General features: G+C 36.7%; 3 protein-coding genes and 1 long non-coding RNA gene across 5 annotated transcripts; 1 reads left to right on the top strand and 3 right to left on the bottom strand.

The window, feature by feature from the left end:
• Nucleotides 1-6407: 6407 nt before the first annotated feature.
• On the top strand, nt 6408-20029 carry LOC114259748 (uncharacterized). Its single transcript, XM_082898655.1, has 7 exons — nt 6408-6559; nt 7143-7676; nt 16728-16780; nt 16954-17018; nt 17136-17214; nt 18824-19132; nt 19492-20029. The coding sequence occupies exons 2-7, from the start codon at nt 7189-7191 to the stop codon at nt 19644-19646; spliced, it is 1149 nt and encodes a 382-aa protein (XP_082754781.1). The 5' UTR covers nt 6408-6559; nt 7143-7188; the 3' UTR covers nt 19647-20029.
• Nucleotides 20030-23138: 3109 nt separating this feature from the next.
• LOC114259492 (uncharacterized) lies at nt 23139-33414 on the bottom strand. 2 transcript variants are annotated; one of them, XM_028199537.2, is made up of 6 exons: nt 32954-33414; nt 28725-28855; nt 28511-28613; nt 24298-24490; nt 23443-23580; nt 23139-23343 (listed from the first exon to the last, which is right to left on the bottom strand). In XM_028199537.2, the coding sequence occupies exons 2-5, from the start codon at nt 28800-28802 to the stop codon at nt 23520-23522; spliced, it is 435 nt and encodes a 144-aa protein (XP_028055338.2). In that variant the 5' UTR covers nt 28803-28855; nt 32954-33414; the 3' UTR covers nt 23139-23343; nt 23443-23519. The 2 variants fall into 2 exon arrangements, with proteins under 2 accessions (XP_028055338.2, XP_028055402.2); XM_028199601.2 differs by having other exon boundaries at nt 32936-33380.
• Nucleotides 33415-53422: 20008 nt separating this feature from the next.
• LOC145804511 (uncharacterized) lies at nt 53423-54664 on the bottom strand. Its single transcript, XR_014346420.1, has 2 exons — nt 54268-54664; nt 53423-54184 (listed from the first exon to the last, which is right to left on the bottom strand). It is a non-coding gene; the product is annotated as an uncharacterized LOC145804511 (long non-coding RNA).
• A 6460-nt stretch (nt 54665-61124) lies between these two features.
• On the bottom strand, nt 61125-65755 carry LOC114259352 (F-box protein At2g26850). Its single transcript, XM_028199452.2, has 5 exons — nt 64309-65755; nt 64112-64191; nt 63661-63833; nt 63127-63201; nt 61125-61656 (listed from the first exon to the last, which is right to left on the bottom strand). The coding sequence occupies exons 1-5, from the start codon at nt 64978-64980 to the stop codon at nt 61469-61471; spliced, it is 1188 nt and encodes a 395-aa protein (XP_028055253.2). The 5' UTR covers nt 64981-65755; the 3' UTR covers nt 61125-61468.
• Nucleotides 65756-72089: the final 6334 nt, after the last annotated feature.

The following is a 72089-nucleotide window of genomic DNA, read 5'->3' as shown; positions in this document are numbered from 1 at the left end:
AAAAAAAAATACTTACAATGCTCAGTTATAGGTAAACTTTGACAAATCTTTTTGTCTACATTTGTCATGGTAGAACTCACCCATAACATTTTAATTCGATATTTTACAAATAAATAAATAAATTGAAGTAAAAATATTAAAATAATATTTTTAATCGCCAATTCGGTTTTTTTTTTTTTATTTACCTATTGAATCACTCGGGATTGGGCTCAAGAGGGCCACATGTCCCTCCTCCAGTTTCAACTTACTCCTATTTGAAGTTTTAAGTAGTATATATCTTATAAATCTTTGAAGTATTGCTATTTATCATTGCATTTTTTTTTTATTATGGAAACTCTTCACCTTATGTGGTTTTTCATGTAATCGTAGTAAGATTCAATATTTTTTTTAGTGTAATGATGCTTTACAAACAAATATATATATATATATATATATATACAGAATGACATAGTTGTATTGCAACTTATCATTTTAAAATAAAATACTAATTAAATGATATTTAATTACACAAATGTTATTGCCAAATAATTTTGACAAAAAAAATTTGTATAGAAATTATGTAAAAATAATATTTCTCATTTTTAAATATGGTAAGTCTTATACATACATATGACATTTATAACATGAACATACAAAGCATTCAAATAAAATCGTAAAATTAATAAATTATATTTCTTAAATCTTTATATATCTCATATCTTTTCTTTCCTTTTCAACAAAATTCATGCAGTTTGTCACTTTTAATGTTTATATTTGTTAAAATTTTTATTTTGTTTTCCTCTTCTCTCTAATATCACTCTACCCTTATTGTTTGGGTGAATAATCTCTCTACCCTTCTTAATCTCCCTTGTAACCTTGTTGGTGTATATTTTGGTGTAATTTCGTCCTTATTTTTATGCAGCATGTGATCACATTTTAAATTAGGGTTAAATTTTTCTCAAATTTAAATGTAAACTTGACCGTTATGTTTGGGCTTGTGAGGTCTATCATGAGTCATGCTTTAATAATTCAAATGATTTATTTTGTAAGACCCTCCATATATATTATGATTATTAATTGATTTAATTTTTTTATAAATGATATACACTGAAGGACCTATAAAATAAATAATTTATATCAACAAAATGTGACCCGTAGTGGGCCCTACAAACCCAAACATGATGGTCAATTTTATATTTGAATTTAACAGAAATTTAACCATTAAATTATTAGGATGATATTCAAAAACTAAAATAGAAGCAATAGTTAATAATAAAAAAAACAACATAAATTAACAAAACAATCATAGGTTAATTTTAGCATAATAACCAAATAAAAATTCAATTCAATTCAATTTAGATAAATTTTAAGGAAAATGAGTGAGAGCACTAATTAGTGTTATCACTAATGATGTGGCAGTGGCCCCCATCAGGAACGATTTGATGTTTTGGTCTTGGTGTTGTATTTTTTTTCTTTTTTTATTGAATGCCATGTCATTAGTGATCTTTTAGAACTCTAAAATTAATAGTCTCTATCATTGTTGAAATTTTAATAAAGTGTTAACTCGTAGATTATCTCCTCTCCTCACCATAAAAATTAGAATATACCCATTGTATTCTATTGGTTCACATACATACAAAATTATATCTGCTTCTATTATTTTTTCAATATTGTCACTTCTTGATGGTCTTCACAACTTGTCCTGTGGCATGGAATGGCAACATGCATTTTCAATAAAGAGTGAGAAGACAAATCTAAATAAATGGGTGTTTGGGAAGTGAGTTTTTATATAGATTTTTTTAATTGTAAGATATTATTAGAAAATTTTTTTTTAGTGTTTGAGAAGATAGTTGAATTTTTTTGTGGTTGGATGTGATGTTTATGAGAAAAAAAATGAAATAATTATTAGATTACATATGATATTTTATTTGAATTTATTTTTTTTAATTTTACAAAAAATTTGCCTTTTAACGAAAAAAATCAAAAAACACCCAACAAAAATTCTTGCGAAGCACCGCCTAAGACTTTATTTACAAGCTATATATATATATATATATATTCATATATAGACCAAGAATAGACGTGACAACACATGCATGGTAAGTCTCATCATGAAAGGCCACCGTGTATTTGGTTACAAAAGTTTCATTTTCAGTTAGTCTATTTTACGTTCTTTTTTATTTTTTATCAAACAAAAAATCCAGTTATAAATTTACTTGGAGAGAGGCCCCTCAAGCCCTCACTCTCATCACTTCCTACACATATATATATATATATATATATATATATATATATATATATGTGGAGGTTGGTGATTGGGAAAGAAGGAAGAAAAAAAAAATAATAAATAAATAAAAAATTGGCCAATCATGTCGCAGAGGGGGTTGTGGGGGTCATTTTCTGTAGGGGTCTTTTTCCATTTACTTTTTAAACTTATTTATATGTAAGTCTAAATTTTTTTTCCTTTCATAAAATACAATGTTTCTAACATGCTTTCATCAATGAAATTTTTTCTTTTCAAGATAAAGTGCTCAAATAAATCTTTTGTGCGAGAGTCAGTATCCTCTCTCAATCAGGCATCCTAATAAACAGAGAATGAAAATTGTTTGAGGGCCCGAAATTGTTTGGCTCAAAATTGGCTTGAAACTCAAAACGACGTCGTTTTGGATTCTCTTACCAGTAACATGTAATAAAATTCTCTTACCAGTAAGATATATTACAATTCTCTTACCGGTAAGATAATCCAAAACGATGTTGTTTTGGATTCGGGGCAAATTCGAGCTTGAAATGTTTGGGCCCTGTAGCAGCGTTGAACAGAGGATATTGTTTGGTGGATTCAATCACTAGTCTCATTTCAGTTATCTGAATCATTTATTTTGTACGACGTTTGAGTAGATTATATTTATGCAAATTAATTAAACAATTTTAGCTACATAATAGGATCACAAACATACATATATACTAGGAAGTGGGGACGCTGTTGCGTAGCCCGCGCAACAACGTCTATTGTGAGGAGATTTGGGCTCATTTCAGAGCCTATTTTGATAATCCGAACCGTTCACATTTTAGAATACGTCAAGTAGAACATGTCCGCAAAAAATCAAATTAATCGGATATCGTTCACCCATTCATCCACTCATATTTGTATCTATAAAAATAAATACAAATGTATTTTAACTTGATTAAAATGAATATAAATGTGAGTGGATGAATGGGTAAACGATATCCGATTAATTTGATTTTTTGCAGGCATGTTCTACTTGACGTATTCTAAAATGTGAACGGTTTGGATTATCAAAATGAGCCCCGAAATGAGCTTAAATTGCCGCACAGCAGACGCTGCTACGCGGGCTGCGCAGCAGCGTCCCCATTTCCTATATACTAGAGGTGTGAGCTCATCGATGAGTGTGCTTAAAATATAAATTTAATTTTTGAGCTAAAAGCATATCTTTTATGTTATTTAAGTGATGAAAATGTTATTCATTATGTTCATCAATGGTCATAGGTTCAAGTCTTGTGACTATTTTTTTTTTCCCTCTTTTGAAAAGAGAAATTGACACTTGACAAAAGGAGAGAAAGAGACTCATAAAAGCCAAGTAAGTTGTTCATTTTTAATAATAGTATAAAATATATATATATATATATATATATTTAAATGGATAGTCTATTCTCAAAATCATACTTATTTTTTTTTTAATGACAAATCTAATCTCTAATCATTTCGTAACATTTTTATTTTCAGTTTTTAATTTATATTTATAAAAATAAAAAAAATTGTTATATAAACTTATTTGGTAACTTTTTTGAGTTTATGAATGAGTTCCTTCAAATTAAAAACTGAGGAAAAATTATAAATTCAAAAAACGTATTTACTTTTGTTTATAAATTGATATAAACATGGGTAGGAGGCGAAAGGAAAAGCGGAAGGAAGAGATGGGCGCAAGGTTAAGAGTTCAAACTCGAGGAGCTTCATTATGAAGCAAAAGGAAACAAGTGTTTTTTTTTTGTTCAAACCAAGCATGTTTATAGTTTTTATTTTTTTAAAAATAAAAAAAAAAATTAGTTTACAATTTTTTTATTATAAATATAAACGAAAAACATAAATATTTTTAAAATCAGTTATACCAAGTTGAAATATAATCATAAATTGACGGTCAAAATTGAACAATTGAAATTATAGAGATTAAAATAATATAAGAATCAAAATATCAGGATTACTTTCATAATTTGCTCGAACTACTTTAAAATAACAAGGGATAAAATGATTGGGAACCATGTCATATGTGGGTAAAATATATTTTGGCCTCAAATCTTTCATATCTTGTACGGAGGTATTTGATAAAGTTGAAAATTGAAAATTAAAGACTGAAATTAAGTATTGAAAATTGAATGTTAAATTTGTTAACTAGAAAAGCTGTTTGATAAAAATTTAAGTGTTGAACTAAAAATAAATTGTTTGATATGCATAATATCAAATTTAAAATTTATTATTTTTAACTTATATATTTTAATTTTTATATTGTGATGGTGGTGATAGAGACGGCAGTAGCAACATGATGGTGGTGGTGGTGGTGATAGCAGTAGTGATGATAGAGATAGTAAAATAATGGTGATACAACAATGACAATTGTGATGAAAGTGATGGCAGTAATAGTTCTGGTGGTGGTGTGATATGATTGTGGCTACAGTGGTGGTGGTGGTGATGGTGACAGTGGTGGTAGTGATGGCATAATGGTGATTGTGATAGTGGTGGTGGTGGTTATGGCGGTACCGGTGGCGATGGCATAATGGTGGTGATGGTATTAGTGATGGTGAGTTTGTAATAATGTATATTAACATTTATATTTAATATTTATAAATCCAGTCAGAATTAAATAAGTTTTATGACTTAAAATATTCTTAAATTTTAGCCAATAATTTTAAGAGATATTTAAATTTTTAAATGATATTTATTAAACGAATTTAATTAATTATCACTTAATACATTTAGGCCTTATTTAAAAATATATTATTTTAATAATTTTTTAATATTTTATGAAAAAATATATAAAAAATTAAAATAATAATATGATGACTTATAATAAGTTTTTTAACTTTTTAATTAAAATATTTAATCCTCAAACCACCTTTTAATTTTAAGTGTTATGATTTTGAATGATTTAAATAAATGTAGTTTTAAGATTTCTATAAAAAGGTGTGTGAAATTTTTTTAAAAATAATGTGATAAAAAAAAAAGATAAAATAACAAAAAGATAGATTATTTAGGAACGTCAAACAACGTTAAGAACCCGAATCCAAGATTTGTTTTTCAAAAAAGCCAAGATCATCCCACGTCATCAATCTCCTTACTTTTAACCAGAAATATTAGTGGGACCCAAACTACAACTCCACGTCACAACTTTGACACGTGGAAGTCACTTTATTTGAGAAACTCGCACGTATTAATCCCTTACGCAGATACTCCCTCGTGTAAAAATGGTTATTGCCAGATCCACGTTTGCTTTTACCACGGACTTCACAATCATAAGTGCAAATATAACTAGTCCTATACTTGGGATTATTTTGTCATTTTGATCATTCTTAATTTTAATTTGATTTGATTTTGATTTAAATATTTTTAATTTGTCTTACATTTGTTTAATTGATTTCAATTATTAATATTTTTTTATAATAAATATTCACATAAATGGCATATATTATATTTTTAAGAACAAAATTATAAACTAAATAAACTAACATTTTCAATCAATAATCTTAATAACATTACCAAGTGAACCAAATAAGGCAAAATTTTAATTATAAGAATCAAAATGATATAAGTAATAAAATGTACAAACTACTAAGTAGAAATGTGTGAGGTGCAGTTTGAATAGTTTGAAAGTAAAATTTTAAATTAAATACAGATGGGTAAATAATCAAATCCCAATTTAGGCAATTTTGATATTTTATTAAAAGATAAACAAATATATATGTAATAATTACAGTGGAGTGAAATAATTTTGAAAATGAATTATAAATTTTAAAATTTAATCTATAATTAAAAGATAGAATGAAACGAATTAATATTAATCAATGTGATTTTAATAGATTTAACGCTATTTTACATAATCTGGGTTGTTTGGGGTGTCTTAAATAAGTGTACTTTTTGTCTGTCTTTTTAGACTAAAAAGTTGAGGTTGAAAATATGAATGTTTGGATTAACTTTTTGACTTTTTATAGAAAAATGTGTATTAAAAAATTGTATAAATTAATGTGTAGGGAAAAATTAATATTGAGAGTTGTGTAGCCGTAATTGTTAACTTTTGATAAATAGTGATAACTTTTTAACTTTTTAAATAACTTTTTGACTTTTTGAAACTCCCCAAACTTGACCTTACTATAATTTGTCCATCCTATAATAACGCTTTTATGCAGCCGTGCAAATATCATTTTGGTAATAGCCATAATTTGTTTGCCAATTACAACATCCGCATAGATACATACACAAACACACACGCCCCGATGGAACAAAGATAAAAATTTTCTCGCAGAGAGACATCACTTTCAGTCGCCGATTTGATCTTCACTCGACGGAAAATTAGTACGATTTCATTATTTTATTTTTTTTCATTTGATTGTACACATATATGTGCATAGAGCAAGTATGATGTGTATATATATATAGATATTAAATCTCTAAAACTGTATGAATCAACAGTTGTAAAATTGGAGTTATAATTTTTTGATAGAAAGATCACATATTCTTTGTTTGGTTGCCGAGAAAACGTAGCTAAATAAAAGAAATTAGCGTTTTCATTTTTTTTATTTTTTGGACCCTAGAAAATGAAAACAACAATAAACACGGTGCTGACTTATCAGTGTTGGTTTTCTTTTCTTTTATTTTCCTTTCCTCCATTTTCTTATGTTGTTTCGATTTGCTTTGAATTCGCTGCAATACAAATGATTGCTATATTGTCAGTTATGATGCAAAAAATATTAGTGTAATTTAAACTAATTGCAGGAATTAAGTTCACTATTTCTTTTAATTGATTCAGTTTTGCTGAACTTTTCAAAAAATCTTTAATTTCTATATTATCAATTTTATTTATTTATTTTTTTTTTGAAAATTTATGTTGAATTTAGACTATGATAGTGAGAAAGATTTCCTATTTGAATTTTTACAGGCAAAATAATCTAGGGTTCTAGTTAGAACTATATTGATTGTGTGATATGCCGTATCTGGTACGGGAGCACTTATTTATCAGCAATATCAGTGATGCAGCAGAGGTTCTTCAGAATGATACTGCAGAAATCACTCATATGCTGTCAGTCCTTAGTTCGGCATCAATATCATTCTTCTCTGAATGGCGTCGTGGTCTAGTGATTCCTACAAAAGAGATTCGCAAGGTGTATGTTGGGGGCTCAGAGCCCGAGAATGATTCAGGTGGTCTAGTGATTCCTACAAAAGAGATTGTTGGGGGCTCAGAGCCCAAGAATGATTCAGGTAACAGTCCAAAGAGTTCGTTGTCGCCACAGAAGCTTCTATACTCTCTCGAGTATGCAGGAAAGGATTTGAAATTGGTGAGGATGGCGGTTCCGCTTAGAGATATGGAGGGTGAGAATTTGTTGGATTACTTGGATGTGTGTTTGGATTTTATTGAAGAAAGTCGAAAAGAGGGATCCGTGTTGGTGCATTGCTTTGCTGGTGTATCAAGAAGGTACATTTATCTAAAGGTTTATTTGCACATTTTGGTTGTTTGTTTCTTGTTGAGGCTTGTTTCACTTGATTTTTGTAGATGTAAAAGTTTGTATGTTGTTAATGAGTTAGGCACACTTTATTTTCAATATGTTTTTTGTTTTTGTCATTATGCACACGCTCTATACTAGTATTAAGCCAAAAAGTTTCTTAATTTAGGATGATCTAGATCTACTTTATGGGGTTCAATTTAAGGCTTAAATTATTCTTCACAAAGTTTGTTAGGCTTAAAGGAAATTTTAGCAAAGGTTGTGTCAGAGACACAAAATGCTCGTGTGAAGTTTGGGATGCGGTTTTGATTGCTAATGAATGTGTGAATTTTCGGTTAGGTAGTGCGAGGTCAGGTCTCATAGTCATATCTAATCTTGATATTGAAAAGGCCTTTGACAATGTTAACTAGGGCTTCCTTCTTCATTGCTTGGATAGGATGGGTTTTGGGACCAAATGGAGAAGCTTGATTTATTTTTATTTTTTTTCCACTGTGAGACTATTTGTTCTTGTTAATGGTACTCTGGAGCTAGTTTTTTGGGACTTCCAGAGGATTTGAAATTGGTGAGGATGGCGGTTCCGCTTAGAGATACGGAGGGTGAGAATTGGTTGGATTACTTGGATGTGTGTTTGGGTTTTATTGAAGAAAGTTGAAAAGAGGGATCTGTGTTGGTGCATTGCTTTGCTGGTGTATCAAGAAGGTACATTTATCTAAAGGTTTGTTTGTACATTTTGGTTGTTTGTTTCTTGTTGAGGCTTGTTTCACTTGATTTTTGTAGATGTAAAAGTTTGTATGTTGTTAATGAGTTAGGCACACTTTGTTTTCAATATGTTTTTTGTTTTTGTTATTATGCATGCGCCCTGTACTAGTATTAAGCCAAAAACTTTCTTAATTTTGGATGACCTAGATCTACTTTATGGGGTTCAATTTAAGGCTTAAATTATTCTTCACAAAGTTTGTTAGGCTTCAATTACTTTTTCTGTGTCGGTAAAACTTCTTTATGATCATACTCTATATCAAACTCATAATCTACGTTTCAATCCAAGTACACCTATATCTAGTGCCCCTTTTTCTAACCTTGATCCACAATTTTCTGATGAAGGGAAGAATAAGGGAAAGTATAGAGGAAGAAGAAAAAGAGACAATCAAGAGAGAGAATTTGGCAAGGAAAACTTTGATTCCTAATACATCATCATGCCTACATTTATAGGAATAATCAAAATTAAGAAACAGTCCAAATTAGGAAACAAATCAAATTTAAAATAAAAATAGGAGCTGCTTGCTTCTATGACTAAAGTATATATGTTGCTCTCCATGAATGGAATCAATTCTACACGGTTGGGAATAACTGGCCTCTAGATAGTAATGGTTATGCTACTACTCCAGAAGATCTGAATTAAAAAGTGAAATTCATCCTTCCCAATGTTTGTAGCATCCATGTTTGGACAATGACTCCATATCACAAGGTATTGTCGATAACCACTATGTGAAGATGTAAGTTGTGAGTCTCAGAAGCATCCTCAACCAATCCACTTGCAGGGAAAAAGAGGAAGAACAAAAAGAGAGACAAGTAGGTAAGCAAAATTTCGATTCAATGTTATGTGAACAAAGTCATAAATTTATAATCCCGGTACATTATCATGCTTATATTTATAGCCAAAACTCAAATAAAGAAACAATCCAAATGGGAAACAAATAAAATTGAATGGAAAATTAAATTCAACTCTAAGATTTCTTCTCCTTGGGTGCCTAAAGTAAGTATGTAGCACTCCTTTATGATCCAAATCATACATATTTTTAAAAAAAAATTTGATGGAGCAATAATCTTATTGGTGAGTTGACAGTATGATAGTAGGGGATACGCTTCTTACTTCTGATGAGGAGTTTAATGCTGGTGTTGTGCGGTTCTATGATGACCCTTACATAGAGGTTTACAGTTGGAGATGTCATCTAGATGGTATGCAGTTTATCCAGATCTCTGCAAAGGAGGGCCATTGGTCAAAATGTCCATTTTTTTGAAGAGGAGGTGGTGGTAGCATTGAAATCCTTTAATGAGGACAAAGCTCGGGGATCAGATGGAATGACTATTGCTTTGCTCTAACAATGTTGGGATCTTATTAGGGAGGACATGATGGGGCTTCTTCCACCATGTTTAATTAATGAATTATATATTTATTTTATACAGTTCGGTTTGTAAATAGTCTGAATTCCTCCTTTGTGGCCTCAATCACCGAGAAAGGGAAGGGAGGAGAGGGCAATGGCTCTTGTTAGAGATTTTTTTACTTATTTACCTTATTGGTGGCTTAAATAAAGCTTCCGGTCCAAGGAAATTTTAGCATAGGTTGTGTCAGAGACACAAAATGCTCGTGTGAAGTTTGGGATGCGGTTTTGATTGCTAACGAATGTGTGAATTTTTGGTTAAGTAGTGCGAGGTCAGATCTCATATTCATATCTAATCTTGATATTGAAAAGGCCTTTGACAATGTTAACTAGGGTTTCCTTCTTCATTGCTTGGATAGGATGGGTTTTGGGACCAAATGGAGAAGCAGATGTTAAAACCTACCAAAACCTACCACTACACCTACTCCACCCACTTCACCTACTCCACCTACTACATACCTACCTCCTCTAATCTTCTATATATAGGACTCATTATAAACATAACACACATCAATCAATAATACAATTCTCTTTATACATTGAATTTTAACATGGTATCAGAGCAGGTTTAGAACCTAGTATTTTTGCTTCACCGGCGGGCGGCAACTTCGCCTTGGCCGCCCGCCGGACCTCAACCTAGTCCGCTCGAATTTTCTACACATACCTTGAAATTTCCCTTCTTCAACCTGCTAAGTGCACTACTGTTCAGTCGCCGGAGACCACCGCCGCTTGCACGTCGATGTCCCTTTGCCGAAGCTCCGTCGTGATACCGGCCCTCGTTGAATCTTAAGAGACACCCATGTACACCTACACACGGACATGCACTAGTAACTGGTGCGGGATCCTCCATTCATCTGCTGCGGCTCATTTGCCTCCTTCTCCATCTTCCGAATATGACGCGTCCCCTGAAAACCATCCATTTCAGGCATCTGAATATCCATGAAGCCAGCATCGAAATTATGCGGTAACTCAAGCAACGCAAGAGCAGCTTTGCCGCTCTCGGCACACTCGACATCAACTCCAAACTTCTTGAGTGCACCAGCAGCAACTCTACGGTTTACCCTATTGTCGTCAACAACCAAAATTTTCTTGCCACAAAGCAAGCTTTTAAGGAACATAGATCCATTAACTGTGTCTTTCCCTTGTGTCTTCTTCCCCGTTCCTAACACCTGTTGAAGGCACGCTGCCACCATACTCGCTCTCAAAGGTTTCATGATCACTGTATCTGCAAAACCCACTTGCTTTGCTTTTTCTCATCAGCTACCCACGTGATCCCACTAACCAATGCACTTTAAACTCTCTCTCCACTGAAGCACACCCACCATTTTGCCAACTTTCTATTCTTATTATTATTATTATTATTATACAAAACCAAAACAACCCAACACCAACAGTCCACTTTTTTTATTTTTGCCAAACACCTACCTTTAATTTTTTATTTTATTTTCTGTTTTTCCTTTCCATCATTGCTTGTTCCAACTTTCCACCCTCACATATTTTTTTATTTTTTTATAAGATATTATATCCCCCTACCATTTATTAGCTCACCGATTCACACGCCTTCTGATATTTCCACTCTTTCTTTTATTTCCTTTCCCCCCCCCAAAAAAAAAAAAAACAGACGAAGAACTGCACACCAAACTCATTTTATTCATGTCAGGGGCTCACCCCGATCACCATTTTCCACAAAAAAAAAAAAAAAAAAAAAAAACAACCACACCCGCAGCGGGATTTTTCTTCTCTACTCTGCTGCCGGTCTCTTCTTCTTGCCTCCGTCCTGAGCGGCCCTTGACGGTGCTGCCTCTATGCTTCTTAATCCACCGAGCACATTCACTCCCCCATACTCCTCCACTGCAGCATATGGCGGCCCTCCGAATCGGAACATCACGGTGGCCTTCCGCTTTAGCTCCTTATTTTCCGCCTTTAGCACACTTATCTCTGCTCGCGCATCCTTATACATGCGCTGGAGCAGAGCCAGTTGAGCGTTTAACTGCTGCACCTCATTTGTCCTACTCTGCAGCCGGTGCGACAAGTTTGTGACCGCCGTTATGGTCTCCACACATGACTTCAAGGTATACTGATTGGCCTCAATATCCGTTTGCACTGCCATTTTTTGCTCCACAGACCGCATCGGAAAATTCAACGGAGCAAAACCAGAGGTGTTTGGTTGAGGTTCACTGGCCACCGCACCAGTTATCTCTCTTGTTGACTCGTTGAGGTCGGGAAAGAGAGTGAGCAGACCACGGGAAGACGAGGCCATTTTCTGGGCAACAGAGTGTTACAGAATATTACAGAGTTTCTCTCTCAGACAACGAAGAGTTTTTTCAGAGGTTTTTAGCAGTTTTTTGTCTCAGCCTCAGCCTCCGCCTCAGCCTCCGTCTTGGTTAAATAGCCAAGGCAGATACGCGCATCGCGCGTCACTTAACGCCAGACGACAAAACGGGCGCGCAAGCCAAGGTAGTCACGCGCCTCGCCATAATGTCTGGCACACCTTTTTATGGATTGGGCACGCCTTTTGATGGCACGCCTTTTGAAAGATTGGGCACACCTTTTGAGGGTGCGACTCTTCCAACGGTCCGACATGATCCCATAAACTGTTCCGACATTTGATTCCGGTTAGCTTTTCCAACGGTCCGACATGACCCCATAAACTGTCCCGACATTGATTCCGGTTAGCTTCTCCATCGGTCCGGTGTGACCTCGTCAACTGTCCAGACTTTATCTGCTACAACGGTCTGCCACAACCATCCAGTGTCCTCTACAACGTTATGACACAACCATCCAATGTCCTCTACAACGTTATAACACACCCATCCAGTGTCCTCTACAACGTTATGACACAACCATCCAGTGTCCTCTACAACGTTATGACACAACCATCCAGTGTCCTCTACAACGTTATGACACAACCATCCAATGTCTTCACCAACGGTCTGACACGATTATACAGTGTCTCCTATCCTCTTTTATTTTATGTATTAGTCTATTTTCTTGTTTTGTTACTCTCTCCAAACTCAAGTTGGTTAGTTCCTATCCCCCTTGAGTTTGTGGGGGGCTGTTAAAACCTACCAAAACCTACCACTACACCTACTCCACCCACTTCACCTACTCCACCTACTACTCCACCTACTACATACCTACCTCCTCTAATCTTCTATATATAGGACTCATTGTAAACATAACACACATCAATCAATAATACAATTCTCTTTATACATTGAATTTTAACACAGGATTTATTTTTAGTTTTTTTTCCACTGTGAGGCTATTTGTTCTTGTTAATGGTACTCTTGAGCTAGTTTTTTGGGACTTCCTAAGGTTTTTCTTAGGGGGAATCATTTATCCCCTATGCTAGTTATTTTGGGGATGGAGATTCTGAGTAGGATGATTGATGTGGTGGCACTTGGAGGTATTTTGGAGGGCTTTGAGGTGGGTAGGGTTGATGGCGCTTCCATCACTTTTTCATATGTTGTATACAAAGGATATTTATAATCTTTTGTGGTATAGATAAGTCGTGCATTAATTGTTTTACCTTATATGTGTGTTCCTTTGTTTTAAGGTAAATACAAGTCTGAATATGAATCTTAAGAAGTTTTCTTTGATTCTGTTTAGAGATGCCTTGCGGGGGAGCTGGCATCCATGTCGGGGTTCTAAGGTGGATGCTAAGAAGCATGGACACTGACATGCGACACAACACGACATGACATGGATATAACACGGACACTCTGACACGCCAATTTAAAAAAATACAGGATACGACACATTGGGGACACGTTTGAAATATATAATTTTATATATTTATTATGTCATATATATGAATATATCATTCAAAGATAATAAAAAAAAATGTAATATAACACTTATTTTATAAATTTACATAATTTTTTCTTTTGTTATTTTATCTTAAGTTATTTAGTTCAAACTTATAATTAGTTTTATTTATGTCTAATCGGTGGATACGTGTGTTTAAACAATGAACATGAGTGTCCAAAGCATGTCCAGATCTAAAAAACTTTTTAAAAAATAGGACACATTTTGACAAGTGTCGGACACATGTCGGGAAGTGTCCAACGAGTATCATTGTCCGACACGGATACATCACTTTCTTAGAAGTGTTTGTGCTTTTTAGGGCAGATGCTTTGCTTGTGAGGGACTTGGGGTTGTTGTTAGGGGTGTCTTTTAAAGTGAGGCCTGTGTAGGTACAATTCCGTTGTTGAGAGGTTTCAAAGGAGGTTAACACACATGAAACTAATTATAAGTTAGAACTAAATAACTTAGGATACAATAATAAAAGAGGCATGAGGAAGATTCTCACCATTAATAATCTCAGAAGTAGCAAATTCATGTGAAAAGGAGTTACAAGTATATAAAGGAAGAGGAGTCGGTAAGTCTCCTTGTGAACTGTGAGGCAACCAAGGTTTATGATCTTTGGTTCTAGGGTTGGTTGGAGTGGTTTGCATTTTTCCTAAGAAGGTGGTGGACCTTTTCTGCTCTTGGAGACGCGTGAGGATGAGCGAAAGGAGGAAGTCTTCGAACTTGGTGTCGTTAGCTCTTAGGTGGATCATTTGGCAAGAACGGAAGAGAGTCGCTTGTTAAGCTTCGTTGTTTGTTTTTAGCTACATTATATAGCTGGTTCTCAGATGCTAATAGCCATCTTTGGACCAAGTCGGCCACAATTTTGGGAATGGGAATCTCTTAAAATTGCAATCTTTGGACCAAGGTTTATGATCTTTTGTTCTAGGGCTGGTTGGAGTGGTTTTCTTTTCTCCTAATAAGGTGGTGGACCTTTTTTGCTCTTGGAGAGGCGCGAGGATGGGCGAAAGGAGGAAGGCTTGGAACTTGGTGTCGTTAGCTCTTATGTGGATCATTTGGCAAAAACGAAAGAGAGTCACTTGTTAAGCTTCGTTGTTTGTTTTTAGCTACATTATGTAGTTGGTTCTCAGATGCTATAGGGCCGTCTTTTGACCAAGTCGGCCACAATTTTGGGAATGGGAATCTCTTAAAATTGCAATCGTTGGACCAAGGTTTATGATCGTTGGTTCTAGGGTTGGTTGGAGTGGTTTTCTTTTTTCCTAAGAAGGTAGTGGACCTTCTCTGCTCTTGGAGAGGCGCGAGGATGGGCGAAAGGAGGAAGGCTTGGAACTTGGTGTCGTTACCTCTTATGTGGATCATTTGGCAAGAACAGAAGAGAGTCGCTTGTTAAGCTTCGTTGTTTGTTTTTAGCTACATTATATAACTGGTTCTCAAATGCTATAGAGCCATCTTTGGACCAAGTCCGCCACAATTGTAGGAATGGGAATCTCTTAAAATTGCAATCTTGATCCATATTTTTATCGTAGCTCTTGTCTAGAAGATATTGAAATGTCTTTTCTTTTTCTTTTTTTTTTGAAACTTCCAGTGGTAACAACATAGTTTTGTTATGCTTTCATCATTGAAAATTATTTGAGCTGTCTCAATGATGCTGAAGCAGCTATCCATTCTGTTGCAACATGATCGAGTCTATGTTGCATGCTGCTATGATGTAGATTTAGGTTTGAAGAGGATCCATTTTGGGTTGAGTGACAGCTTTGCTAACCTTGATATCAATTGTACAATTAAATGAACTCAAGCAGCTTATAGCATGTCCATTCTGAATTCAAACTTCTATTGGTGGTTTTTATTTTTGAGATTATGGATGTTGCATGTCGTCATTTGATTTGTCGTATGATCATGCATAATAGAGTGTGGCAGTACCCTTTGAAGGTGTATGATAGCCGTTACAAGGATGCTTCTAATGCTCAAGTGTTAAATGGAAGATTCTAAATGATTTTGTACCCAATTGGGATCTTACATAATTAAGTGTTGGGTCATGTTGAGTACTATTTTATGTTCTATTTGAGTTTATCTCTTATTGGTTTAGTTTTGCATCTTTCTGGTCATTCTCATTAGTCAAAAGGGTTTTTTTTTTTCCCTTTTCAAAAATTTAGTTTTTCAGAAATGGACTGTAGGGGGTTGCCCATGGGTTGCAGTGTGACAAGTTATGTAATTGGATTCTTACTGTGATTGTATTTGGTCATTCTCATTGGTTGAATGGTTTTTTTTATTTTTTATTTTTTTTCATATTTTCATTATTTAGAAATGGGCTATAGAGGTTGCCCATGGGTTGTACTGAGTCAAGTATGTATTTGATTCCTACTATGGTTCTTATTTAGTTTAAAGAAGTTTTACAAAATCGTAATTTTTATAAATTTATTTCTAAATTAGTAGTCAAAAGCATACTGTGATGCCTGAAGTGTTCTAGGATAGATAACTAGAATATCCTTCTTTCTTCTACTTCCATAGTATCTGCACTTTAGCCTTTAAATTATCAGAATTAGATTCAATTCAATTTATGGTCATGAAAATCCTAACAGACAAGCTTATTTTTTTTCCTTTTGCTCAATCCTTCTTCAACCTTAACACCTAAAGAAAAGAGACAAAAAAAAAAAAAAAAACCTGAATAGCCTCAGAAATCCTACATTCTTGTTCCTGAAGTTGAGTCCAATCAATTCTTAATCAATCCAAATCCTCATTACACCAAATCCTAATTTGAATATCCTTGTTTGATTGCCCTAAACCTTATGGTTTTACATCAATGCACTGGTGCTTTATTTTACGTGCACAAAATTATAGCATTCATTGTCAGATGCACTTCCATCTACTAGCCATTTATCTTCTTATGTGAATTAAGCATTTCTAAAGTCCATAAAAACCACTTTCCACTCATGTCAGTCTTCTGATTATTGTGAAGATAGTGTCCATAGAAGGCATATATTCTGACAGATCTAGTTTTCTGCTTTATCAAGTTCTACAGGTTTACACTCTTTTTTGCTGTGTTCGTTGCAGTGCAGCTATCATTACAGCATACCTGATGAGAACTGAACAACTATCACAAAAAGGTTTGAGCATATCCTTTATTTTGGAGTGTTGTGGGCCTATCAAATTTGCTTGTGCTTCTATTTTTTTGTTTTTTTTTTTTTTTTTTGGTAGTGGTGATGAAGCGTTGACAATTTCTGTACTCATTTTTATTTTATCATTTCCTTTTTTCTTTTTTCTCTACATACTTGTGCAGATGCACTTGAATCTTTACAGCAAAGCTGTGAATTTGTTTGTCCCAATGATGGTTTTCTGGAACAGGTGAGGCAAGGCAATGCTGTATCAAATGTTTTATAAGTAGTGTTCCAAAATGCTTCTTAGTTTTACTTTGCATTATGTTTTGTTTATCATGGATGCTTTTTTTTGGTCTCCTTGCAGTTAAAAATGTTTGAAGAAATGAGTTTCAAGATCGATCACACTAGCCCTATATACAAACGCTTCCGTTTGAAAGTATTAGGTCTGATTCTTATTTGCTTATTATCACTATTTTCTATTTTTGGTGTTTATTTACTTTTGATTTATGATTGTTCTTTTCAGAGGTAATGTTTGTTTTGCTCAATAATATAAAAATTATCAATTTTTGTTTTAAGTGAGGAGGCATAGAGAACAGTATGTTGTTAATGCAGAATTCTGGGATGTGATAGTGGGGGAGTAAGAGGCATTGTGAGATGTCACAGCCCGTAGACTGAGTACGATTTTTTTGGGGATAAGCAACTCATTACGGTTCCTTTATGCAAATAAGTAAATATCCATTGGGAATATAGGGAACATGAAGTTGGTGGGGGTCTGGAAATGATGTGAATGAGAGTAGCAAGAAATGAATGGGAAGGTCATGATCTGATTGTGTGTAATTGGCTCTAGATTATGGAATATGAAAAAGCAACATACTTGTCAAAACAAAAATGGAAAAGCAAAGCAACATACTTGATAAAACAAAAAAGGAAAAGCAGCATTAATTTAATTTATTTCTTACCATTCAGACAAGCTCGTCTAGGATTTGGCAACAAATTCTTTCAGAAACATTTACCAGATCATCATAAGATTTGGTTTAGTTGAGAATTTGATTTCAATTGTGAGCTGAGGCATTAATAGTTTGAATAGTACCTCACCATTTTTATTAGGGGAAATTACCATTCAATGGGAAATGGGGCAATTATTTATTAGAAGATGAGAATCTTGTTGGGGTGTAACTTTTGCTGTGTTTGTAATTATTTTTGGCCATGTGCACTGATTTGTAAATGTAACCACCCAACCCTTCATATGTCATCGATATTATCCGCTTGGTGTCACGCCCGCACGGATTTGTTCTTCCCAGTGGGTCACCCATCCCAGAACTACTCTAGCCTAAGCACACTTAACTGGGGAGTTCTGCTAGGGATTTCACCACTCGGGAAAATGCCTCGATGCTATTTAAGGGTCCAAATTTTTACTTTTATAGCTCAAAAACGCCCCCTCCATTCCCGATGTGGGACACCGGGACCTTACAGTAAATTTCCCTTTTTATTATTCCTCTTTTCTTTCAATAATTGGTGACATCGTTCTGGTATTTTGAGGGCTAAGCACTCTAATTCAATTTCTTCATGAACTGTTAATGTGATATGATATAGGTTTAATTGGAATTGATACATCTTTAAGAGAAAATGCTTGCATGGCCCCTTTCTTTTTTCCCTCAAATTTTCAAATGTCCATGGAGGGCTATTAATTTTTTAACATTAACCATTTTACTCAAATTCATCACCTTAAGTCACTTTTAATAATTTAAGAGAATGTTGCCTGATCACACCAATAAAGAACTGCTTCCATACTTCTTAGGGAAAATATCCAATAAGTCCTACTTTTTTGAAATTTCCATTGGGTCTTATCAACACATGAATCAACACTCTCAACATATGGTTAATAGGACTCCCCGGAAATTTTATTGGAAAAGTATGACGTATTTGATATTTTCCCTATTTTATTAGTATGTACATTTACCTTTTTTTTCTTTTTTTCTTTTTTGAGTAAAGAGTTTATTGCGTTTTGGGCTGTCCATTTATTTAAAGATTTTGTGCCTCATATGATGATAGGCGATTCCTACAATCGAGGAGAAAAAATAGACAGTTCTAAATTTGGGGCTGATCCTGGCTTGCCGACTGAAGAAGTTTCCTCTGAGGTAGGAACAACTGAGAGTAGCAGAATAGTTTCTACTCGTGCGTATCGCTGCAAGAAATGCAGGAGAGTTGTTGCATTGCAAGAGAATCTTCTGGACCATGTTCCCGGGGAGGGGGAGACATCCTTCGAGTGGCATAAGAGAAAAAGTCGCAACCCTTTTAACAAGTCTGATGAGATTGAGTGCTCATCCATCTTTATTGAGCCTCTACGTTGGATGACAACAGGTACAAAATATTAACTACTTCATTTTATCTTGTCTAGAGTTTCTGATGTCGAAGCATATTGCTGAATAAAGCTGTAGAAACAGATAAATTCTGCAAAACAAGTTGACTGATGGGCATGGATTTGGTGTTGTCATTGAATGATGTTGATGTGTTGTTTAACTTCTGAGTTGGTAATAGATCAATCCTTTGATGGTTACTTGCATATCTCAAAGAATTGTTGCCTTTTGTTCCATATTGAAAGCTATTCATGTTTGCTCAAATTAGCCCCATCTTAGATTTGTCTACTGTAACACAAAGTATGTCTTTACCTTTTTTCTTTGCAACTTTGGTTTCATCTTTAGTATGATTTGCATGAACAGTTGAAGATGGTGCATTGGAGGGCAAGCTTTTATGTGCCCATTGCGAAGGCCGCTTGGGTTATTTCAACTGGTCAGGCATCCAATGCAGTTGTGGTAGCTGGATCACCCCAGCCTTTCAGCTTCATAAAAGCCGAGTCGACGTCAGCACTGTCTGATCATTTTCATGGCAGAAGAGAGATTCCTATTACCATGCTAGAAGACAGACGATCCTTGGGGGCTTGGGGGGGGGTGCTATATGTATCCAACATCAACTTAATAATCATAATTGTGGTACCACTAATATGAAAACACAATTTTTGAGTTGAGTATCAAAAAGCATAGGGAAAGAAGAAAAAAAAAAGGATGGATTTTGAGAACTTATTTATGTTTGCTTGCTTCTTCATGTGAAGTTTTTGACAACCGGTTGCTGGAGAGTGAAGTTTTAGTGCCGGACCTTTTGTTTACAATCATATGATTTGGTATTTTCCATATTGAAATGCTTCAACACTTCATGTTGGCAGACAGATTCTGTATTTGAGATACAGTCAATTTCTTATCATTGTTGTTCCTTTCCTTTTTCCTTTTCTTTTGTTGGGTTTTCTCCCTTTCTGGGATATATATATATATATATACATATATATGGACCAGTTGGCCTGCACCTAAATCAGATTTTGGATATGCATGGGGTATGAGACAAACCAATTTTTGAAAAAAAAGAAAAAAGAAAAAGTCACTTGAAGGAAATGCTGTCTCATTCTGAATGGGACCAAATATTTTCTTATAAAATGTGTTGAAAGGACCTAATATGCCCTAGCCTTCAATCCAATCTTTCATGTTCATATTAAACTCAATGAGGTTGACTGTCATACACGAGAAATGATTGTTTATAATGTCGTAGTTGCTAAATGCATCTATACTGTTGATCAAGTGACATTTCTTAACCGTAAGTCTCACTTCTGACCACTTTTTTCTTCTACATGACAAGCTCAAAGTTCTTTCACTCTCTATTCTGTTGAGGAATGACAGTAATAAGATGATTGTCATTCTTTTATTCCTCTCCTTTCTATATATATATATATATATATATATGTACATCAACAGTTGCAAAATGCTCATCTATCTTCAATATATTTTGAGTTTTTCACAAATATCCTTATATTAGTTATAGGTGATCCTATATACACATCACAATTCCTCTCACTGCGCACTATTTTTTTTAATTTTACTTATTACATCTTCATCCATTTAGTCAATTACATTTTTAACCTTCACACTAATTTCTCAATCCATAGCCCCACCACACCACCCCCACCAGCCCTAACCATAACCCTAACCCAAGCAGCTGTCACTCGCTGCCCATAGCCCATTACCATCGCTGTTTGGAGAATCTCACCATGACCAACCTCGTCACCCAACCCTACCATTGTGATCCAGAACTCTATCACAACCCAAACATCCTCCATCGTAGAGAGATAAAAGAAGCCTAGGGTTTGCGAGTTACAGGGGCGACTGTGGCGTTCAGTGACGAGGCCACCGTGGACGACAGCGTAGCTTCCGCACTGGCCTAGGAAATATGTCATTAGCTTTGACGGTTGTGCGGTTTTTTATCCCATTTTCGACAACTTTAGAGGGTTACGATTGGTGGTAAGGTAGAAGCATAGGAGGCGAGGCGAAGGTAGAGAAGGGCGAAGCAGCTAGAGAGAAGCAACGTCGGCTGTGATGGTTGTGGGCCAGCGAAGGGGTAGGAGCTGCATTGGTGCCTGGAAATGAGGAGGTCGCGATGGTGATTTCTGGTGATGCTAGTTGTTGTTCGTGATGTTAGGGTTTGAATAGGAGAAGGAGAAGAAGAAAGCTTAGGGGTGGGGATAAGGGATGATGGCAGTGGCTATTTTTGGTGATGACAGTTATTGATGGTGTAGCAATGGCAGTGGTGGTAGTGGGTTAGGGTTTGGATTTGAGGTTGGAGAAGGGGGTATTTTAGTACTTCTGAAAGATAGATGGTTCGTATAAAGAGAAAATGAAAGAATTTAAATTGAGTATAGTGTAAACTGAGAGAATGGTATGCATTGAGAGAATTGGTAGTGTAATAATAGAATTACCCATTCGTTATATACCAGTTGTCTTAAATTCATTTTTTTCCCCTAATCTTTCAACTTTTGCCACATTCATTTACAGGTTATTTACACAACAAAAAACTATTTTGCAACTTATTTAACCAAACACTACTTTGCTGATTAAATTTATAATCTCACAGCTATACCAAACAAGTTAACAACTTATATTTAAAGCTATAATTTATAATCTGTTAAACTATAATTTATAATCACTTTCTCACAACTACACCAAACGAGACTGTAGTGCCATGTTTTTTATTAAGCAAAGTTACAACAATGCCCTCTACGCACTGACCTCCCCCTCCCAACTCTCGTCACCTAAGAGAGGCAATTTTGTAATTTGTGCAAAACTGGCTTAATAACAACAGAGTTAATGCATTTGGTTAAAAGAGAAGTGGGAATAAGCACCAACCTTTATTTTTCGTGTTTTTTTAAAACAAAATCAATGTAAAGTTAAAAACACATCTATCTTGTTCTAAAAAATAAAAATAAAAATAAAAATAAAAAATCGTTGCTTATTTTTGGTTTTTCAAAAACACTTTTCAAAAAATTTTACTATCTTATTTTTCATATTTTTACTAAATTTTTTTAATATTTTAAGCAATTTTTTTTAAAAAAATTAATCACATCTAACATAAATACACATAAAAAGTATAAATTTTGTAAAAAAAAATCTTTTAAAAATTCATTCAATACCAAAAATACAAAAAAAAAATAAATAAACACAAAAATTCAATATTTTTTTTCAAATTTTTATATATTTTTTAATTTTTGGAAATATTTGTTCACAAATTTTTTATTTTTTAAATACATCTAAGTAAAGTACATCTAAAAAATAAAAAAAAAAATTGCTTAAAATTTAAAGAATATTCACTAAAAATAAAAAAAAAATACGAAAAATAAAAAACTCAATTTTCAAAAAAAATTAATTCAAAAAACTCAAACCAAACGCACACTATCATTTTTATAGTAACTGTTTAAAAATTTAGAATCCTTTTCCTAAAAAAATGGGAACTTCCAAAAAAATTATTGAAAGTAGTCTTCAGAAATAATTTACCAAACAAGCTTTTCATGTCAATTTCTATTTTCAAAAACAGAAAATAGAAAATAAAAACAAAGCCAAACAAGCACACACGTCCGGCGTGTGGGAGGGTTGCAACCTGCAAGAACCAGGCTTCAAACAACAATGCTACATACCACTAACACCACCACTAATGATGTGGCAAGTAAAAAAAAAAAAAAGAAAAAAACTAAGACACAAAACCAACAATACTACAGATCACTAAATTTCTACCACTAACACCACCACTAATGATGTGGCAAGTAAAAAAAAAACAAAAACTAAGACACAACACATGTGGCAGTGGGTGGGACTCACTGCCACATCCCTAAGGCAACCACTAATTAGTGGTCTGTGCAACCACTAATTAGTGGTCTGCATCATTTTTCGGCTTCAAAGCTTTAAACTTTTAGAGTACATCCTTCCATGGTGCAACTAGAATTGTATGAGTATAAATTGGACATGAGTATGATTTGCAATGAAAGACAATAGCAAGGTCAAACCCATATGTATATATATATAACCATAGACTGAAATTACACAACCACCACAGTTTCAACTGAAATTACAGTTCACAGTTGTGACACAGAACACAAATCAGAGTCCAGGCAAGATCTGAATATTTGAAAACTAGGATACCTCAAAAAAAGCATTCCTTCCTCTTGTAAAAACCCCACAAAGCACATGACAGCTACAATCCTAGGAACAGAAAGCCAAAAGCATGAAAAATAAATATATATAAATTAAGGAGATAAACCTAATTACGAGAAGGTTAGACAAAAGAAGTAGCTCCCTTACCTGCAAATAGAGAGCCAACAAGACACGGACAAGCTAGAGATGAGACTGCAAGTACACTGTAACATCACTTCACCAACTTACAAGGATCTTTTAGCATTAGGTTTCATCTTTTGATTGGGAGCCCCGTCCTCAGAAAATCTAACACAGAAGAAATAAAATAGCCTAAAATCAATATGATATGCTTACCACGACGAATAAAAGTAAGTAACCAATTAAGCTAATTATCATCTTACATGGAAACCAGATTTAATGATGATATCAACATATTGAAAAATAAAACCTACAATTCACTTGTTCACAGTGAACTGTTTCCTGTTCGAGAAAGTTTTTTCATTTTAAATGAGTAACCAAAAACTGCTCATCTAGTAGGGTTTAAATAAAAGAGAGAAGGGAACTTGAGAAAAGGTATCCACAATAGGGTATGATCATCTGACTTTCCGTATCTGCACAAATATTTTAGTTCAAGGTAAAACTGGTATTCCCTAGATAATAATAGTAATGATATGAATAACAAGAAGACCAACTATGGAATTTACAACATGGGGTTTTCTAGCAGTCAATCAAGGTAAAAGTTGTTTCCCAAGTAAATCAGGAAAGGCACTGTGACGAGCTATTCCCATGTATATCTTTGATTCCAATGTAAATAAGCTGAAACTGCAAGAAACCTAGGGATAAACTACTGTAAATGGAAAGTTCTTGAAAAAGTATGCAACAAAAAAAAAAAATCCATTTGTTAGCTTTTTCAATTTTTCAATCCACAAGCTTTGGCGGAAATTCTCGAGACTGATACACCTGCAAGAAGTGAAACTGACACAACATGGTAAGGACCTAATAAATCTTGCAGCTTCAACTTACAATTCTGCCATTCTCTTTCTTTTATCAGATCCAACATATGCCCTTAGCTCTTCAATACTCATATTGCCAAAACTGCCATTGGGATTACAATTCAGTAAATTGCACCTATCTAGAAAAGTGGAAGATTCAACCAAGCTTGGAATGACTGATGAATCCTTTAGTTCTCCTTTAACATGCTCCATCAAAATGAAACCTGTTAGAGATAACATTTCAAACCAAACAAGTCACGAGCTACAGTAAATAATCAAGATAATCAAATGTCAATTAAACCAAGCTATAACTGAGTCAAAATAAAAGTAAGTTCATGGTTATAAAAGTTGGAGAATTATTAGATTCCTAATCTCTGCATATTGAGCTGAAGCAAATGCCTAAAACTAATCAAAGCTTTTCAAGTTGAGCTTTTTACTTATGCACTTTTGAATTTGACCACAGGAGAACAGGGATAAACGAAACTTGATTTCCAAGAACCCTACAGGTTATTAACATTCAGTGCTCAACAGGTGCAAATATAGCCTTTTGCTCATCAGCTCTCTCAAATTTCAGAACCATCAGAGTCTTGTGCCTAAATTGTAGCATTACCTCCTACCCTGACTCATCTCAATATCATTTCAATTATTATAATTCAATTTTTTATAATATTTAATAAGAATTGTTTTGGGGAAATTACATGGGAAGTGGGAAAATCATTTACCAAAAGGTGGGGGTGCAACTTTTGGTGTGGTTTCTTTGCACATAAAAAGTTCCACCTGCACCGCAAAAGTCACAACCCCATGAGTTTGTAATAATTTTAGGTCTTCAACATTGTAATCTCCCCAATTGTTTTACCCATAGGCATGGTTGTCAAATCGCGAATCGAATTGTGAATTGTTTTGTTAAAATTTTGAATCGTTAATCATATTGAATCGTGAATCGTAACATTCACTTTTTTTATTAAATATATTTAAATACATATTGTATGTACATATAATGAAGTTTTATACTTTTTTTTTTTTATATCAGTAATGAAGTTTTTATACTTACTAATACAATTTTTAATTTTTAATAAGTAATTATAAATTTTAAAGTTAATTAATTAATATTCAAATGCCAGCAGGGTCACTTCTATTTAACCTGCACTTTTTTTTAACACCAACAGTGTGTTACCCAAAAATAAAATCTTGAACCAAGAGTCCTACTATATTATCTATGCAACAACTGTCATATAGCTTTCTTGGTTAACAACTATTTTCAACAGAACCTAAGTTAACAACTGTCATATAGCTTTCTTGGTTAACCTAAGTCAACTGTCATATAGCATATGGCTCTCTAAAAACTGTCATATAGCTTTCTCCCTCTCTCTTACTAGAAACATGCTTCACCTGCAAAAAAAAAAATTATGAAATTTTTTTTTGAGTCATAAAATACAAAAAGAAAAAAGAAAAGAGGAGAGAGATAATAGAGTAGAAGAGTGAAGAGGACATGCATAGGAGATGCATACCTAATGGAAGGAGATGGTCTGAAGACACTGGAGAATAGGTATGCTGATTTCTTCTCTCTTCTTCTGCATCTCTTTCTCCGATCTAAGCTACTGCTTCTTCTTCTTCTGTTTTGTTTTCAGACTCATTTGAGTCATGGGTTTGATCTAAACTAAAAATCTGGCCATCGATCGAACAGAAAGAAAGAAAATCACACCTTTTCTTGTGAATTGCGAGAATCATTCAAATCGTGCGATACTCACGATTCTGTGCGATATACACATTGAATCATGCGATTCAGAGATATTTCCCATTCAAACCTGCGAGTCGTATCATGTAGCATGAAAATCGTATCGAATCGTATGAAACAAATCACGACTCGTATGATTCTAACAACCATGCCCACAGGTTACCATAGTACTTACCAATCAGTCCTATTAACTCGACTTATTTATCTACAGGTCCTGACTAATAAATTTATCACTGTAAATTTATTCATACAAACAAGAGAGACTAATAAATTAATCAAGTGATAAATTTGTCAATAAGACTTAATGGGTAATTTCCCAAAAGTAAAACCTATTGGTAATTTACCCAAGATGTAATGTGGCATCCACCAACTTGGAAATTCATTTCTTATCAATACTGTACCGTCATTCCGAGGTGGATCACACCAATACGCATACTATAGGTATATGGGTCCCACAAGACTTTCCACGTAAGCATCGCTAGGGGGATAGTCCCCACAACCATACCCACTCAGCTCGATTCAAGACTTGCACTCTGATGCTATACAACCCACCTAATCTGGGCCTAGAAACCCAAAACAAGGTCACCTAGACTAGTTAATTGAAAGCATCATCGGAGCTGTTTCGGTGGCCCCACACAGACCAATCTTAGACGAGAGAGAGAGAGAGAGACCTCACATGGAGCCAATATGGGTTAATGGGCCCACACCTTTATTGGACTTGGTGAGCACACCCAATAAACCTTTCCATGGCCTTTTATAGCCTTTTTACCCTCTATATAAAGGGAGCTCACCCTCTCCATATGAGAGACCATACCATTCAAGGTTTTAAAAAGCGGCCGCAACCGTTACGTAACGGTTGTGGTAGTTACCGCCACCTGTTACGGCCGCTTTTGCAGTATGATTGAGATTCACAGGTGTGTCGGCCGTAGCGGCTGCCGTAGTGGTCGTAACGGCGTCGTAACGGCTTGTTATGCACCATTATGTAACAGTTCCGAACTCTTCTTTCGAAAAAACACACAAAAAAAAAAGCTAAAAATGGGGGAAGAGGGATAGAGAGAGAAGAGGGAAGATGGAAGATGGAAGAGTAAGAGATAGAGAGAGAGAAAAGGGAAGATGATGAACATGTTATTGATTTGTTGAATCTGTAAGACTTACGCTATTCTATTCAGCAGCTATCACTCAACCATTTTGTTTGTGTGTATCTATCTATATATTATTTGAAAATAATAATAATAATAATAATAATAATAATAATAAGTGATTATCCATTTGGCTTAATTAAAATGTGTATATATATATATTTAGGCTCTTATTTATTCTCTTACTTTTGTCATTGTTTATCTAATATATAATAGTTAGTGATTGATTTTTTGTATAATATAAAGTAATTAATTATTAAAATAAAATATAAAAAAAGCAGTTTATAGTGATTTAAAAATATGAAATATATTGGATCATACTTAAAAATTTACAAAAATTGATCAATATTTATTTTAAAACCCAATAAATATGATCATGGAAAAAAAATATGCGTATTGGTAAGTTTTTTTTCAAATTGTGCGAAAAATAAAAAAAATTTCACGATTCCGGTTACTGCAACCGTTACACTACAACCTTTGCATCCCGCAACCGCGCCCGCGCCACCGCCACCGTTACCGTTACGGCGACCGCAACCGCTTTTCAGAACCTTGATACCATTCCTTCGTAGAACCATATCTCCCTCACCCCCAGCTCATTGAGAGGCTTCACCTCAATTGTTACAGCCACTCACTCTCTCTACTAAGGCTGTCTCAACTATTTCCCTGTCCACCCCTTGTGGTCTTGTGCCATTGTTTTCTAACATGATTCCCTGAAGGTAACCTCCAACAATCCATCCACAGCCTCATTTGTAAGTTGTAAGGCAATTCCTTACTTTTCATTAGACTCTGTTTGCTTGGCAGAAATATCAGATGGGAAAGTGATTATTGAGAAAATCAACTGAAAATTTGGTATAAGTTTTGGACTTGATAAACAAGTAACTGGTTGATTTTGTTTCTAGTGTTTGTTGTACTTGCATATTGATCAGTAAAATGGAGTAACTTTATAGAACACTACAATTGTGATGCATCACTTAAAGGCTAGAGGTTTTCAAGAGAACCATCAATATATAACCAAACATTGGCAAACGAAAAAGAAAAAGTTAAGAAAAGAAAAGCAAAGAAAAGGGAAGAAATTTACAAGGTATTAATTTGACCAATAGAACTCGCAAACCCTATGATGGATAAATTATTATATGCGTTAGATATTACATGTTTACAAATAGAACATAATGTATACAAAATGACTTCAAGAAACCAAGTTAGAACAGATTTGCTATCAGTGTGGCACAGTATCTTTTATAATAATAATATGACCTAAAATTTCTGATCAATGTAACTGTGTTGGAATCAGACTAATAATAATAATAAATGGTAAAAACGAATTGGCATTCTTAAATGAAAGGTATATGAACAGGGAAGAATATACATACTAAGCACTCGAAGCATCTTCAAATCAAATTTCTTTGCCAGAGCCTCATGCCCAATTACTTTTGCCCGTCTGAGAACTAGCATTTTTAAGCTACTCAGCATGTCCTGACAATATAAGGAACATATAATGGATACATAAAAACACTATGAAGAATACAAAGGAGTTGCAATTTTCATTTTTGCGGGACAATGGAGTAAAGTAAGTTTTACACGTACAAGCTCTGACTCAGATAGGGAACAGAGCCAACAAACATCTTCAATTCGGTTATCTTGCAAAAGATCTTCTTCAGCCATGCAAGAAACTTATTCTTCGTTTGACAGACTTCAATCTTGTAGTTTATGAATTTCTACAACCAATAAGGCAATCAAATTCAGTTTTCAAACATGGATATGATCTAAAATTTCTAAGCAATGTAACTGTATTGGATTAAAATCATGGTAAATATTCTGGTGTTTTGGAAGGAACTTGATTTATATTTGTTAATGGAACTGAATACTATGGATTTCAAATACGCACATTTTGAAAATATAGAATTTCATATCTTATGTTCAAATATTGAGGTACTTTCAGAAGAAATTGAAATCCAAGGATTTCGAACCTCAACATGTTTGACACTGAAATTTCCTCACACACTCTGATGTAGTTAGAATTAGTATGGTTTTTATGTTTAAGTACCATAAGAGTTTTTTTTTTATTGGCACCCGGCTGTTCGGATTAAAACCCGACAAATGCCCAGAGGTGCATAGGCCCTCGATAAGGAGTTTCCCGCAAATGCATCACAGTTAATTCAAAAGGTTTTCTTTAGTCCAATGGCCCCAAGAAATTGTTCGCACCTAAGAGGTTTGGATCCTTGAGAGAGCACACTCCTAAGACCCAAGGCCTTGCCACCAGGCCAACCACTTGGGGTTCATAAGAGTTAGTTTTCTTTTATTCTATAAATAGGTGGCTACGGGTACTCCAAAAATGGTGTCGTATGAGTACCAGGTACTTACCGGCTACGAAGCATGGACACTCCAAAATTGGTGCCGTGGCGGTGCCTGACACGGGGACACGTACGGGACTTTAATTTAATGTTTTTTTTGGAAGGGGACACGGCGGGTACACGCGTATCCACATCTCCACATCTGGACACGCCAGGGGGCACGGCGGGGCTCTTTTCTGAATTTGTTATATGTATTTGGGGTCTAATATTTAAAAAGTAAAAACTGAGGGAGTCGAAATAGAGTGAACCTGCGAAGACCTTCTGAGTCGAAGCCCTCTCTCAGTCGATCGAAGCTCTCTCTCTCAGTCGAAGCCCGAAGTCGATCGAAGCACTCTCTCAGTCGAAACCCTGCGAAGTAGATCGAAGCCCCCCGAAGTCGATCAAAGACCTCCGATCGAGTCGTCTCAGCCTCTGTTTCTGTCGATCCAGTCGTCTTCGACCTCCGATCCAGTCGACTTCGAATGGAAGCCCTCTATCTCTCTCTTTCTCTTTCGCGCGCGCGCGCGCTCTCTCTCTCTCGTCTGTTTTCGACTGAGGGAGTCGAAATAACACTGATTTCTATTTTTTTATACGTTTATATATATACTAGTGGTTGCCACACGCGATGCGTGTGTAATTCAAATAAATAAAAATAAAATAAAATATTTAGGGGTTGTTTGGAATGATCTAAATAAGTGTACTTTTTGACTTTTTATGAAATATGGATTGGGTTTGGATTGGGTTTGAAGTGATGTGTTAAAGAGGTGATGTGACTTAAATAAGATGATATGACTTAAATAGAATAGTGACTTTTTGACTTTTTGTCTTTTTTCAAGTATGCCAAACTTGGCCTTATTATATATTGTGTGTTAGTAAAGTGATAAGAGTCTTATTCTTTTGACATAAGTCTAAGGTTGAAATCCCCTCCTCTCATTTATCTAATTTTTTTTTATTTCAAATAAAAAGGTAGACACGTGACAGCATAAGAAACAAATGTTTCAAGACATCTTAAGAGGTGTACATTTTATAATAATATAGATAGATAGATACATAGATGTAAGAGTTATTTTAATTTTTATTTATTTATAGGTTTATATATAAGTTATTTTGATTTTTATTTCTTTATCCCTTTATATATAAATTTATATATATGTAAGATTTTTATTTTTTATTTTTTTTTTGTAATTATATGTTTATATATCTAAAACTGTAGGTTTTTTTAAAAAAATTAATTATAGGTTTATATATATATATATACAGTATGTAAACTCTTTTTTTTTTTTTTTTTAATCCTTCTTATGTTAATGTTAATTAATTAATAGGAAAAATGTCTAGTTCATTTATTGTTGGATGTTGGATGTTGAATCTTTTGCTTCTCTTAGGGTTGGTTTGGGAAGTGGGTTGACTTTTTAGCTTTTTGGCTTTTGAGTTATTATAGCCTGGGCTCAAAAACTTAGTTTGGGAAGGGCTTTTTATCTTTTTAGCTTTTTTGATTTTTTTTGTAAGAAAAGAGTGTAATGATTATGGGTTGGATGTGCTGTTTTGTTTTTTGTGGCTAAAATAGCCTATTTTGTCTTTTGTGGCTAAAATAGCCAAAAAAGCCCAATCTAGCTCTTCCCAAACGGAGCCTTATATTTATTGAATTAATGTTACTATATTAGTGTTTGTTAATTTTGATTTAGAATGAATGCAATATGAATCTATATAACACATAAAAATATATAAAAATAAAAATAAAAAAATTCACCATGCCCCCGCCGTGTCCATGTCCCCATTTTTTGGAAATTGGCATGTCCCGTGTCAGTGTCCCGTGTCCGTATCCGTGTCCGTGTTTCATAACTTACCAGGTGTGGGTATGTATATCGATACGGCAGTACGTGTACCGAGTATGCCGAATACATGCCAGGTATGGCAAATACATTTGGACACGGCATGGGTACGTCGCGCGTACAGTACCGTTACGGCGAGGTGATTTTTTTTTTTTTTGCAACTGCTACAATTTGTTGCAACTTTTATTATTCTTCTTTTAGTTTTGAAAATATCAAGTAATTTATTTTCAATACCCCTTACCCATGAATCATGATTTTGCTTTCTTTTGCATCCTGTTTTAGACAATCAAAAAAAAAAAAAAAAAATTATATAACTTCTTAGACAATCTGTTCTCTTTTTAGTTTTGATATTGAAATTTTGATTTGTATGTTGAATGTTTAGTTATAAATTTTAAAAAAATAATAAAAAAATTAGAAAAATTGACATACTCCAACCGTACACATATCATACTTTTTTAAGAATTTGCCGTATCGACATACCCATATTGTACCTTTACCCGTATCTGCACCCACACCCGTGCTTCATAGATAGGTGGTTAGGCTATTCTAGCATTCAGTTTTGATATTTTGAAGATTGTATTTTCAGAGCATAGTGCTCTTTGTGTAGTATCTATGTTTAGAGATTTTCTCTCTCTAATGAAATCCCTTTTCCTAAAATGGTTTCATGATTTTGGTATCAGAGCTTAGGGCTTGGTTCCTATTCTTCTAGATTTGAATTGATTCATAGATTTTAGAATTAATTTGTGTGCTCTAGCTTGTGCAACAGTCTGTTTGTTTGTTCATTGATTCAGCATTAGTCCTTGATTTCGCAGAGTTCTGGAATCAAGTTTTGGACCCCCTCTCGACAAAATGAGGGTAGTTGATTCATCACCTAATTCAACACTGTATGATTTCTAAATGCTTTGGAAGAGAAGAACGTACCTGATTCCAACCTCAGTTCAATCCGACTGCCAACTGATCATTCTACTTCGCGATCGAGACGATGCTCAAACAAATTTGAAAGGTGGCATGATCCTATGCGATGAACCTCATAGTAGTATGGTATTGTTTTGGATCAATCATTTTGATTGGATGGATAGTTTATTAAATGATAATGGTAATTTGGTACAAGGGTAAGACCCTATTTGTTTTTAGAGAAATTATGTGCAAGTGGGAGAAGAGGAAAAAAATAAACACATGTAGGGGTACAAGTAACACTTAAACCTTACCACTTTTCATTTGCACCCTACACAGACACACTTACCCCCTCCATATATGTTAATAATTTTTTTCTCAATGTGTTAATATTTTTAATTCTCCTTAGCAGAAGAACTATTTCAAACACAAAAGGAAAATCACAATATATGTCCAAATAATAGGGGTCCATTCCATTGGATTTTCAAAATTTGGAACCCGAGTTCCACAAGCCCAGGAAAAATAAACAAAAATAAATAAATTAAAACCACACCTATCTGTGATTTGTGACTATAAAACTATAGGTTGCGCAACTTACCAAATGAATTGTATTCTCTCATTCCTCAAATTTCATTTTTCCTTTCTACAATTTTCTCATACACCAAACAGAGACCAAATATAAATCATTTAAAAAGAAAACAGAAAAAGCTACACTGAGACTGAGAGAGAAGAATAAAATCACCGTTAGGAGAGTCGGTACCTGGAGCTGGACTGTGGAGTGCCGTGGAGCTACAAAATGTGGCCGAAAGAAGAAGCCACACTGGAGTGATGGAGGCCGTAGAGAACACTTCTTATTCTCTGTCTCGTCAACAGCTAGTACGACTCGGACGCTGTACAAAGCGTCGTCCGCTGTCGGTCAGAACTCCAGATCGTACAGAGGATTGTTGCCGGAATCTCAGATCTGTGTCGGGCAGCGGCGGCGGCGTCGTGGTGGTGTCGTTGTCGGAGATGAAGAGAGAGAGAGAGAGAGAGAGAGAGAGAGAAACATGAGGGTTAGGGTTTGGTTTTGTACTGTTTGGTTGGAGGGATTAGGACTCATATCCGGTGTGTGGATGAAATATTGCGTTGTTTTGGTTCAAAAATTTTGTATGAATTATTAATTTCAAACATAGGATTGTTCTATCCCCATGCGAGGTAGGATACAAATCTTAGGATAATTAGGGATTGTTTGGGATGACATAAATAAAATAGAGAGATGATGTGATGAAAAAAAGATAAAAAGGTTGATTATTTTTGAGTTGCCAAACTTTAATATAACTCCTCTCATAAAATTACATAGTAAAATTATACATTTAACCTTCTACTATTTAGTATCATTTTAAAAATAAAATTTATTTATTAAATTATTTATACTTAGTAAAGTATAAATAATTATTTATTTTAATAATTATATTGTCTTAATTATATGTAGAAAAGTAAAATAAAATTTAAAAATCTCAATTACAAATTAAAATAAATTTATGGATTTTTATTAATATTCTATTTATTTAATTTTTAAAAATTTCTAATAAAAAAATTAAATAAAATCTATAAGTCGATTTAATATTTTTATTATTTAGTAAACAATTCAAAAGGATAAAATAGTCTTTTGAGCATTTATCCTTCTCTATAATACCTCAAACAAACATAGGATTCGTAGAATAGTCTAATCCAAATATCTAATATCATAACTAAACAAATATAAGATATAAATCTAATCCAACCAAATAATCTGAAAACAATGTATCTCAATACTAATAATCCGGTGGATTATAATCCCCATTATCCAACCCGTCTAAACAAATACACCCATATATATAAAAAGGTTAGTGTGGTTATTTTACATGAAGTTGTCAAATACTTTAAGCAAAGAAAATTTAAATTTAAATTTTGAAAGTCAATACCCTTGTTTATTTTATTCCTCAATTTATAAACAATAATTTAATACAAAAATAATTTTAAATAGTAAAATATAATATTTATATAAATATATTCAAATAATATATATACATATATACATATATATCTTTCTAAAAAATATTTTTTAATATTAAAAACAAGGTCATTTATGAAATTTCATATTTTAATCACAACACATTGTACGGGGAGCAAATATTCCGGCAAACCCGTACTTCTTTCTTCCGAGCTCCGTTTATGTCCGATCACCTGCGCGTAAACAATGGTGAGCTACCCGGCGGTGTGTAGCCGGAAAAACCCTCCGACGATCAAGTTAGCACACACCTTAGGATAGAGAGAGAGAGAGAGGGAGGTGTTTTAGTGTAAGAAATTCCTTACAAAGTATTCATCTGTCGCGTATGGGGGGCGCAGACATGCTTATATACCCTCTGCGCCCCATATCCACTCTCAGTCATCTCCTGACACGTGGCTCCGCTATCCCATCTGTCAGCATAAACCTTGTCGATCATCACCTAATCTCAACTGCCTGCCTACTCAGCAGGAGCTCGGCAGCCGGGCTGCTCTATCCACGGCCGTGCTATGCTTCATACGCAAGCACCTCATTGGATAAACCCAAGGAGGACCGGGCTAGGCGGTATCTCGGTAGAGCCTAGCCCGGGCACCTCTTGTGGTCGGCCTCCCTGCCGATCAAACGGTCTCCTTGGTTGACCACGCCTTTCCGGGCGCCGGTCACTCAGCTTGTCTGGCTTCAGCCATCCCCTGATCAAGCAGCTTGGTCCAACCAAGCACTGCCTTGCCGAGCTTCTTTTCGGTCCGGGGCGGCTCACACTTGGCCCAATTCCTACCCGAGCCAAGTTCTGGCAGCCCATCTCCGGGCGGATAGTCGATCATCTCGGCCCCATGCACGGTTGGGCTCTCTTCCTACTCGGCCGTTGCCTCGGCCCAATTCCAGATCATAAATCACCCTCTCAATTGCCCCTTAATTCCGTCCGCGAAAGCGTGACTGGGATTACTTATTTCGACCGAGATAACATTTCTCCGGTCTTCAAGATGCCAAAGCTCGACCGGGCTAGTTAACATAACTGTCTGCAAACTTGCCCGGTTATATTCCTCGGCTGACATCCTTTTCCTTGAAAGTAGCTCGGTTGGCTCTTTGACTCTTCAACCCGTCACTTCAGTCCTGACGTCGCCATAAATGGGGACACGTGGCGGGCTGCCATTGGTCATCGAGCAGCCAACCCGCCGTTTTTGCCAGAATTTTGAATTTGGGCGGCCTCTCTCGTCTATACATACAGGACCTCCCAAACTTCACCTCCCCCTACTGCCATTCTGTTATACGACCTCAGAGCTCTTGCATCCTTGCCTTGGCCTCGTCTGGCATTCTTCGTGTTCGAGGGAATAGATTCTGCCCTTCACTGGTGAGTTCTTCTACCCCTATTTTGTTGCTATTCTCTTTCATATTACACACATTAGGGCACAAAAACGTAGCTCTTAGGGCATAGGCCATAGAATCCGTCCCAAACCTCCCACTGTTCTTGGTGTTCTTCATCTTCATGAAGAACACTGAAGAACTGGGGCGAACCGGGCTCTTGGTCCTCTTTTGATCCAAAAAACCAGTCTAACCGAGCAAATAACAAGTTCGTCTCAACCCCAGCAAAAACCGAGATAATAAAAGGGCTTGGTCGCTCAATCGGGCTAACATCTGGTCTGCTTGGGCGACCGGGCTCCTTAGTTAGAATAGACAACCGAGGTGGTTTGACACTCTTAATGGCCGAGCTAAAGTCCAGCTCCTCTTGCGCGACCGCGCTTACACTTACACTTGCCATCCTTTTCCTGCAGAGTCCAAAGGGACCACTGTCATTCCTGAGGCTCTCAGGACCGAGCAGCAACCAATTGCACAGTGCCAAACCCCTCAGCCGGGATACTAAGCCGGCCACAAATGGGGAAATTCCGCTTCCTAGTGGATACTCCGGCCGCGCTAGCTGCTTTCAGAGAGGAGTACGGCGTCCCGGCCGATGTCCACCTGGAGCTCGCAGAAGAAGAGACCACGCCTTGGGGTAGAACAGAACAATGCCCCTTCACCGTGCTGTCGGTCGTCAAAGGAGGACTCCACTTCCCTCTGAACCCGCTCATCACCGAGTTCCTACGCCGAACCGCGCTAGCACCCACCCAAGTGTCTACCAATATTTACCGGATAATAAACGGCGTGCACGAGCTAAACAACCGGTTAGGCATTAGCCTAGGTTTAGCCGAGATCCTGCGCCAATACACCCTAGGCCACACCGGCGACGGTCTCGCCTATTATCTCAAGATTAGACCGGGCAGAGAGAAAATCATGACCGGCACACCAGACAAGGATCTTCACGACGATGATTTTTTCTGGGTGTCTGGTAATTACGAGACAGCCGAGGTACCGGGCTGGATGATTAGCAAAAATTTTGGGAGCACATGTAAGCCGCGCAAATTATCTCGGTTAATACACTTTCTTGATGTTTCTGTACCTTAATCATTCTCTTCCTTGTTTCTTTTGCAGTCATCCAAGCCTTGCAAGCCAACTATAATTTCCCCAACGTAGAGGCAATCAGGACCGCGCTTCGCTACTGCGACCGAGATTGCAACCAATTGCTCGGCTACAGTCCCACATACAGATACTCCGCTCCCCGCCGGAGTAAAGTTACTGACTTCCTCCGAGCTCCAACACCTCCACCGGATCCTACTCTGCCAGACGTTCCCCTCATTCGCCTGACCGAGGAACAAGAAATGGCCAAGCGCAGCAGAATCAAGAACCTGCTCACCACCACATCCGTCGAGCTGCCGAGCGTTGTAACTCACGCGCCAGCCGCCGGTCAATCCAGTGGCGCTGTGGTCGCTCTTGCCTCTTAAGCGACCGGGCAATCCAGCCGAGAACCCTCTGCACGACGTACCGGTAAAAGAGCTCGGGCAGACCCATCTGCCGAGCTCACTACCGAGCATTCATCTGACGCCCCCGTCCCAGTGCCGGCCTGGCGTCCACAGTTGAAGCACCGGGGTCAAGACATCCCAGCAACGGCTTCGATCAAGGCTGACAAAGAGCATCTGCTCGCCTTCGATCTGTCCAAAGCTCTTCTACTACCGAGCGACGTGGTCGGCAACGACCACGTCCCTGACACTCGGTTGGTCAAATCATCAGTGAATTCTATGGCTAGGGTAAGTCAATGTTCCTCTGAAAATTTCACAAGTGTTTGCCTGGTCCTTTTCTAATCAACTTTGCTTTTTGCAGGCCATTCAAAAACAACACCTGGTTTTGGAGCGCATCCACAGACTTCGGCAAAAGGCCAATGACACAGCCAGCCAGGTCGAGAGCCTCCAAGCCGAGCTCGGCCGGGCTAAGTCTTCGTTTGAGATGGCCAATTCCGATAACAACAGACTGCTCGGTCAGCTGGATGTGGCCGAGAAAAAATGGGATGAGCTCCAGACCGAGGTAGACGAGCTCAAAAAGTCGAAGAAGAAAGCTTACCGGGCTGCTAATAACACCGGCTTTAACAAAGCCGAGCAAAGCTACAAAAAGCAAGTCTTTGCAACATAAGACATCTACTTCAAGGCTGGCTGGAAGTCCGCCTGCGAACACCTCGGCCAAGGCTCTGACACCGACGTATTTGCCAACCCTCCTCCAGCTTCGCTACCGGTCTACCTCGTGCCTTATGCAAACGACGTCTTCAGCGCTTTGCAAGCTGAGGCCGAGGAAGGACTTGAAGAGGGAGACGGTGAGACAGATTCTAAGGCAGAGGAGGCCGAGGTGCAAGAGCAGCCCGGCAATGATGAGCCCGGTGCCCAAGACGCAAGTCCAACCATCAACCTTGATGTTGGCGATGACGAGTTTACCAATCTCTCCCCCCTAGTTTAGTTTTCTTTTCTTTTTTGTATTTTTGCTTTCAACGCTTCTGATGTAACCGGGCTCTGTCCCCACCTTTTGTATTGATTTTCTTGTCAATGAAAAATTCAAATTTTGCCAAGTGTTTGCACGGTAGTCATCAATTCCATCTTCAGCAAAATATCTCGGTATAAATCATTGTTTGAACAAAACACCTCGTCAACCGGAATTCATAACTCAGTTGAAGTACTTAAGCAGAACAAAACAACAAATTTATAAACCGAAATAACCATCTCGGTTGGTAATAACAAAGTTGAACAAATCATCAACACTTCCAACCGGATTAGATCATCTCGGTTGGGAATCCGAAGTTGGCCGAAACACCAACTCTTCCAGCAGGAGTAAATCATCTCGGTTGGGAATCCGAGGTTGGACAAAACACCAACTCTTCCAACCGGAGTACATCATCTCGGTTGGGAATCCGAGGTTGGACAAAACACAAACTCTTCCAACCGGAGTACATCATCTCGGTTGGGAATCCGAAGTTGGACAAAACACCAACTCTTCCAACCGGAGTACATCATCTCGGTTGGGAATCCGAAGTTGGACAAAACACCAACTCTTCCAACCGGAGTAAATCATCTCGGTTGGGGATCCGAAGTTGGACAAAACACCAACTCTTCCAACCGGAGTAAATCATTTCGGTCCTTAACATTAAAACAACAGTCCAAGTGCTAAAGCAAAATTACTTCTATAAATTGACAAAAAGAATTACATGCTGTAGTGCAAGCCAAAATATTTCTTTGCACAAGAAAAGAAAGCAAAAGCTTAAAAATAATACAGTTTCAAGTTGGCCGCATTCCATGGCCGGGGTATTACTCTTCCCTCTAAATCCTCCAAGTGGTAAGCCCCCTTGCCCGCCAGACCGGTGATCTTGTAGGGTCCTTCCCAATTTGCCCCTAGTTTGCCTTCTCCTGGCACCAGGGTGTTGCCCATAATCTTCCTCAAAACCCAATCACCAACCTTAAATGGTCTGGGGTGCACCGTCTTGTTGTATTTCTTGGAGAGCTCTTGTTGGTAGGCGGCCACATGGATGAGAGCCTTTTCCCGACGCTCTTCCACGAGGTCCAATTCCAAGGCAATAGCTTCGGCATTCAGTTCGGGCTCGAACCTCTCGCTTCTTAGGGTGGGCATGCCAACTTCCAGGGGTATTACCGCCTCCATGCCATAAGCCAAAGCATATGGAGTTTCCCCGGTAGAACGTCGCGGGGTTGTTCGGTATGCCCAAAGGACGCTGGGTAATTCCTCAGCCCATTTTCCCTTTGCCTTTTCCAGCCGTTTCTTCAACCCATCCAGTATAGTCTTGTTTGATGCCTCGGCTTGACCATTAGACTGCGGGTAAGCCGGGGTGGAGTTGTAGAATTCTATCTTTAAATCTTCGCAAAATCCTCTGAATAGGTGACCATCAAACTGGGTGCCGTTGTCAGAGATCAAGATCTTGGGGACGCCAAACCGCGTGACCACGTTCTGCCAGACAAACCGCTTCACGTCTTTCTCTTTGATGGTTGCCAAGGGCTCAGCTTCAACCCATTTCGTGAAGTAATCTGTGGCCGCGATGAAGAATTTTCGGTTGCCCGGTGCTGTTGGTAGTGGTCCCACTATATCTAGCCCCTATATGGCGAAGGGCCAAGGACTAGTGAGGGGAAGAAGTTCCCTAGCAGGCTGATGGATCTGATGGGCAAATTTCTGGCATTTTTCGCACTTGCGGGCGTACTTTTGTGCGTCGGCCTGCATGCACGGCCACCAGTATCCCTGCGAAATAGCTCGGTAGGCCAAGGATCTGCCCCCTATGTGGCTGCCACAAATGCCTTCGTGAATTTCATACAAGAAGGCCTCCACACTATTCGGGTGCACGCACTTGAGATAAGGACCAGTGAAGGACTTTTTATACAGCGCACCAGATGGAGAGAGCCAAAACCGCTCTAACTTCACCCGGATTTTGTGGGTTTCTTTCTTGTCAGTTGGTAGAGTCCGGTCTCTGAGGAATAAGATCAAGGGGTCCATCCAGGAAAGACCTAGCGCGGCGCAGAGTACATCCGTCTGCCCGGCGTTTTCAATGCTTGGCCGTGGAAGAAAGTCAATTAACAAGGGGTTTGGAGACGTACTATCTACCATGGAAGCGAGGCCGGCCAGCTCATCAGCTCGGCTGTTTTCTTCACGGCCAATCTGTTGGACTCTGATTGCCTCAAACTGCTTGATGTGTTCCTTGACCAGAGCTTGGTACTTCGCCATCCTGTCGTCCTTTGCTTCGTAAATCCCAGAGACTTGGTTAACCACAAGCTGGGAATCACTGTACACCAGGAGCTCGGCAGCCTTCATTTGGATTGCGCTTTTGAGCCCGGCGAGAAGTGCCTCGTACTCAGCCTCGTTGTTAGATGCTGGGAAGCTAAGCGTGATAGAATGTTCAATGGTTAGGCCATCCGGGGAGATAAGAACGATACCTAGGCCGTCACCATGACGGTTGGACGCTCCATCAACAAAAAGCTTCCACATTTCCCCCACAAAAAGCTTCCAGCAGTCTGATGGGTCCTGAAAGTTGCGAAGGGCAGTGGGATCACCACTGCTCGGCTGTGCGGTTTCAAGTTCTGTGTTGACCGGTTCCAATTCAGTCCCCCTTGGTGATTCGGCACCGGACTCAGCAAGTTGTTCTATAATGCTCAAGTCCGTGGGCGAATCATCAGGTTGCGGTGTTAAGCCTGCCGCAGGTTCTGGGCTGTGTGGGTCCATTCTTTCCCCCCTTGATGATTCGGCACCGGACTCAGCAAGTTGGTCTGTAATGCTCAAGTCCGTAGGCGAATCATTAGGTTGCGGTGTTACGCCGGCCGCAGGTCCTGAGCTGTGTGGTTCAATTGTTTCCCCCCTTGGTGATGCGGGACCGGACAGAGTGGATGGGTCGGTGATACTCAACTCCGTCATCGCATCACCGGGTGGTATAACCGTGCAGACTGAGGGTGCTTCAATGATGCGTGCAAACTCCGCGTCGCTACCTCCTCTAACTGGTTGTACCTTGGTTGGCCTTGCGTGCATCTCATCATCTGCCTCGGTAATATCGACCGGGCATACCGGATGAGTGCTAGGTGAGAACTCGGCGACAAAATCTGCCAAGGTCTGGGCTTTGATAGCAGTGCGCGGCTGGAACTTGACATCAAACTGTCCCAACTCGACCGCCCACTTAAGAATTCAGCCTGAAAAGTCCGCCCGTTCAAACAAGGCCTTGAGGGGAAACTCGGTCAGTACGATGATGGTATGGGTGTGAAAATAATGCGCCAACTTCCTCGAAGCCATCATCAATGCCAACGCAAGTTTTTCCAGCGGCAAATATCTCGTCTCAGCCGGCAGCAAGGTCTTGCTGACATAAAAAATTGGGAAGTGCTTGATTCCTTCAACGCGGACTAGCACCGCACTGACCGCGTGCTGGGAGACGACAAAGTAAAGGTAAAGTTCCTCTCCCGGCTTTGGTGTAACCAACAGTGGTGGAGTAGACAGATATTCCTTGAGCTCGACCAAAGCTCGGTCACACTCTGCGTCCCACGAGAACTTTGACTTCAATGCTTGAAAGAAAGGGCGGCAGCGATCTGATGACCGGCTTATAAACCGATTAAGCGCGGCGGCCATCCTGGCCAGATGCTGTACGTCCTTAGCCGAGCTGGGCTACTTCAATTCTTGCACGGCTCTGATCTGAGTAGGGTCTGCTTCGATGCCTCGGTTTGTGACTAAGAATCCCAAAAATTTTCCAGATCCCACGCCAAAGGCACACTTTGACGCATTCAAGCGCAGCTTGTACTTCTTCAGAATGGCAAACATCTCGGCTAAGTCGGACAAATGGTTTGCTTCATGTCGGCTCTTTACCACCATATCATCGATGTAAGCCTCCATTGTCCGGCCAAGCAAAGGAGCAAACATTTTGGTCACCATCCTCTGAAAGGTTGCCCCGGCGTTCTTCAAACCAAAAGGCATAACTCGGTAATAGAAGAGTCCCCTTGGAGTCGTGAAAGAGGTGATCTCTCGGTCAGGCCCGTGCATGGCAATCTGATGGTAGCCGCGGTAGGCATCCAAGAAACTGAGCCTGTTGTGTCCAGCCGTCAAGTCTACTAACTGGTCAATGCGCGGCAAAGGGAAGCTGTCTTTGGGACAAGCTCGGTTGACTGTCTTATAGTCGACACAAACTCGCCACTTTTCATTCTTCTTGGGCACCACTACTGTGTTGGAAATCCACCGAGGGTAGTGCACTTCCTGAATTGCTCATGCCTCAAGCAGGTTCTTAACCTCCTCTGCAACTACCTCGGCGTGATGCAGTGCCGATCTCCTTGTTCGCTGGATGACTGGCTTTGCTCCAGGGTAGACGTTGAGGTGGTGGCAGATGAAACTTGGATCGAGGCCAGGCATGTCGTAGGGCGACCACGCGAAGACTTCGATGTTGGCCATTAAAAACTCAACCATCTCGGTCCTCTCTACGGCAGTGAGACTGGAGCCGAGCAAGAAGAACTTGTCCGGCTGTTCTGTATCAATTCGCACCTCAACCAATTCCTTAACAGCCTTGTCTTCGGCCTTGGTGCCCACATCATCCAAGACACCCTGGTCCTTCGGTCCCTCAATCATTTGAACGAATCCTTTGGCAGCCCGGCTCCCGTTGACCGCCACGAAGCACTACTTGGACATGACCTGATCGCCCCAAATCTCCTTGATTGCCCCCATAGCCGAGGGGAATCTCATCACCTGGTGATAAGTCGATGCTACAGCTTGCATGGCGTGTAGCCATCCCCTTCCAAGGATAAGGTTGTACGTCGAAGGCACTTGTAGCACCCAGAACTCAACTTGTTTGACCACGGATCCTGCTTTGACCGGCAGGATAATCTTTCCCAAAGGCCACTCTGGTTGTGAGTTGAATCCGACCAGTGGCGAAGTTGCCGGAGCCAAGTCTGTCTCCCGGAGTTTAAGCTGCTTGAACGCATCATAGTACATGATCTCGACCGAGCTTCCCTGATCGATCAAGATCCGCTTAACATCAAAGTCCTTGACGCGTAGTGTTACTACTAGGGCATCGTTGTGCGGCGTCTGGATACGCTCTAGATCCCTTGAGGTGAAACTAATCACGTCTTTTTCTTCAGTCTTCCCCCTTTTGATGGCAGGCTGTACCGATAAAACTTCCCTCATATGCTCTGCCTTTTTTATCATGCCCCGGAGTTCGCAAACACACTCTGGTTCCACGATGCCGTGGATGACATTAATAACTCCTTGTGGTGGTGCGTCTCGGTCATCCTGTCCTCTGGGATCGACCGGAGCCTGATTCGACTTCACGCCGCCATCAATGTAAAGGTCTAGATGCCCGGCCGCAACCAGCTCTTCCAAGTGTTGCCGCAAAGGCAAACAATCCTCAGTCCGGTGGCCTCTCCCCCGGTGGAACGTGCAACGATACCGCGGATTATAGCCCTTTTGTCCATTGCCCAACTTACCAGGAAACCGGACATACTCCTCGTCTCGGATTTCACTAAGTATACGATAGATTGGAATCTTGAAGACCGTGGTTATGCCAGTCCTTGCCTTCATCCTTCTGTTTGCGTCCGCTACATCATCTCGAGGGTAGTCATCTCGGTCATTCCGACGTCTTCTACCCCGATTTTTACGGTTCGAGCCACGGTCTGATTCCTCTGCTCGGTCACTTGAGCGGCTGGACTCTTGCCCAACTGCGTGCACTTTGCCTGCTGTCTTCTTGTCTGTTGCTACCGGAGTGGCCTTCACGGTAGAAGCTGACGCGTCATCCTCTACTCGGATGTGTTCATTGATGCGCTGCATGAGTTGGCCCATGGAGGTCGGCTGGTGCATGGTAAGCGAGTCCTGCAGTCTATGTCCGACCGGGAGACCACGCTTGTATTGCATGATTGCAAGGTTGACCAGGCAGTCCAAGATCTCGTTGAAGGTTTCCCAGTACCTTGAGTTGTATACCTTCAGTGTGTCGCTCGGTTCCATCTTGACGCTCAGCAAATGATCGACTTCCTTTGGAGTCTTTGTGTTGGTTTTGAAGCGTGTAACAAACGCCTCAGCCAGCTGGTGCCACCTTTGTATGCTCCCTTCCGGCAACCTCTCGAACCATTTTAAGCCCAGCTCGCCCAAACTTGACGGGAAGATTAGGCACATAAGTCCGTCATTGCGCCTATGTCCGGCCATAACCTGTCGAAAGTGGCTCACATGCATATATGGATCGGTTTTTCCGTCGTAAAGTGTGAACTTTGGCTGGTGGAAGCCTGTCGGAAGCGGTGTTATTTCTATTTCCAGGGAAAAAGGGGTGGCACTCAGCCTAGCCAAGTTTGTATCTTCAAAGAGTGGCACTGTTTGGCGGGGTGGAGGCATTCCGACCTCCTCGCTGGTGTGAACCCCGTAGGATAGCCGCTGGAAAGCAGGTATTCTCTGGGCTTCGCGCCGACGAGCCCGCTCCTTTAAGACCGCCCGTAAATCCTCTGACTGAGCGGAGTAAGAGTACCTTGACGTCGTCGGCGGACGTGAGGGTTTGTAGGTGCTGTCTTGTGCGCTAGACTTTTCTGCATGCGCGTCGGAATCACCAACCTGGTAACTTCTGGTAATAGATATGGACTGAGTGCGTCGCTGACTCTGGCCGCCTGAACGACGGGATGGGGTGCGCTCACTGTGGTCTCCCACTCCAGCTACACCCTTCCCTTTGACATGCCGCTTCAGATCCTCCATCTCCGCCGCCATTCGCCGGATGACAGCATCTTGGTCTCTCAACTTACTTTCCAGTCGCCTGGCGTGTGAGTCTCTCCTCCGCCGGTGACCGTCTAGACTCCGTAAATGACCATGACTTCTTCCGCGCTTATCCCGCGCGTCTACTGAGTGTCCTCCTGTGGGCGTCCCCAAGTCCGCCATTGGATGGATGGCGGGAGGACCTTCTCTCCTTCGGGTGAACTCTGGGGTAGCTCCGTCTATGGCGGACAACAGAAACTCGTCGTTGTTCGCCATGGACGGCGATCAGATGAACCTGGAAGACAAGGTTTTGTCTGTCAAGTTTCCCACAAACGACACCAATTGTACGGGGAGCAAATATTCCGGCAAACCCGTACTCCTTTCTTCCGAGCTCCGTTTATGTCCGATCACCTGCGCGCAAACAATGGTGAGCTACCCGGCGGTGTGTGGCCCTCCGACGATCAAGTTAGCACACACCTTAGGATAGAGAGAAAGAGAGAGGGAGGTGTTTTAGTGTAAGAAATTCCTTACAAAGTGTTCATCTGTCGCGTATGGGGGGCGCAGACATGCTTATATACCCTCTGCGCCCCATATCCACTCCCAGTCATCTCCTGACACGTGGCTCCGCTATCCCATCTATCAGCATAAACCTTGCCGATCATCACCTAATCTCAACTGCCTGCCTACTCAGCAGGAGCTCGGCAGCCGGGCTGCTCTATCCACGGCCGTGCTATGCTTCATACCCAAGCACCTCACTGGATAAACCCAAGGAGGACTGGGCTAGGCGGCATCTCGGCAGAGCCTAGCCCGGGCACCTCCTGTGGTCGGCCTCCCTGCCAATCAAACGGTCTCCTCGGTTGACCACGCCTTTCCGGGCGCCGGTCACTCAGCTTGTCTGGCTTTAGCCATCCCCTGATCATGCAGCTCGGTCCAACCGAGCACTGCCTTGCCGAGCTTCTTTTCGGTCCGGGGCGGCTCACACTTGGCCCAATTCCTACCCGGGCCAAGTTCTGGCAGCCCATCTCCGGGCGGATAGTCGATCATCTCGGCCCCATGCACGGTTGGGCTCTCTTCCTGCTCGGCCGTTGCCTCGGCCTAATTCCAGATCATAAATCACCCTCTCACACATAATGACAAAATAAATGTAAAAAAAAAATTACGAGTTCTCATCAAACAAATATAATTTTTTTAATTCTCTCACTCAATCACACTATACTTCACTAACAATCTCGCAATAATAATCCTATCCAATCTAACTCTAAAAACAATGTAGATTCTCCGGTCTATAATTTGGATTGGTGGCATTATTTAGGCTCATAGAACTCATCATGGATATGTTTCAATGATACGAATCATTTATTTTATCGGATATTTCATGTATTTCATTTATAAAAAAAAAAAAAAAAAAAATGATCTGTTCGATAATTGTAGCGTATTCAATTTAGGGTAAACTACCAATAGGTCTTAATAGTTGGACTTAATTTCCATCAAGTCTTATTGAAAATAAATCCTAGTAAAATCGTCGCTAAAAATATATTATTTTTTTTGACGATTCTTTACATATGTTGCTAAAAATTAAAAATTAGTGATTTTGTTGTCACGATTTTTATAAATTCTCGCTAAAAATTGTAATTAGTGACATTTTTTCATAACAAATTTTTTAAACTATCGCTAAAAGTTGAAATATTAGTGATGCTTTTTGTAACGATTTTTTTAAACTGTCACTAAAACTTATAATTAGTGACATTTTTTTGACAATTTTCAAACTATTGCAAAAAATTAACATTTAGTAACATTTTTTTAATAGTATTTGATGAAAAATGTCATTAATTATCATAGGACCTATTGGACAATAAGTTTACCTATTAGGACCAACATGTAAGTACTTCAATTTATCCCATTTGTCACTAAAAAAATATATAATTTATTTTTAAAAATACAATTGTCATCTATGTTTTTTTTTTTTTTTTTTTGTAACAATGACGATAAATTAAATAAGTTATGATTATTAAATTGACCTAAATTTTATTTTTTTGTGAATAAAATACACAAAATGCCTAATAAAATAAAAATTAAAATCATTAAAACGAGACTCATATAAGTCCAAACAGCACCCTTCAATTTATTTCATTTCTCACTAAAAAAATATATAGTTTATTTTTAAAAACACAATTATCATCTTTCTTCTTCTTCTTTTTTTGTTGTAACAAAAACGATAAATTAAATAGGTTATGATTATTGAATAGACCAAAATTTTATTTTTTGTGAATGAAATACACAAAATACCTAATAAAATGAAAATTCAAATCATTAAAACGAGACTCATATAAGTCCAAACAACACTCTCCAATTCAGATTATGAATGGAAGAGGATCCTCTTTCAAAATTTATATAGTATTTTCGATTTTTTAAATTACAATTAACATTAAGTTTTAAGAAAAAGAAAAAAAAGAAAATGTGTTGTGTCACTTTCACTTTCTATCAAATTTATTTATTTATTTATTATTATTATTATTATTTTTTTTTTTTTCTAGGGAGACTTATTTATAAGTCCTTTTTCAGACACTTATGGTAGATTAAGTCCTAAGTAAAAACTTATATTCTCATAAGTCCAATGGAAATTTGCTTGACACATTTACCCTTAATAGTAGATGTTAATATCATATCCATATACATTAATTTGGAAATTCGAAAAACATTTCGAAACCCCCAAAAAACATTTTGAAACCCCCAAAATAGGCTGATTCAGTTGATAACATTTCAAAACTCACCACGAACAGGAGAAGGGGGCGATTCGACGGAGACGTTCGATGGGAAGGTGACAACGGTTACCGTTTACGGTGAGAAGGAGGAATGATGACTCCGAAATGTAAGTGTGGATTTGCCCCTGTTTCGCAATGTTAATTTATTTGATTTTTATTAACAACCCAAAACTAGGGTTTATGTGACCTTCAGTCGTAATCTGCTTTGTTATTTTTATGTTTTGTGAGAATTGTGATGAATAATTGATTTTACAATTTCCGAATTGGAAATAGTATGTATGTTGGGGTTGTACGATGGAGGTTCTGCGGGTTGACCAATGTGGATGATTTATGCTTGATTCGTTGTTGTATTAGGTTTGGTAGACTATTTTGGGGGCCACAGTCACATTCATTAATTGATTTTATTTGTTTTTTTTTTATTCGAGCATAGTATTGGGTTTGGTAGACTATTTTGGGGGTTTGTCGTTGTGTGTTGTACAGTTAATGAATGTGATTGTGGCCCAATATGAAATTAGTGTCGGATGTGAGTGGAAGCACATGTAAGTTGGATTGTGTGTACAGTGCCACGTTGTGGTATGATGTCGTTTGGTTGTTTTTACTCAGATATACAAATGTGACAAATTACAAATTTGACAAATTACACGCACACCTTTGTCACAGTTTCGTCAAGCACTTCTCAGTCACATTTGAAACCTTGGCGCGTAATTTGTCACAGTTACGTCAAGTACTTCTTAGTCACATTTGAAAACATGGCCGTGAATGTGTGTGCGTAATTTGTCTTAGTCATGGCCATAAATGTGTGCGCGTAATTTGTCATAGTTACGTCAAGTACTTCTCAGTTACATTTGAAACCATGGCCGTGAATGTATGCGCGTAATTTGTCGCAGTCATGGCCATGAATGTGTACGCGTAATTTGTCACATTTACGTCAAGTACTTCTCAGTTACATTTGAAACCATGGCCGTGAATGTGTGCGCGTAATTTGTCATAGTTACGTCAAGTACTTCTCAGTCACGATTGAAAACATGGCCGTGAATGTGTGCGCGTAATTTGTCACAGTAACATCAAGTACTTCTCAGTCACATTTGAAAACATGGCCGTGAATGTGTGCACGTAATTTGTCACAGATACGTCAAGTACTTCTTAGTCACATTTGAAACCATGGGCGTCCATGTGTGCGCGTAATTTGTCACAATTACGTCAAGTACTTCTCAGTCACACTAGTCACATCACGAACATACTGACATGTAATGTTACGTATTGCTATTAAATTACATATTCATATACGTTATCACTGGGATCTTGTTTGTATATGAAATGTGAATTTTTGGTGGCATTTTTTTCAGGAGGCACAATTAAATGTACACCACAGACAGGCTCCAAGGCGAAAGTGAGCAGCAGTGAAGGGACTAGAACTGGTAAAAGACGGCAGTCTCAAACTCCATCACAGAATGTGAACGCATTAGGGCAAAGCAGTGCCCAAAAAGGAAAGAAGCTGAAATATGAGCCTCAACAATGACTGAACACACAACCAACATTTTGCTACCGTTTTAACATTGCTGGAATTGTGAAGCTGGTGGCAGTGTCAAAACTGAAAGATGAGCATTTGCAATATCTTCAGAAAACACCGTTCTGGTTGTTGTTGGATGCGATGCGAAAAACCGATCTAAACCAACATGAATTCCAAAAATGCGATGACATTGTAATGAGGATCATTCAGGCATTTGTTCCAGATAAGTCGGCTTTCATGATTGGTGGTAAACACATTGAGTTTACGAGCATCGATATGCAACTAATATTTGGAATTCAAGGTGGTAAGAAGAGTTTAGATGTGTCACATGGGCCAAGACTCCCGACTGACTTCATCCAATGAAGGTGTCCCAAAATAACACGCATAAACTTGAAGACCATTAAGGAACTGTTAATGGATGCATTACTCGGGGACACTACTCAGGATCACCAGGATGTAGCAAAGTTACTGAGTTTGTACTTGTGTGGGAAGTTATTCTTTGTTACTTCAGGCGAGACCGTGGGATGGGGGTTCGTTTGGGTTGTAGAGGATCTAGACAACATGAAGGCATATGATTGGGCTGGAGCAATCTGCACAACTTTGATGGAGTCAATTAAGGGATTTTACTCTAAGCCTGAGAAAGTTACTGGATGTGTTACTGCCCTACTTGTAAGTGCTCTGTTTTTTTGTTTTTCCCACAATATAATTTTGTATTTGTTTTGAAAAACTTTCACAGCTAATATTTTTAACCCATGGTCACACAGTTTTGGATATGTGAGCACACCAACTTGATACAAGCAGATCGCGGAGATGGATTTCCGAGGTTTATGAAATGGAATGTCAGCAAGTTGGTCACAAAGATAAGAGCAGTGGACATTGAGCAGCCAAATGATGTGGAAGTATGATTTTCTGTACCGTTAGAGTAAATATTAGATGTGCCAATTTACTATTTTTGATTTTTGATTTTTAAATTGTTTGCAGGTTGTGGTAGGAGATCTGTACATCAGTCATTCTGAACGGCACTTCATGAAGACGAAAGACGTTAAACAAATTGGAGCAAAAGCCGAATGTTCAAAGCGCAGTGGGATTGGTGCTGAGAGTAATGATCAGTGTGCTCGGGGTGCGTCTATGTCTAAAGAATACCAAAAAGCACTGCTTAATATTGGTGTGCTTAAGATAGAACTCCAACGTAAATCTGATGTTATGTTTGCATTACAGATAGAACTGGCAACAATGAGGGCAGTGTACGAAGAAAAATGTGTCAAGTTAGAACATGAAATCATAGTGAACAATAAGCAGAACGAATGTGACATTGAAAAGATGAAGCAGCTAGTGGATGAACTTAATGACAAAAACGCGACGCTCGTAGAACATTTGGAGGAGTACGCAGTCCATGAATACACCCAAGCAGCTGCTGGTGTACAGGAGATGAAACAAAATAATGAGGAAATGTACCACTGTGAGGCAAACGTACTTGCCATTATACCATTGTCAACATCGTTTCCATTTGATGTGAATGAGAAGGCAGAGTTGCAAGGGGTGGATACTCATGTGACCCCGATCAACGACATTGGGCAAATGGCATGTGATGTGGATTTAATAGCTGGTATTAATCAAAACACTGGAACAACTGCGTTGCAAAACTCGCTTGTGAGAAACATTAAAAAGAAAAATAGGAAGGAGCATAAACTGCCAGAGTATGAATATCCACTGGTTTTGGGAAGGTAGATGAAACCATCTGATAGTGGTGTGGTTAATGAGGGTGAGTGTGACAGTAAACAAGAAATGGAAGATGAGATCATTGAGGTTGACAACATTGCAGACCCAGATAGGACATTTTCTCAGTTCGACTTAACTAATCGTCTGCCAATCTGGAAGTTGTTATCAACGCAAGAGAAAGACAAGCTTAAAGAAGCATATGAGAAAAGGGGTGACAGGTAGGTTATGCAACTTGCTCTTACCATTATGCATTTGTACATGAATTTATTGTTCAAAAAATGTATTGTAGTGCGCAAGTCTGGACTGGACCGCATGTGTCTAACTCTGTGTCTTTCAATGACATACGCGCGACCGTTAAGGGGTTGACATTACGAGGCAATGTAAGTATGGTATTTCTAATTACTCGTCAAACTTTTGAAGCTTCTTCACATAGAATGCAATTTACGTACATGTATACAAGGGAAGGAAAAAAAAAATTGTTTTCTTTTTCACGTAGGTCATTGATGCCTACGCGGAAATGCTGATGTACGAGTAACAGATGAAGGTGCCTAAATCCGCAGATAACGAAAAATCATACATTTTCAGCACATTATGTTTGGTAAGACATGTAACTGAAGAAATGAATATTGTCATTTTTAGTTTGTCATTTTAAATTTCTGAAATGAATGTCTGCAGCCTACGATAAAAGATGTGGCCGAAGATGTACGTGACAGGTACTTGGCATTGCGTGCCCCGCATGCCCTGAAGGCCAGATATATTCAATTCCCAATCCACTTAGATAACCATTGGACACTAATGGTTTATGACACTAAGGAGGGGTTTTGGTTGCATTACAACTCTATGAAACCAAGACGTGGGAGGGAAGACAAACATTACTGGGAAGCATCGTTACTAGTTAGTAAACATCAATTACTTTCTTGCAGTGATATTTGTATTTTATTTTGGACAACAATACTAATTATTGTAATATAAATTTGACAATAATGTAGAAATCCTACTTTGAGGATTACATAAATCGCAGACTGACGATGGGCACAGTTGAAACACAAGACTTGGTGAAAGAGCTTCTAGTGGTTGATTATTGTCCACAACAAACAACCAAACTCGTAAGTTTGTTACGTTTCTTTCCAACGTATGCCATTCATGTTTCCGTACATTGCACGTGGTCTATTTTGACATTGTTACTAATGACTTAAATTTTCGTAATAGGAATGATTGTGGAATTATAGTATGCTTCATTATGAAGCAACTTGTGCGTCACCTAGATGTTGACAAGTCAATGGGAGGGGAGAGCTGCAGAACAATGCGAGCCGGTATGGTGAAGTCATTTGAGAATGACAGGAGAAGGTCATTTGTGGCTGGCAATTGACTATCTACTGATGGTGGTATATGGGTGCAGATTTGATATTTTGGGTATATAATCACACTGTTTTTGCTTTGGAATGGTATTAAAAGCTTGCTGATACAGGAAAAATTGGAAGTTTTTGATGTTTTTCGTAGCATTGTGAATATGAATTACTGATTAGTGTATTTTGTTTTGGGAATAGGCAACAATGGTTAATTGATTTTTTTGGGAATACACTTTATTTTGTTAATATGGCTTTATGTGTCATTCAGTAATGCCAACAGGAATTTAAGGGCAGCAGGAATATTGGCTACATAAGTGTGAATGTGGTTGCGTAAATGTGAATGTAATTGCTAATGCCACTTAGAATGTGAAGTGAATGTGAATGGTAATGCCATAAAACAATGTGGGTTGTTCATTTCTAATACACAGATTGTGTTTGTGAATGTATGGCAGTGTTTGATACTTGTATTAGGGAGTGTGAAATTGCAAATGTGAAAGTGGTTGAATCAGGGTGAAGTTGTATGTAAATGTGATGGTGATTGTGACAGCGAATGCGAATGTAAATAACAGAACAGGTTTGGTTGTGTACTTGTAACACCCAAAAAGCAAATGTGAATGTATCACAGTGTTTTGCACATTTTTATAAATGTGAAATGCAAATGTGAATGTGGTTACGTGAATGTGAATGGTTACGTTTATGTGATGGTGAATGTGAAATTGGATGTGATTATGAATGACATAACAGGTTTGGTTGTATACCTGTTACGCCCAAAATGCAAATGTGAATGTATGACAGTGTTCTGCACTATTTTTGCGAATGTGAAATACAGATGTGAATGTGGTTGTGTGAATGTGAATTATTATGTTTATATGATAGTGAATGTGAAATAGGATGTGATTGTGTTTGTTAGAATAGGTTTTGTTGTCTACACTTAATAGCAAGATTGTGCTGCCGAATGTGTAACAATTTTGTGCACTTTTCTTATTGAGTGGGAAAAGAGGAATGTGAATGTGTTTGTGTAAATGATATTGCCAAATTTAATGTGATAAGGAATCTTGGTTGGCTTTGACAATTTAATATGTCAAGAATTTGCTGTAATTTAACATTGACTAACTGGTTGCACGAGAACCTGTCAGACGGAGACAATAACAACACCACATATGTTACAAAATAAATGTCTTCTCACATACAAGGCTAGTGTGCAACACATTTTGTCTAACGTATTTTGCAGGTCTGAAACATACGTTTGCATGACCAAATAAATAAACTTTTGTAATAGCAACATATGAATGAGACGTTGTGAAAGAAAAAATAGCTAAATGATCAATTGTAAACAGTGTCTTCACTTATTCAAATATGTCATCAATTGGCTTCGATACATGCTACTACAATAATATGATGCTGCTGTTCAAAACAGATTACAAAAATGAATGCTAAATGCCTATTACTAAATTGGTTCTTTACATGTCTTTTGGTTGTGGCTGCCCATGCGCCCACGTCGACCGCACCTAATCTGACTTAGTTTCTCTCCCCGAGATGGTATTCGATTCTTCTTGGGTCACCCTGGAGGACGTTTAATTGCCGGTGGATATATGATGAAGTCGTCTTCTGAGAATGAGGGTTTGTCAACTGTTGGTATTGGCTGAATGTATCCAAAATAAGCGGCTTTATACTGATCAACAGTGAAAAATTGTTCAACAAATGTACTGAAATCCCTTCCACTGCTCTGCATTGCAACCATCGCATGCGCACATGGGAATCCGTTCAATTGCCACTGGAAGCAGGAACATGAACGCTTGCCAACGTCTACCAACACCGTCAGAAATGAATGGACCTCATATATGTCTTCATTTGACTGGCTAACAATCCATGTGCAACCAGTGGAGTATGCCACCCTAACACGGCTTCCATTTTCGGACAAAGTAACCCATTCCAATTAGTAGCCAAAACTTTACACTCAGCCCTCATAGTCATTATTTGATTTCTAATTGTATCAACCAACCTTGTGATTGGATAATTACGGGCATCAAGTATCCATTTATTAAATGATTCTGTAGCATTCGAGATCATCTCCCCATACCGTTTGCCCCTGTTCACATTATGAAAACATAATGAAAATGCTATCACATATTGGGTACTTGCAATATTAGCACATGTAAGTCTCGTACGAACCTGAAATATGCGTTGGCCCAATGCTTTGGTGGCATATCTTCCAAGAAATTATTTATTCCAGATCGTCCTGTTCCTTTTAGCTTCTTCCAATGCTGCTGAAACGAAGCCTCGGTTGGAGCATACGCACATTCACGCAATTTCGCCATTAAACCAAAAAATACACGGTTGTCAGCCCATCGTAATTTGCCCCTCAAATTTTCTTGGAGATGTTGTAAGCAGTACGCATGGTGTGCAAATGGGAATACAGCAGACAAGGATTCAAGCAGCCCAATATTACGGTCGGATACGAAAGTTAATGTGCGAGCACTACTAATAACCTTTGTCAGTTGCTGTAAAAACCAAGTCCAATTTGCAGTTGTTTCAGAGTCAACAATAGCAAAAGCTAATGGGAATAAACCTGGCAGATTCAATAGGTTTACCATTAGATGAAATATTTTTAACAAAGTTTACGTCCACATTAACAATTGTTCACAATTCGAATCGCACCACACACAATGTTTGTAAAATAACATTAAATTGGAAACAATCTTGCAATTGGGGATCACCCACTACTGTAGTGGACTTAAAAAAAAAGGTTAGCCACAATGTAATGCGTTACTATATGGAAGTATAAAGTAATCATCGTAAGAGACATACTTTTGTTGCCATCCTTCCCCGTTGCTGCAAGCAAATTGCCTTTAAATCTCCCTTTTAAAAAAGTGCCGTCAAGAAACAATAATGGGCATATATGGTTGAATCCGTCAATGCAAGCTTTTAATGAAATGAAGAACCACTTAAATCGGCCGGTAGACTGCTCAAAATCCAAGTTAACATAACTCCCAGGGTTGTAATGCATAACCGCATCCGCGTACCACCTAAGTTGGTCAAATGAAGCATGATAGTCACCATAAACTTCGCCTCTTGCCTTCTCCACACCTAACCATGCTATGTGGTAACTAACATTAAGGACGTACTCCTTTTTTAGCTCAAACATGACGTTAGTAGGATGTGTAAGCGGCTTATCACGTAACCGATCACCGATAACATTGCAAACCAATTCAGAGTTAAGTCTGTTATTCTTTCCAGTGCGAACAACAGCACCAGAACTATGCAAGTTGTTCAACCTCTTCAAGTAAAAATACCATTGCATGTTTGAACTTTTCCATGTACCAACCATGAACACCCTTTTTGCTCTCGCAATGTGCACACTGCCGTAACCCGAACTGAGTCATTTTTAACAAATTTGAAGTCAAACCCACACTCAATATCATATTTGGACAAAACCAAACAGAAAGCAACAACTCCCCCTTCGAAACATTGGCCTACATGACTAATGCCATGTGACCAATCAACTGTCATCAACCTTTTCTCACTATGGTGACAATAATTGGCCAATAAATCTACATTAGGTTGGGGACCTATAAATGGTTCACTGTGAGGATCCAGATGATTTGCAGACATAGTCCCACTGAATTGAGTATCTCGATTCAAATCATCCACCTCATTTTTCCAGTCAATCACAACGTTGATATGGGTAACGCCAATGGACCTTGCAATGGAAAACATGTTTTCCATGTCCACATCATTACACAAAGTCACTTGATTCTCGTGACACGGTAATTTGTAAGATATTGAAATCGATGATGGTGTCACATCCACCCACCTATCACATAAATTTTGTATCAATCATTTTGATGTCAATCCATTAACACCCCTGACAGCAACCGTCGATGAACCGAAGGTGCAAAAAAGCATGATGTCCATATCCAGCACAACAAAATGAATGAAACATTAACCATGGCATACATTCTACAAAAAACAATCACAACGTGGCCCAACCCACATTCAATCACAATCAATCACATTCAATTTTATATCTGAACAATGACAACCCAAATTAAATAACATACAAAGAGAAGTTAGATTAACATTAGTATACATTCCAATAAATTCCATCAATCGATACAATTGTCACATTCAATTGTAAAAAATAGAAACCAAAGACTTTGCGAAACGAAATGTGACACATATGTCCACAGTAAATACAAGAATCAGACAACACAATACAAAAACCAAGTACTTCTCCATGTGTATGTGAGCTACATTCACATACATTCCAATAGTATCCACAGACAAGCAAATATGACATTGAGAAGGAAAAAAATGAAACCCAATAATTTTGCGACTCATAACGTGACACATATGTTTTGAAAAAGTAGCACAACTGCAAAACACAAACTAAGTACAAACGAATGTAATATAGACCATCACCACATAACAGCCTTCGAGTCTACAGAATTGCGCCAATGTAAGGCTGTACCATTTCGCTAAACGCAGCAACATTCTCACATTCTCAATTTCTAATCTAATAAGCTATCGCAAAATACTATTACGAAACGTAATGTGACATGTATGTGAACATTATAACACAATATCATTACCACGGAAGTTGATGCAAGATCACCATAGCAAAGTCTACCAATGGATTGCTATGACAGATTGCGAAATCCAACGATATATGAGGACATTGAAAACAAAACATTCGAAAAAAAACCAGATCAACACTCACCAATTGAATAAGCAGACAGCTTGATCTCCTTCCCTCAAACAATCTGACTCGAAAGCGGTAAGATGAAACAACCAAACCAGAGCAACACTCACCAATTGAAAACCTAACAGACTCCGCAATCATAGCACATACCACGGCACCAAACAATATGGAAAGAAAACGGTTAAAACATTGCAACCTTTATCAAGGGTATAATAGTAAACTAATTCAATTAAAACACAATAGATAGAACTTAATGGAATACTTTCTAATTTAAATAGGACTTCAAACTTAATAAGAAATTTCTTAGGACTTAATATAGTATAAGTCTTCCTAATAGGACTTATAAATAATTTTTCCTTTTTTCTAATCAAACGAAGTTACTAGCTTGATTCAAAATACTCGTATTAGTTACATATCAACAAACTAATTAAGGGCAATTTTTAAACGTATAAATGTACATCATATATTTGTGTACGTTTTTACAAATATATGTACATTATTTCATAAAATTGTGTTAATTTCTACAAATATACATAAGTTAACCCATAAATATTTGACAAATCACAATTTCTGTATATTTGTGAAAACTTAAGCGATTTTGTGAGGTAACTTATGCATATTTGTGAGAACTTGCACAAGTACATATAGTATGCATTTTGCCCACCAAAACACTTCCATTAAATTGAGTTACCTTATTTGGTTCTAATTTTTAAACTCAAATTTTTTGAAAATTGAGTTTTTGTTTTTCATCGTTTTGTTTTTAGTGAATTTTTTTAATTTTAATTTTTTTTTTTACTTTTTAGATGCAACAAACATAGATGTACATAAAAAGTAATAAATACACAAGAATACAAAAATGTATTGAATTTTTATATGTATTTTTAATATTTCATGATTTTTTTTTAAAGATTCTTTCTACAAATATTATACTTTTTAGGTGTATTTATGTTAGGTGTATCTAAAAGTTAAAAAATTTGCTTAAAATATTTTTTAAAATTTTGGTAAAAAAAAAAAATTCAATTTTCAAAAAAGTAAATTCAAAATTCTTAAACCAAACAAGGTTAACGTTTGATTGACATTTTTGTTTTTTTATAAAATTTGTATTTTTAATTTTTAATTTTTAATTTTTTTTTATTGTTCAAACATGACCTACAAAGAATATAAAATTCTAAAGAAAGCAAAAAAAAAAAAAAATGAGGTTAAATTTCATTGTGCTCTCTATTTTTGAATTGTGAAATTTCATTTTCTCAAGACACCGAAATTTCATTGTCACTGGTCAAAAGAGTGAATTTTTTTTGATAGCTAATATTACAGAATTGAAAGCCAACTGCAAAAATTGGGAACTTAACTTCAATTTAGCACTAAAAATTCCAACTAAAGCTCCAAAAATGATAAAATTGAAAATTTATCTAATCTGTAACAATGCCACTTCATTGTTTTCATTATGTAAAAATCAATGAAAATTCTATTCCAATACACGACCTCACCCTCATTACACATACACAAACCATGACCCTTCTCCTACACTAGCATCCTTATACCTCTTTAAATTCATTTGTTTCTTTTTCAAAAATATTTTGTGGTTTCTGCATTGCCTTTCAATCTCTTTCTCAAGTTTCAAAAGAATGGTTCACAAGAATAGCTTCTAAGTTACGAATAGTCTCAACTGAACTTACATTATTAATGGAACATATCTTTTCATCATCAAATTTTTTTATCTTTTCTCGATCCTTCTATGCAAATTTGTTGGAGAGAAAAAGATCAATGGCTGGGATTGCTTTATCTTAAAAATCTATGTTGATCCTCAAATCTTGAAGGCAAGAAGTAAGGGCAAGGTGTGTTGTGTTTGGTTTCTTTTAGCCAGAAGAGGATTCTTTTTAGAGTGGTGCTATTAGCATTCCATAAATTATTTTGGACTTTTCATTTTTTTGGATATTTACTTATAAATTTTGAAACTTTTAAAATTTCTTTTTTCCCCCCAAATAATATCAAAATTATCCTTAAACATTCCACCCATTGAATGCATACCCCCCACACCTCCAAAAAAACCTCCCTTCCAAAAAACCCATTAAGAAAAAGAAGAGTCTCATCCTTTTAAAAACCCAAGAAGAAGAAGAAGAAGGAAAACAAAAATATTGTCTCTGCTGATTTAACCAACTTCTCATCTAATACTTTTCATTATTCTTAAATCAAAGCTCTTGATTTGAGACACAACAATCTTTTAGGGAATGTTCTAATACAAAACTTGTCTATGATTGTCACCAACCTTACTTATCTTAACCTATCACACAATCACTTCTCGGAGATTAAAATCTCCAATTTTCAGTTCTCAAAATGGCTCACTTCTTCGAATTTTCTTCATTCTGGACTCATCTCAGATCACAAAATGTTCAAAATCAATGTTCGGTTATCGGTTCCAAAACAAATAAATAATGTTCGGGCCTATGTTCCCGAATTTCGGTCATATGTTTGGAAGTTTAGTCCCAAAAATATGACGAACATATTTTATTGTTTTTGTCATTTTTTTTTTTTAAAAACTTACCCTTACAATATCAATCTCCCCTGAGCTAAGAACAACATCAAAGTTATGAACCTCCTCTAAGCTTTTATTGTCGTATTCCTCTCGTCTTATAGAGTTGTGATTGCCAGAAAAATTTTCACTCATTGTCATAGCCGGAAAAGTATAGGTAATCAAATGGTTGCCACCATTACTGCCAGAATATTGCCGTCAAAGAGTTTTCAAGGTTTTGAGGGTGGGTAGGTTTTGAAAGTGAGATTTGAGAAAGATGGATGGGTGGTGATGGAGATGGGTACTCTCATAAACTCTAATTCATTATATAATAGGTATATAGGTTTAATTGTGAGATGGAATGTCTCAAAATTAATGATATCTTTTGTGATAATTTTATTTGAGATTATTATTGTAATAACAAAAAGTTAAAAATTGAAGAGTCCAAAATAATTTATGGAATATTAATAGCAGCACTCTTCTTTTTATTCGTGGCATCTTCTTATTATAGGTGTTTTGTCAGATATATAATGACAATTTGATAGCAAATGAGCAAACACAAAAAAATAAAATAAAAATAAAGAAACATGAAAAGTAGACCATTCCTTTTCAAAATTTTAGAACTCATATTTGTGATACCTTCTTGTTATTGGTGTTTCATCAAATATATTACGCCAATTTGATTGCAGAAGAGCATACTGAAAAATAAATAAATAAATAAATAAGAAAAATGAAAAGTAGACATTTTCTTTTCAAAACTTTAGAACTCAATGATCACAGTTATGAATCACTTTTAAGTTGCATTCTATCAAGGGAAAATATCAAATAAATAAGAAATGAGAAAGCTAATTGCAAATTAGTTGCATCGAGCACAATTCACACTAATAATCACTTGCACAGGAAAATGTTTCCACTAATTTGCATTTATTTGTCTCATATATCATTTATATGATATTTCCCCATCAATCAATCAACATCATTTAACTTATTCAAATATAATATGATAAGGGAAAAGAAGCAAACAAGGTAATGGCTTTTTTTAATAGTAGTGTTTTGATAAGTTAGTAAAAAATTAACTTTTAAGTTTTTTAACTTTTTGGTAGTTTTTTTGGCTAAAAATGCTAGCTTTTTTTGTGACTTTTTTTTGTGTAAAAAAACTAAAAAGTTCCCAAATTATAGGCTTCTCATTTGCTTCAAGTTCCACCAAGTTGAATAATCAAAGCCTGTATGATTGATTGTGTCTGTTCTATAATTTTCATTGAACATATAACACATTCCTAGTCAAAACCATAGAGAAACACCTGAAGTGGATTTTTCTCATCAACTACAAGTTGTAATCAATCCAACTAAAAATGGGTTGTTTACATAAATAATTTCCCCAAAACAATTCAGCAAACAAGTTTTCCGTATTTTCTAAAAAATGAAAACAGAAAAACAAAAACACAATCAAACCAATTTCTGCCGTCAAGAGTAGAGCTTAGAGCATGGATTCAAGTATTAATTATAGCAACGTTTTAAAGAAAACTGCCACAAGGTAAGTCCGCAGCTGACTATTCAAATCTTTTCACACACTATCAACAAAGAAAAATGTTTGGGAATGATATAGAATGGACCATCTGAAGGGGTGAACCCACACTCCTCTCTCTCTATATTTCTCTTTTCTCTCTCTTCGACATCATTAGGAGCAGATTAAGGGTACTATATTGGTGGAATGTAACATGGTTGATCAACAAAATAACCAAATCTTCAAAGAATTCGTTGATACACATCCATCTATATCAGCAGGATATTAAAAAAGAAAAATAAAATAGAGCCGTATGTTGAAACAAGATGTTCTTACTCAACAGGGAAACTAAAAATCTGCAGCAGACAGTTTACCAGAAGTTCATGTTTCATGTTATATTCGTACATTCTATCCGTGTATCATTTGAGGGCTCGGAATCTACCACAGGAAAACTGAAGTCTAATGATATCATCTCCTAGAAAACACTTGTACGCCTCAAAATTCTTTATACACCTTGCCAAAACTCTACATCTCCTGGATACCACTTGTATGACTCGAGATTCTATTAACACCCACCAAAAAAAGGGTAACCAATAAAAACACTTATCTTTACAGAGGAGTCTTTGAGTGGTGAGGGAAGCCGTGCCTTGTTTGGGTACTATTCCAAGACTTTGGTTGGCCACAAGTGCTGCCAAATTGAGATCTCTTTGTCATTGTAAAGCTTTCTGATTCCTCCATAAAAGCCATCAACTGCATTGCCTACTTCTCTGTGGTGCTTCCTATTTATTGCCACTGTCCTCCATCGTGACCCCGGGGTGTACTGTTTGAACTCCAGTATTACCGTGTCTGTCAACATGAGGTGGTTTGTGAGAATATAACCAACTACAAATCAAACTAAAGTTAATTATTAACAACATGATAGATATTAATATATAAAATAAGAAAATTTCTTACTGCTGTGGAATACAAACGCACATACTATGTAAATCAACTGGTTTCTCACCCCACCAGGACATTTGAAAAACTGACTTATATTAAATTATGCAAAAGAAGCTCATTTATAATTATTAATAACTAAAAATGATTTCTTTCTTCTTTCTTGTTCTTTTGGTGGGGTGCCGAGTGGGGGATTGACCAAGTAAGACATATGCAAAGGTTAAGAAGATGTTCCGGGAAGCATCAATACAAGCATATCCCATGATTAGAAGAATACTCCAAAGCTGGGCCTTTCATTATGCCAGGAATTCATATCATATCTATATCAGACAACCCTTGATTTTTGTGACCGTCATGTTTGATTGTGTTCTCATTTCTCCAACAAGATATTTTTAACCCAACAAAAATACAAAGTAATGAAAACTTAAAAAATTCAATCTAACAATCAGATTACCTTCGGCAACTACAAGATAAAAAGATCATCATCTTCGTATCATTTTTTAAATTTTGTGCAAAAACTCAGAATTTCAAAAACATCTTTTAGGTGTTTCCCAGAAGAGTTTTGCTTTGGAAATAGTTCATCAAACAAGTTTTTAATGTTTTTGGAAAATGAAAACAGAAAACGCAAACAACTGAACACGCCCAAGCTTCTGTTCATGGCAAATACTGACATGCGGTACTGGATTTCACACAAACTACTTCATGTTCAGTCCCTCTGGAACTAGACTTTAATAATTGATTATGTTTTGTCAAAATTGCTTGAACTGGCAATTGAAGTACTGCAAGAAACATAATTGCATAAGTCGTTATCTTACGAAGACTCCAATTTAAGTTTGTGTGTCTTGCATTGACATCACAAACACGAGATGTCACACATGACAACTCTTCAAATCGAGAGTTATTATGGTTATATACTTTAAAACATAAATAAAGCACACATGCACCTAATTTCAATCCAAGTGTTTTGATTGTGCATGTTTATATGAAAGTTACTGAATTCAAATTAGTGACAGCATAATTTTCACCAATAAGCTTCAACTCATCATATGTTATTAAACAACAAAGAAAGTAATATTTCCGAACAAAAGGACATACAGTGTGTAATTAAAGGTGAACTAGTTAGTAAGTGTACAAATACTGCAAAAAAATTGGTGTTTTGTAAACCTGTCAAGCATTTTCAAGCAAAAGTATGTCACAAAATCATATGTTACAGTATTGAGCAGCGATCAAAGCTTTCTTTTCAAACAAATTTTTTTACGTCTCTAGTTATTCTGTGACAGATATTTTGCTCACTGAAAAGAAAGTAAAGCTCAAATCCATCTCCCATACTACAAACTCAAAGAAAAAGTGGTAATATTGAAAATTAGATGATCTTCTCACCACTATTGTGACATTGGCAATGGGTTCTGCTCCCTTCGCATGATTCAACGTGACCAACAACTCCATACCACCAACCTGCAATCCATTGAGTTCAGTTTATTATGGTTATCTATGATTACTAATTAGTAAATCTCACGACAAATTACATGGGAAATATCCAATTGTTCTTTAAAAAAGAAGGGGAAAAAAAGTGTCTTTAGAAGTAGGAATTTATAAGTGAAACCTATGGAACACTTATGCTGTGTTTGGTTGGAGTTTTTGAGGTGGGATTTGGAAAAGGAATGAGAAATGTAATCCTATTTATGTTTGGTTATAATAAAAAATATATGGGAAAAGAAAGGGGGTGAGAAATAAATAAAGAAATAGGATACCTTTTAGGACATCAATTCTATTTTATAACCAACACAACCAAACATAGTTGGGATTTAGAATTCTATTAATTCTTTCTCCTTTTCCTTTCATTTCCATTTCCCTTTCCATTTCCCTTCCCAAATCCCCCAACCAAACACAGCGTTAATAGCCCAGAAAACATACCATATGGGAACTCATGGTTTCTTCTCCACTGAATCTCGATATGATCTCCTGGGTTTAAATCATCTAAACAATCAGAGACATGAAGAACATGTGCAGGAATATCGACAGCCGGTGCTCTTAGTCTATCCCACACGATATTTTCCTCAACCGTTCGTCTTCCATGTGTTGAGTACCTAAAAATAACAAATTAATTCGTAGTTCAATACAAGGTACTGAACAAGCTTGTCTGGCTTCTGAATGTGTTAAAATCAATTGAAATCATAGGCAGAACGAACCTATGTCTCCCCTCAAAATTTCACCAAAAACATTTCATGGGAAGAGATAGAACGTGGTTAAGATTTTCATATACTAAACCTTGGAAGGTAACAAAATTTAATGGCATGTTGATCTCAACATATTTCAGCTGCTAAACAGACTCAACTAATCACTGCAAGCAATAACATGCTCTTACCTTGCCTTAAAGGAGTCTGTGCTGGAATCATAGCTAAGTTCAGCATCATAACATGACAGCATAAACCCAATATTCCCATGCTGCAATTTACAAGAATTAAAAGATATTCAGTGGCTTATTCAACAGCTATAGGAACAATAAAAATGTCATGAACATGAACTATATAGCATTTGATATCAACAATTCAAGCCAAGTACCTCGCGGTTATAGACCTGAGCTGGGAACCAGAACTTGCCACTCTCAAGAGCAAGGTACCGAGCCATGATCGAATCCACCGGTAATGAACTCCCTGGCTCACCACTAGTTCTCAATTTTGATCTACTCCACAAAATATGCCAGAGGCTTGAAGCATACCCAAGAAATAATTTTTTCTCTCGGCAATTCTCAAGGGTCGGTATATTGCTTGAGGCAATGTGCCATTGCCATTCTCTAAAGGCAACTTGACCAATTAAATTACCCCATTTTTGTTTCATGTGTCTACCCCATAGATGATCACTAGTACATCTATCTCTCAAAGCACTGCACACTCTTGCCATACTACACAATTCGGCCGTTGAAAGCCGCTCTAAAATGGATTCTAAGGCCAATTCAGGCAAATCCAACAAGGAAATCCCCTCTTCTTGCTCCATATTCTCTAGTTCTGAACTAACAGATTGTTTCACCAGTGGGGGGATTGTGGAAACTTCAAAAGAAGTAATATCAATTGGGTTTTTTGTGAAAGATGAGTTGAGAAAATGGGATAATTCTATCCAAAACCAGGATAGTGATGATACCCTTATCCCAGTATTCCAGGCTTGAAGTCTCTTGAGAGAGAAAGACTTGGAAAGCAATAGGATGAATGGAAAACAAGAAATCACAAAGAAAATCATTTGGATTTGAGAGAAACCTCAAATGGGTCTTTCAGTAAGGTCTCAAAGGAATGGAATGAAAGAAGCAATGGTGTTTTTTGCAGCTACATATACAAACAAGGGCAGGCCATAGAGAAATATAAATTGGAAATAAATAAATAAATTTCTTTAATCAACAAACTACAAAGAACGATCTGTCGGTGGAAGCAAAGTGTTTTGGATTGGCGATAATCACGGAGCTTCGAAGTGGTCCTTAAAACAAGTTTTGGAAAGGAAAAAAAACTAATAAATACCCATCAATTTGCTGTGTCCAAATACATAGACCAATAGATTATTCTCGGAATCAATGAACTTCGATAACAACAAACCAATACACCTTTGAGGAAATCAATGACAAAACTCACAGTTGCCTCTCTTCAAAGCACAAGAAAAGAACTAAAAAGAAGCAAGAAAATGAAAGTGACACAACAGATTGAAGAAATATGGGGATGACTTGATGTGGGTTGTCCTTCTTTGATAAAAAAAAATGATCACTTCTGCAGCAAATTGATGGGTTTTATGGGTATATATCAGAGAAATTGAAGAGAAGAGTTTTTGGTGGGTATTGTGTAGCTCACCTCACAATTGATAAGGAACAGCTGGGAAGAGTATGAAAGAAGGGGCATTTATTGAAGAAAGGTGAAGGGAAGCACACCTGATTTTCGCCTAACTTCCACCAAACTACACCACCCCACTAAAGACCACAGTCATACACAACAGTGACGGTGGAAAATTGACACGAAATTTCATTTCCTCTATAGTATCCATATTTTCTATATTATATATGAATCTTAAAAAAATAAAGAGACGGTGTTGATACACAAATATTAAAAAAATAATTGGTCCATCAAATTCAGGTCAAGTTTGAAAAGTTGAAGATAATTTATCTTTTTATCTTTTTATTTTTTTTCATTGCATTACTTTTCTACTTTTCTGCATATCTTTTTTGTAAAAAGACAAAAAGTACACTTATTTAGGTCATCCCAAACAACCCCTAAGATTTATCCGTATTACGTAAGTGAGATGATCGGCATCACCCTTGTCAATCATTCTTGTCAACCGCGACTATCACTCTTATTATTCAGTGTGTCAACTGACATTTACCTAGATAATCGCTTAGACGACCGACATGCATAAATTCAAACAATTCAAGCGAGCTAAATTAGGTGAATGTAATGTTGCTAAAAATACTTTTATAGGAGTATGTGAAGTCTTGAGATACCTTAACACAAAAATGTCTCATATTTTAGATTTTTTTCAAAATATTCTTATATTTGGTGTTGTCAAATTATATAAAGAGAAGAATGCAGCTCAAACCCAAGACTATACATTTGGTCAACAAAACTCTTAGGCTAAGTTTGACGTGATTAAAAAAAGACAAAAAGTTAAAAAGTTACTATCCTATGTAAGTCACATCATCTTATTTAAGTCACATCACCTCTCTAACACATCACTTCAAACCCAACCCAAACTCAACCCATATTTCATAAAAAGTCAAAAAGTGCACTTATTTAGTCTTCCTAAACTAAGGTCAAGTTTGGCATAACCTAAATAATACAAAAAGTCAAAAAGTCACTATCCTATTTAAGTAACATCATCTTATTTAAATCACATCACCTCTCTAACACATCACATCAAACCCAACCCAAACCCAACCCATACAATCCAATAAGTCAAAAAGTACATTTTTTTAGAACATCCCAAACCAACCCTTAACACATACTCTTTGTCATTATTTTTATAATATTATTTTTTTCAAATTACAAACGCCTTATTTTGGGAAGTTGGCTTTTAGTCACTTTTTTTTGGTTTGTAGCAAAAGTCAAAAGTTGGCTTTTTTGTCCTTTTTTTTTTCATTTGGGAAGTTGGTTTTTAGCCAACGGTGAAATTACAATTTTACCATCATGGGTCAAAATGTGTTACATAGGTGAAGTTGTAAATATTTTAAATAAATGGGGGTAGTTTAGTCATTTTATTATGATTTGACATCATAAACAAACATTAATCAAAAAACTCAAAAAGTCACTTTTTACCAACTTCCTAAATCATTTATCTAAAAAAACCAAAAGCTTGGTTAAAAGTCAAAAAGTCACTTTTTACCATCTTCCCAAAATAAGCCAAGAGCAAGAATAACGGTCGGTTTGATAAATGTTTTTTTTAAGGTAAAATAATTGTTAAAAAAATTGATTTGTTTGATAAATAATATTTTCTTCTATTGGAAATGTTTAGGTATAGTTTTGAAATTTATTTGTTTTAATCTTTAATGATTTATTTTTTAAAATTTCTGTAAGTTGTTTTACTTTTTATATCATTATGGACTAGAAAAAAATTGTAAAGTAATTTTTTAAGGGGAGTGATTGAGAGCTCTAACTAGAGATGGCTCTAATGAGGTGGCACCCAATTAAAAAAAAAAAAAAATAGAAAAAGACAAAACAAAAGCTACTAAAAGACAATTTAATGCTAGTTTAGAGGTGCTCTTTTAGAGCTCTAAAGCAATTTTGATTTTTTAATAGTAATTTTGAAAAAAATATCATTAAAGACCCCCAAAAAAAAAATACTAAAAAATGTGACTTTTCTAGTATCTACAAACAAAGTTTATCAAGTTAAAAAGTTAGTATTTTTCGATGCTTTTCCGTGTAAATTGAATTTATTTGCTCTAGTATTTTTTTTTTATCTATCTAAATTATTTTAACTTTGTCTCTCATAATTTGGACAAATAAATATATATTATCATCATGGATCCAAACATTCGAAAAATAGACATATACGATCCTTGGAGACCCAAACATAACTCGTCTATATTTCTAACCTTAAAAGACCATAAAAATAAATTTATGGACGGAATCCTCTAATTTAAATAGTCAAAATGAATATTTTCTTTAAATAAAATGAATATTTGTTTTTTAAAACAAATAAAAGCCCAAATAGAGTTTTAAGTTTAGATCATATGATGAAGACTAGAAGGGTTGATGAATGAAGACCACTAGTCGTCCAAGTAGAGAGAGAGAGAGATGGGACCCTACCATGGATGGTCGCGGTCCCAATAATGTGCCCCTTCTACACTACACTTCCTTCAATGCTGCATCAGCAACACTATATTGTCAAAAAAATTATCTTACATTTTAGGCTAAGTTTGGGAAGTTTCAAATAATTCATCTTTTTATCTTTTTTTCATCACATCATCTCTCTATTTTTCTATACACCTTTTCGTAAAAAGACAAAAAGTACACTTATTTAGGTCATCCCAAACAACCCTTTATTTAAAAATATTAATCTATAATTCAGATTTATTTTATATTTAAACTCCACATTATAATATTTCAATCTCTACCATACCGACATAGTATTCAGAAAAATCTGGGTAGTGTTTATAGAATAGCAGCATTTGTGATGTTGTATTAACCATTCTTATTGGAAAAAATCATGGAAAATGTTTAAGATTCAATTTTTTTTTTTTTTTATAATTTGACCCCAATGATATGATGTGATAAATATCTATTTTTAATTTATTATAAATTCAATAATATAAGACTCAACTCTATTGTCATAGTGAGTGAATTTGTAAATCTAAAATTATGATCTCTAACACTTTTATTTAGTGATACTGAGATAAATTCATATGATGCTCCCAACATTTATTGGTTAAATAGTGAAACTCAACACTTATTGTTAAATTTTGAAGAGACAACTTAACAAGTGCTAAGTGAGAAATAATAGTGTCATGAAAGTTGAAACCAAACCTAATCATGAAAACATTTTAACCAAATCAAATCCAATCAGTAAATGAGGTTCAATTTGATTTGGAAGTATAACTTTTGGAAATATTATTATCATTCACATTTGATTTGGAAGTATAACTTTTGGAAATATTATTATCATTCACAATATGATCATGAAATATTTTTACAACTTAAGAATTGATTAGATTAGATGATTGTTTAGAAATAGTTCTACTATAACTAAAATAATAATCACAATATGACATAATTAATATCACAATGAATCATAATTAATACCATAATCAATCATAATTAAGTCATAACTAACATCACTATAAGTCATAATCAAAATCACAAACGTAATAACTAACATATATGGTACACATCCCAGTGTGTATCATAAAATTTACTATGTAACAAATTATATATGTGTGTATATAATTTTAAACCCTCCAATTAGTTCCGAATTGAATTTGTAATTATAAAATTACGAATTCAACCATAAAATATGGTTCATCTCTTTTAAGAATTAGAACTAAATCACATATTGATAAAATCAAATTAAAGAATGTGAAGTATGTGATTTAATTTGGGATCGAACTAATTTATAATTTTTTTTATTTCTTTGCTTAACCCTAACAAGTCAAAGTCGTGGTATGAAATGCAATTCTCACTCATACTTTAATTTACAATAAATAAAGTTTTTGATTGTAATGGGCCACCAAAACTAAAGCAGCCTTGTTACAGTTGTAATGAGTGTGTTTGGTTTGAGTTTTTTGAATTAAATTTTTTGAAAATTGATTTTTTTGATTTTCGTGTTTTTTTATTTTTAGTAAATATTTTTTAAATTTTAAATATTTTTTTTACTTTTTTAGATATACCTTACTTTGATGTATCTAAAAAGTAAAATATTTGTGAAAAAATATTTTAAAAAATTAATAAGTATATAAAAATACAAAAAATGTACTGAATTCTTATTTTTTTTTATATTTTTGGTATTTAGTGAATTTTTAAAAGATTTTTTTTTACAATTTTTTTACTTTTTAGGTATATTTATGTTAGGTGTGTCTAAAAAGTAAAAAAATTGCTTAAAATATTAAAAAAATTCAGCAAAAATAAAAAAAAATACAAAAAATAAGAAAGTACAATTTTCTTAAAAGTGTTTTTTGAAAAGTGAAAATAAGCAAGGTGAATGGTATTTTGTTGGGTTAATTGATTAAAAATCCATTTCAACGGGGATATAAGGTATTAAATTTAAGGTAAAATTTTGTTGGTGATAAGGATATGTCAGAAAAAGGTCACTGGAAAAAGTTACCGAAAAATTTGTTAGCGTTGATAAAGTCGCTGGCGGCGGCGACCGGTGGTAGTAGGTGTTCGTGGTGAGATAGAGAAATGTGTGACATTCAACAGATAAGTTATTGAATAAGTGACATGTGTCGCATTTTAATAGATAGTTAGTTTGGTGAATTTCAACATATAGATATATAGGTTGATTTTCAACAGATAGACAGATAGGTTGATTTCAACAGATAGTTATTCTTCCAGACAAATTATGCCATTTTGACCCAAAAGGATTAGAGCTTGGGTCTAATGGTCCAAACGATTCAAAAATTGATTTATGGCTTGAATCCCATATTTTGTTTTTGTAAGAGCAGAGTACAATAGTAATTCAAAGCACAGAACAATTTTAAACAAAATATAAGTGGGTGGAACTCCCCTCCATACCTTATCTCTTTATATCTTTTCATACTCCTCTTATGACCTCAACTTGCGTATACAGAGATGATCTGAGCCATTCATTTTATATATTTTGTAATAAAAGTTAGCCATATAAAAAATTAACTTTATCGGATAATAAAAAAAAATTAGAACAAATCATATTTAATTTTATAAAATTAATTATTTAAGTTTATAATCCATAAATTATTTATAATCATATTTGAATTTATTCATATATTTAAAATTATTCGATAAAGTTAATTTTTTATATAAATTTTTTATAAACCTATAAAGTTGACGGTTTGAATTATACGTGTGTATTATATGTGTGCCCCCAAATTAGGACTCCCAAGAAAAATATAAAAGAAGATAAATAGATAAGCAATAATGATAGAGGCTATTAATTTTGGAACTCTAAAAAGATTACTAATGATATGACACTCAATAAAAAAAAGAAAAAAAATTACAAAACCAAGATTAAAATATCAAATCATTCATAATGAGACCCACTATCACATCATTAGTGATAGTATTAATTAGTGCTCTCACTCATTTTCGATAGACAAGACCTGAAAATTGGGCCGAGCTGCGAGATTGGGCTTTGTGGCTCAAAGTGTGAAGGACTAAGTAAAACGGCCGTAATGATTACTCTGGCCCAATAAAAATGCAAAAGGGTTACTCCGACCCAGGAGAGGCAAGGTTACTCCGGCCCAGGAGAGGCAAGGTTACTCCGGCCTAGGAGAAACAAAGTTACTCCGGCCAGGGAGGTAAAATTACTTCGGCTCAGGAATTATAAAGATACTTCGGGCCAGGAACGATTTAGAGTTATGCCGGTCTTGGAGTCATACCGGCCGAAAGTCATTGGTTCGGTCTAAGACCGTACCATTGGTTGTACATGAGAAAACCGAGATAAGGATAGAGTTAAGGGTGGAACCGAACTAGGAATAGTTCGGTTTACTCATTGGCTCTGCATAGCCAAGCTTATTTCGGTCATATAGTAGTTCGGCCAAAGTAAAAACCATCCCACTTGGTTTAAACAGTGGGGGTGTAAAAGGATAAGCATTATCCTTAGGAGTATGAATCCTAGGAGGAATCTGCATGGAGGAATAAAAGTCCTACTAGGATTGTGCCACAGGAAACTTATAAAAGCTCACAAACATCACCTTGGAGGAGGTAATTGAACACAACACAATTTTGCTTTCTGAGAATATAGAGCTTTGTCTATTTTTCTGACTTAGGCATCGGAGAAGTTTCCGGCACACACCCGCCGGCTAGCTCACGTTTGTGTTTTCAGGTGATAAAGCGACGTCGTACGGAGGAGTGTGGACTTGGTCAACAGGATTATACGAGAAGGCGTATTTCTTTCCCGTACAGCAAGCATCAGCTAATAATAGAGTAAAAAGTCAGATCCTCGTAATGATTTTTTTTTTTAAATAACTTTTGAATAATTTTTTATAGAATGATCTAAATAAGTATATTTTTTAACTTTTTATAAAAAGATATACAAAAAAGTAGAGAGATGATATAATAAAAAAAGATAAAAAGATAAAAAGTGTGTACTTATTAGTACACCCCAAACAAGGCCTAATTTTATAAAAATTCAGAATACAATAGCACTGATATTTTTTTTAAAAAAAGTTTGATTAACTAAAT

Source organism: Camellia sinensis, chromosome 12 (assembly GCF_055761805.1).
Source record: "Camellia sinensis isolate YWXY chromosome 12, ASM5576180v1, whole genome shotgun sequence".
Lineage (NCBI taxonomy): Eukaryota > Viridiplantae > Streptophyta > Magnoliopsida > Ericales > Theaceae > Camellia > Camellia sinensis.
The sequence above is the reverse complement of the archived record's forward strand: the minus strand, read 5'-3'. Positions and strand labels throughout refer to the sequence as shown.

Excerpts from the sequence above, each read along its gene's own strand:
- LOC114259352 (XM_028199452.2), bottom strand. The coding sequence starts at position 64,980 with ATGATTTTCTTTGTGATTTCTTGTTTTCCATTCATCCTATTGCTTTCC. Across the intron at positions 63,202-63,660 it reads AAACCATGAGTTCCCATATG|GTTGGTGGTATGGAGTTGTT; the intron begins GTATGTTTTCTG and ends AATGGATTGCAG. Across the intron at positions 61,657-63,126 it reads TTGCCAATGTCACAATAGTG|ACACGGTAATACTGGAGTTC; the intron begins GTGAGAAGATCA and ends TCATGTTGACAG.
- LOC114259748 (XM_082898655.1), top strand. The coding sequence starts at position 7,189 with ATGCCGTATCTGGTACGGGAGCACTTATTTATCAGCAATATCAGTGAT. Across the intron at positions 16,781-16,953 it reads TGAACAACTATCACAAAAAG|ATGCACTTGAATCTTTACAG; the intron begins GTTTGAGCATAT and ends ATACTTGTGCAG. Across the intron at positions 17,019-17,135 it reads ATGATGGTTTTCTGGAACAG|TTAAAAATGTTTGAAGAAAT; the intron begins GTGAGGCAAGGC and ends GTCTCCTTGCAG.
- LOC114259492 (XM_028199537.2), bottom strand. The coding sequence starts at position 28,802 with ATGGCTGAAGAAGATCTTTTGCAAGATAACCGAATTGAAGATGTTTGT. Across the intron at positions 28,614-28,724 it reads CCCTATCTGAGTCAGAGCTT|GACATGCTGAGTAGCTTAAA; the intron begins GTACGTGTAAAA and ends TTATATTGTCAG. Across the intron at positions 24,491-28,510 it reads GAAGATGCTTCGAGTGCTTA|GTTTCATTTTGATGGAGCAT; the intron begins GTATGTATATTC and ends TATCTCTAACAG.